Genomic DNA, 72,089 nt, shown 5'->3' with positions numbered 1-72,089 from the left:
TGTTTCTGGACAAAGGTAAGGGATGAACCCAGATAACACAAGGCTAGCGGACTTACAGCGGGTCCCAGATGGACGAGTTGGCAGACCTCCAGCGGAATATAACACAAGGCTAGTAGACCTACAGCAGGTCCCCGATGGACGAGCTGGCGGACCTCCGGCCGAATCCACTGGCGAGTTCTTGGCGGTTTGCACATCGAATGGCCAGCGGACCTCTGGCGGATTATTAGCGTCAGGGACAGCGGCGCGCTAGTAATCCGAAATGCTCCCGCTATTGCTCCACCACCATTCCACCGGTAGTTTGTCTATATCCTAGGCCCTTTGACCCTAGGCTTATGGATTTCTATTGCTAAATGTATTTACTCTGAACATTTTTTGGGTAACCCTTCCTTTCATTGTCCCCCAATTACTAAACATTTACCTGGTAAATACATGCCAAGTATAGCCTAATATATAATGGGTAATTACTGAGACACCTATACTGTAGGTATAATTTCAAAACAGGAGTATTTCAAATGTTCAATTACTCCATATAAATTCCATAACTGACATAGCATCACCAGGTAACCACATTTTTACATCAAAATCTTTAACATCCAGTGACAAACACAAATGACAAATCACAATGCTCATATTTATTAAAATGCTTTGAATTATATTAATTAAAAAATGCTCTGAGTTCCCGCGCTTAGCCTTCTTTTGTTAGATGTCCGGTGCTCACAGAGGACTAAAAGTGTGAAAAGATGGAGTCTTGGAGCACACAGATCATCTTTTAATTATAAACTTTATTTGGTGCGATTTGACCAATGTTTTGACTTGCGTCTTTTTCAAGGTGATTGTTTCCTTGAAAAAGGCGCAAGTCGAAACTTTGGTGAAATCGCACCAAATAAAGTTTATAATTAAAAGATTATCTGTGTGCTCCAAGACTCCCTCTTTTTATTATATTAATTATAACTGGATCCACTCAGGAATCTGGGAAAGGGACCGAGAACAGGAGGAGCAGAAAACAAAACAGTTGCATACACAGAGAAACATAACAGTAAGCACAAGTCTAGTATATCAATGGGACTTGTAATTGGTCACCCAGTTTCTGTAATCAGTTTGACACAGTTAATTTATCGGCAAAACAGACTACATTTCCTTAAAAAAATAAAATAAAAAAAAAACACGCTTTGTTCCCATTAAATCTCTCGCGTCCGTCTGAAAAAAGGGGGCAGAGAGGAGAGGAAGAAAGGTTGTGGCTAAAGTTAGGAATCAAGCAGGTTCGTCCTCAACCAGGGATCGACCAACATAGGAATGCAGGTCAACATTGAACGGAGTAAGGGAGGGAGGGAGTGACAACCTGACAAACGCTATCTATGGTGCGCTGGCTTACAGCCACGCACAAAAAGGGGGCAGAGAGGAGAGGAAAAAAGGTTGTGGCTAAAGTTAGGAATCAAACAGGTTCGTCCTCAACCAGGGATCGAAACCCTGATCTCCCGTATGGGAGTTGGACGCTTAATCCACTACACTACCGAGGAACTTGAAAGTGGGGGGATGTCATAGTATATTTATTTTGGTGTGCTGGAACTACTGCCTCTTGTGGTGGCAACATAGAAATGCAGGTCAACAGCGGAACGGAGTAAGGGAGGGAGTGACAACCCGACAAACGCTATCTATGGTGCGCTGGCTTACAGCCATGCACAAAAATAGGTTTTGAAGCCATCCCGTTCAACTTTTGAAATGTAAGTAAAATGCAAATATCTTTTAATGCAAATATATTTTCTGAGCTTTACTTCAAAAATTGGATTGCGGTAATGTGATATACGTTGGTTGACTAGTTTTAAGAGATCAAATTATATTTAGACTGGTATGGTCCTTTAAGTCCCGCATCTCCTACAAACTCTTCCTCCTCACCTACAAATCCCTCCATGCCCTTGTCTCCCCAGTACCTATCTGACCTTCTCCACCAACATACCCCATCCCAGAACCTGCAGTCCTCAGACACAGCTCTGCTCTCCACCCCCCGAACCTTTGGGAACAGAGCCTTCATTGTGGCAGCGCACACCCTCTGGAACTTAATTAATTAATTAGCTAGTTGGTTAGTTAATTGGTTTATGTGCCCCTTTTGTTCTGTTCTGTCTCTGTTGTCTGTCTCTAAAGCGTCCTTGGGTATTTTGAAAGGCGCTATATAAATATAGTTTATTATTATTATTATTATTATTATTACTTTCATTTTATTGAATGCTATTTTGTGTTCCTCCCCAGATGTTGGACTGTTCCTGGCTGAAAGCAGGACTCACAAAAAGTTCCAGCAGCATGGTTTGACTGTCAGGACGCTGGAGAGGTTCCAGAGCCTCAGAGTGGAGAACCTGACCCCTACCACTAATAAAGAAATACTGGAGCTGTACTTTGAGAGGTGGGATGCCCCTCTGAAGGACATCACCATGATCCCAGAGGAGCATGCAGCCATCATCACCTTTGACGGACCAGAAGGTAATATGTGCTGAATGCAAACACATTGAGCTAAATCCTAAATGGGAGATGACCTATACTAACGTGTAAAACAAATCTGTTTCTTCTATTTTCAGTTGCAAAAAAAATGCTAAAGAAAGTTCATGTTGTGTACAAAGCCCCAGTCAACGTCTATCCATATTATCAGTCATTAGGCATTGCTTTGTATGGCAATGACAGGCCCACGTGGAAGATGCCTGATGCCTTCACAGAGAACGTGCACCCTGCTATTTGGAGATTCCTGCTCATGAAGAGACAGTTAGCCACCATCAACAACCAGATGAGGACCTACTTCTGTCAGGTAGACATGGAAAAGCCAGAGGCCAGGCTTAGCCCACTACCATCCCTGCTCAGGAAGAAGGGCCTTACAGGCCAGCAGCTGGACAAGTGGAAAGAAAACGCGTATGACGCCTTTTGTAAAATCCTTGCCCCTTATTCAGCGTTTGAGTGCGAAATGAATGCCCCAGCGTGGAAATCTATGGAGAAAGAACTTCGCTCGATGGTGAAAGGGGACGCTATCCTTATCCCAGATGCCTCCAGAGGGGCTCTTACCGTGGCAGGCCTGGCTGAAGACATGCGGCGGCTTAGGGGTCCGGTGGAGAACCTCATGCTGAAGGCCCTGGATCAGATAGAGAGGCAGACAGATGGTATTTCGGAGGAGATGGTAATGCCCCCCGCCATGTTCTACATCCTGCAGCAGGATGGACTGCAGAAGGCAGCAGAAGCCATATCGCCTAAGATGCGTCTCTCCTACAAAAACGACACCAAGAAGCTTGTTGTTTCAGGTCTCCCCGCTGAGGTGTACAAGGTGAAGACCTGGATCCTGGAGAAGGAGCTCCAGATGAACAAGAGGCTGCTGGATGTGGACCCCGTCCTGCTGGACTTCCTGAGGTCTGTGGACAGCAAGGATATGTCACAGGACCTGTTCACCTCCAGGGACATCAGTGCTATGTACAGCGTAGAGGGCCGAGGGATTCTTCTGACTGGCAGCACAGACAAGGCCCTGGCTGAGGCAGAGAAGAGAGTGAAAGCCGCCCTGTCCCTTCAGCACTTCCACACCGAGGACCTGGAAGTACTGAAAAAGGACGAGTGGAAAAAGCTGAACCAGCAGCTGTTGAACACCTACAACTCTTCAACGAGGAAAACCGTGGCGGTAAAGTCCCACCCGGAGAGCGGCGGTCGAATCACCGTGTTTGGTTTCCTGGACCCAGTGAAAGAGGTCAGCTGCAGTCTGCAGGATTTCATCGAGAAGTACTCACGAGTTGAGGAGTCTGTCCGTGTCAAGTCCTGTGCTGTGGCTAAATATATCAAGGAGAACAAATCACAGGAGTGGACAAGTTTTGCCAAGGATGACGAGGTAGATGTTCACTTCAACCCCAAAAGACCAAGAATCTACATGTCTGGGGGCCGGATCCATGTCAAGAAAGCCAAGGCCGCCTTTCAAAAAATGGCTGAGGACCTCTGTACAGATGAGTTCAAAATCGTGAAGCCGGGAGCTAAGAAGTACTTCCTCCAGGACGGGAGCTTGTTTTTGTCCACAGTGATGGCTAATTACCACTGTGTGGTGCTGCTGCAGGAGGATCATATGCTGGATGAAGAGGAGGAGGATGAAGAGGAAGAAGAAGACTTTGGAAGCTCATCATACTGTGAGGTGCGGACAGCCAGTGGAGTCCTGGTCTCAGTCAAGAAAGCTGATATTTGCAGGTTCAGAGCAGACGCTGTGGTCAATGCAGCCAATGAGGACCTGAAGCACATTGGGGGTCTGGCTTTAGCACTGCTCAGCGGTGCAGGGCAACGGCTACAACAGCTCAGCGATGACCATATTAGTAAGCACGGACGGCTACAGCCGGGAGAAGCTGTTGTGACCGAGGCAGGGAACCTGCCTTGCAAATATGTGGTCCATGCAGTTGGCCCGCGGTACACTGAGTTTGACCAGAGGACAGCGGTGTTGCGTCTGAAAAGTGCTGTGATGGAGAGTCTAAGACAGGCTACAAAGGTCAACTGCTCAACTGTGGCTGTCCCAGCTGTGAGCTCTGGTATATTTGGCTTTCCCCTGGACCTCTGCAGTGACACCATTGCCCAGGGAGTGCGGGAGTACTGTGACAAGCAAGCGAGTGGTCAGGGCTCTCTGACGGAGATCCACCTGGTCGACAAGAACGACAAAACAGTGACAGCCCTGGCCAAGGCTGTCCAGAGGGTCTTCAAGGACATGTCCCCAAGAATGATCTTTCCTGAGAAGGGGGCTGTTAGGGGAAGTGGAAGCAGGGGAAGAGAACAAAGGGGACATAGACATCAAGGACCTGGATCCCAAGGACCGTCGTCAAGGGGACATGGGCACTGGGAACGAGGAGGCCGAGGAGGCCGAGGACATGGAGGCAGAGGAAACGGAGATCGAGGAAGCTACCATGGAAACAGAGAGGCTGCAGGCCCCCAGGGGCAGCTAGGCCGAGACAAGGAGTTTGAGGGTGGAGACAGAGAAGGGGTCCTGGTGACCAAGCATACCCCAGAAGGTCTGAAGATCATTCTCAGGAAGGGAAATATCCAAGAGCAATTTGTAAGTCCACCTATTCACTTAGCATGCATATTTATCTTTATTTTTGATGTAATAATCCAAATATCCCAAAATAACAAACGTAATGTTGCTACTGTATACTATGGATGTTGACAGACTGATGGTAGAATGAATAATCTCCACGTAGAAAGACAGTGTATTGGAGAGATGTAATCATTTCCTCATTACTTATTTACCCTCAGACTGACGCAATCGTCAACACCATCTCTGAGAATGTGGACCTCAGGCAAGGTGCTGTGTCCAATGCCATTCTGCAGGCAGCCGGGCCTCAGCTCCAATCAGCTGTCAGAGTTGAGGCTGGCACTTCCAGAGTGTCCCACGGTCAGGTCCTGGTTACCTGTGGCTTCAACCTGCAATGCCTGAGGGTGTTCCATGCAGTCTGTCCTTTCTGGGACAATGGTGCTGGCCCAGCAGAAGAGGTAAACGATTGAGAATGAGTTTTGTGATGTTTAAATTGATTTTATTTCATTATTTGGGATAAAATGACTGTAATGTGATGAAATGATTACGTGCACTGCATCCTTTGATATGTTCACACATTTTAGGTACTCACAACGATCATCAGACTTTGCCTGAGAGAGGCAGAGAAGCTAAGACTGGGGTCCTTGTCATTCCCTGCCATTGGCACAGGAAACCTGAGCTTCCCTAGACCTCTGGTGTCCAAGCTTGTGCTGCGGGAGCTCAAGAACTTCAGCCAGAAAACAACCCCAGAATACCTTAAAGAGGTGGCCATTGTAGTGCACCCCAGTGACGCCTTAACTGTGGATGTAAGTTTAAAAACTGGATACTAAATAAATGGGGGCTCTAGTTCATCTCAGAACCAAGGTTTTTTGAATAATATCTACATCTTGTATTTGTGGGTTACTGTGTGTTTTGAGGTCTGAAAATTTTAATCACTATTCCTTTTATATCCTGTTAATCAGTGCTTTGCCAGGGAGTTCAAAGGTCAGCCTCAGGGAACCAGTCCACTTGGAACACATTCAGCTGCCCAATCTCATCACCCCAAGTCTTCTATTAGCCAATCACAGCAGTCCTCTGGTAAGCTGGAACCCTCACCCCATTTTCAATTGTGTTTCTCTGAAATAACTAATCTATAGGCTCTCATCCTTTTTCTCATCAGCCTTCTTCGGGCAGGTGTCGTCACCCTCTCTTGGCGTGCATCGTATGCAAATTGGTCACCTGACTTTTGAAGTGTCATCAGGGGACATCACCAAAGAGACCAGTGATGTCATCATCAACTCCTCCAACAAAGACTTCAGTCTCAAAGCAGGTCATACAGAATAGCATGTACTGATGTTTGGATGCAGAGGTGTATGAGATCTAAAGGCACAAGAATATGAAAATGGTTTATGCCATCATAGTATCTAATTGATGAGATCATGAATGTTGATTTGATTGTGTAAATAATAAGAGTGATCATGTTTACCATCCTCAACCGGCTCCTCTTTGTCTTTCTCAGGTGTATCCAAAGCCATTTTAGATGCAGCTGGAGTCAGTGTGATACAGGAATGCTCACAGATTGGTGTGTATCACTTTAGTTGACAATATTTCTCATCATGCTCAAGTCAGTGATTGCTGCCATTGTAGACATGGACACTATGTCTTTGAATCTTTATATCTCTCCACAGTGAACTCTCCACAGTTCCTGCCATGCTCAATGATAACTACATCAGCAGGACACCTTGCATGTAAAAACATCATCCACATCGTGGGACAAAATGACCCACGGCAAATCAAGGAAGTCATGTATGTTGTCCTTAAGAAATGCGAGGAGCACAAGTTCAACTCTGTCGCCTTCCCAGCCCTTGGAACAGGTAATGCACCTCGCTAGTCCGTTCACTGCAGTCCGTCCACACAACTCTCTTCTGGGCCATCATTTGCTCTAATGTAGCAGTCGGTGTTCTGCAATTCTGTCTTCTGGCGTTCTGTATTGGACTTTTTTACTCTTTTCACTGAACTATGGCATGATTTGTCCCTACTCAATCTTTCTGTCCTTAATATTTATTCCTCCTACCTTATCTATTTTTTCTCCAACACCTACTTTATTGTTTCTGTATTCCCCTGCCTCCTTTATTGTCATCTCTCATATTTCATTAAAGGACCGATGTGCCTCCATGTCACTGTCACCATCTTTCCATCTGTCTGTTTGTCTGTCGATCTGTCCGTCTGTCTTGTCTGCCTTCATCGGCGTATTATTGTCAGGTCAGGGTGGGGCCTCCCCTTCTCTTGTTGCGGACGCCATGATGGACGCAGTGGTGGACTTTGTGAGGAAGAAGAATGGACGGTTCGTGAAGAGCGTGAAGATCCTCATATTCCAGACCGCCATGGTAGCGGAGTTCCTCAGATGCATGAAGAGAAGAGAGGGAGAGGCAGCGGCTGAGAAGAGCATTTTCACCAAGTTAAAAGGTCACTGATCACAAACCGAACATAAGATGAATTAAATATAACTGTGGACTAAGTTGCTATCACGTGTCGTGCTGTTAATGGTTTGATTTTATGTGCTTTGGCCTTTATATACCACAGATTCAATCGTGAATCTGTCGTCCATCTTCATGGGTTCCAGTGATGAGCGTTCTGGGAGTGAGAGCTTGGTCATGAAGGGGGAGGAGTTTGCCCCCACCGTGTTCCAGCTTTGTGCAGACAACCCCCAGGCGGTGACTCAAGCCAAGAAGTGGATCAGTGACCTGATCGTGAAGGAGCAGACTGAGAGGACCATCAAGGACGAGTACATCAGCTTGCTCAGCCCGGAGGACTTGGAGCAGCTGCAGGCCCTACAGAAGGAGCTGACGGTCAGCATACGCCTGGAGAAGAAGGGCCCTGACTCCTTCATCCAGCTGGAGGGCCTGAGCCGGGATGTCCTCACTGCAGACGAGAAGATTCGAGACATGATCCGCAGGGTGGAGAGGACAGAGAACCGCAGACAGAAGGCCTTCCTCGTAAGCAGTCTGCTGGAGTGGCAGTACCAGGACCCCAGCACTGGGGCTGTGGTGCCTTTTGACATCTTCACCAACTACGACCTGGAGGAGGCATTTGAAAATAAGCGCAGCCTGAGAATCAAGATCAACAATGAGGACTACGATGCCGATGTAATGCGCAAAACTGCAGTCAAGATTAGGGGCCAAAGGAAAATTGAGTTAATTAGAAAAGATCTGAAAGGTGGGTTACTTCAGTCTTTTGTAGCCTAAGAATTGGATTTGAATGTATTGCTTGGTTTGAAGTGTTAATTGTGCAATGAACACATTTCAATTCCCCAACTATGTTATTCCTTCTCCTCAGCTGATGTGTCTGTGCCTCTGCCTAAACATTGGGAAGACATGAAGGGTTCCCTCGTGAAGCTGGTGCCTTTAACTACAGGATCGCAGGAATACATGGAAGTGGATCAGGAATGCCGGAAGACTCAGCTCATCCTCAACATCATCAAAGTACGTCTTTCAACTCTTGTGAGCTGAAGTACTGTAGGAATCTGTGAGTTAACTGATACTGGGACTGCGCTTAAGGTACAGAGAACCAAGCAAATATTTTTCCTTACATGTTATTGGTAGATCGAAAGAGTCCAGAATGAGTCACTGTGGCAGAGCTACCAGATTAGGAAGAAAAACCTGGAGGACAAGAACAAGCACAAAAACAACGAGAAACAGCTCTTCCATGGCACCAAGTCAACTGGGATCGATCATATCAACAATCAAGGATTCAATCGCAGCTACGCAGGACGACATGGTATGAATTGGAATACAGTGCTTGCATTGTGTTGTTGTTACACATGGTAACAGCAATACAGGCCCTGTAGCAGACTGACAAAGCATTTCACAGGAGAGACACCACAGTACTACACATGGTGAACTATGACAACAATCAAAAGCACATAAGCACTATGGCATGTGTGTCCTCCAAGTCAGTAGTGAGGTCATTACATCCCATGTCATTATTACTGAATCATATTCATACAGTACAGTTTTTATGTCCAATCGACTCACATTGTCCTACCTTGTCAATAGATGCTAAAAAGTGTTCTGTAAAGGTGTCATTTGTTAAAATATTTTAATGTCTTGAATTTGTTATTTCTAGGTGCTGTTTATGGCAACGGCTCTTATTTTGCTGTGGACCCCACTTACTCAGCAAACGGATATGCCAAACCTGATGCCCAAGGGCACAAGCGCATGTACCTGGCCAGGGTCCTGGTTGGAGACTTCACCACGGGGGCAGGTGGCTTGATTGTGCCCCCTACCAAAGCGGGTACTACAGAACTGTATGACAGCGTCACAGATAACCCTGCTAACCCAACTATGTTTGTGGTCTTTAATGATGTACAGGCTTATCCAGAGTACCTGATCACATTCCAGTAAACATGATAGTTAACAGTTGATGCGTCTATCTTATATGTGGATAAAATCTTACTGGAATCGTGTGTGTATTGTAACTTTCGTTTGTATGGGTGTTCTAAATAAGGGATTAGAAATTAGACAGCAAGACCCTTGACCATTATTTTAGTGTGGTCATCAATCATTTTATTAAGTTTAGATCACAAGTTGTTGCAAAGTTTACCTTTACAGTTAAAGGTGTGATCCACTGTTAACGTGTCTAAAGTTTGAAGGGACATTGCTGTTCAACATAATTTAACCAAACCAGTCAAGACAACAACAATGAACTTGTTATAGTACCGACTGCCCCCTGGACTCTAATTTCACTGTTGAATAACGAAGTACTTTACAAGTTATCATCTTGTACATTCACTTCCTTTTCCACAGCTTCTGGGTGACTTAAGAAATGATTTTTTTCATCATCTATTTACAGTACATTGTATAGCATGGTCAACTGGAGAATGGATGATGAACCAACACACATAACATTTAGTGACAATCCAATCAGATATTACAATGTTGGATTGTATTCTGCTGTATGAAAGTTTGAATTGTAGTTCTTGTTTTGCACATCAGCGACAATGAGAATATGTCACAATTAACATAATTTGCTACACTTCATAAATAATAGATACTGTACTTATACCATTGACAATGACATGCACAAACAGGTAAACTGATTTCCATAATAAAGGTTGGTTTCATTGCTCCACTGGTCGTGTTTGAATACTTTTGGTCACTAGAGGGCAGTACACATCACTTCACCTGGCTGACAGCATGGCAATGCCTTACCTGCTGGTTGGCTCTTATACAGGATGTGGATTAGGCTGATTGACTGGAAAGTTGAGCACCTTGTGAAGCACCCTATGTGATGCCAGGGTGGTAGGGACTGTTGAGGCAGAAGCCTTGCTGTCTACTCAACCAGCGAGCAAATAGAACAGGAAACCACCCTTTACCTTCCAGCCAATAGGAAAAAAGTCACCTATTATGGCAGGACATATGAATGTATCTTGGCAACACAGATGGCCAACTGCAGTATTTTGGACTGATGTGAGACAATACCTCTCAAACAGTGCCTGAGACTTCCAGTCCACAGCAAGAGACAATTGTTCTCTTCATCTGCGGGCCACGGGACAAGGCGTGAGGATTGCAGAACAAACATATTCCTCACTGATGTGAGGGAACCTATGGTCACTGGAACTGTCCAGCTTGGGCAGGGATACGTAATAGTAATAACAATAATACAACAATACCTTATTATTTGTATAGCACCTTTCATACAAAAAATGCAGCTCAGTGCTCTACAACAAAGAAATTACCGGTATATGCACACAGTGCTTCACATAATAAGACATAAAATGAACATTTAAAACAGAGTGAGTGTGTAATGGGAAAATATGTTTTTGCATGTTCTCTATATGCTTGTACAGGAAAAAACCCTGACCTTTGAAGTGACCTTCCATTTCCACATTCTCGTATCCTATTCCTCAGACGATTGTATGCCGGTACTCCCTAACATGTGCTCACCCTGAACTCTCTATGTGTATCCTGGGTCTATTGTGTGACTGTTGCCAGATGTGCTGTCCCATGTTCACTCCCATGTTCTAATGACAGTCCCTCGATGAGTGGTGGGTGTCTGACCTCGCCAGATAGGGATGTGAAACCAGTTGTGTGCTATTCAGGCCTGGTTTAGCCGTGACAGTTCTTTGACTTATGGCCTCCTGTGCCTGGCGAGACTGGTGCATACTTCCCCTTTTTAGAGGACTGAGGAACTTAATAACACTTGTACTCATATTTGACCTTTGACATGATGTGCATCCTATAAGAATCGACCCCTGATGTGTCTCGGGGCTCGTTCTCTCACTCTTGCTCTGAGGAACGGACCTTTTTGAGAGAAAACCTTTGTACCGGTATTCTTTAATAAACTTTGCTATTTACTCTTTGACGCTCGGCATTCAACATCATTCACCAGAACACCTTGCTTCTGAGTTTTTCCACCACAATCTTGGTGTCAGAAGTTAGCACGCCTGACCAGCCATCCGGGCCAGGGGGGATCGCGACCTTGGAGACCTTCTCAAATGACGCTCCAACCTCTGTACCTCCACCGACTACCATCGGCAGGAGACGGGAGGACTCTGCCTGGAGCCGTCTGCTCAGCGCCGCTACTAGAATTTGCAGGGTGAGAACTCTCTGCATGGCTTTCTCTGGAAGTTGTTTGCATTATTTTCTATTTCCTGTTACATTTCCACAGTTAATGTAAAATAAGATGGAAGAAAACGCACTTGATAAAAATAAAGTTCAAACAAATCAAGTAAAATACATTTTAGTAGAAGTGCAGCAGTGAGCAAGTGCAAAATAATAATGACACTGTATTATAGAAAGGGGAGCAGCTGTCTGTCCTGGATGGAATCAGAATCCCTACATTAAACGTCCAGATGTTTGTTTCCTCAACTGTGCCAAGATACCAGATACCATCCAAAGCAGGTCAGACTGGACGTGCTCCTGTCTGGACTGCCTGCCTTTGAGCTGTGGGTGACGCGCACACACACACGCACACACACACACACACACACACACACACACACACACACACACACACACCCATGTCAGACCAAGTCAAGTCAGCCAAAGTAGTCACACATTAACCGTCGGCGTCCGTGTCCACAGCAGAGACATGAGAAACACCTCCTGAGAACTTTTAACTGTCCCTGTCCCCATCAGGTTAGCCACGGGAATTATCAGCCTGGACGCTGAGCTTCTCTGCTGGTAAATATTGACTCTTCCATTTTAACTCTTGCATTCTCATCGGTTCAATGTATTTTACCCAACTGTGTTTTCCTAGAAAGTGACGGATTAGCTATCTGACTTTTTCTTTGTCATTGCCATCTGAAATGGAGATTACGTTTACAGCCCTGAATTTCCTTTTAGGTTTGTGTGTTAATCTATTATACCTTGTTCTTAATCTATAGGTGCTACAAACTTATTAATAGTTGCTATAAAATGTACTTCTTGTTCATATACTAATTGCCATAGCAATTACTATGTCATCAACAGGCTATAAAATAAGTGTTACTTTATCTGTTCCCATGTCTCAGCCATGCCCCGACTGTTTTCTCTGTGTCCTCTCTGCGGAGTGTTTGCTTGTGTGCTTTACCTCTGAACACAGTACGTCAGTGTGGCTAGCCTGAGCTTTGTCTGTTTGTCTCACCTTTGGTACATGTCTGTGTGTCTCACCTGTCACCAGGTAGACACTGGATAGCAGCTATGGCTAGGACCTGAGAACAGAGAGAGAGAGAGAGAGAGAGAGAGGGAGAGAGAGAGAGAGAGAGAGAGAGAGAGAGAGAGAGAGAAAGAGAGACATCCTCTTTATCATACATCACATGTCCCATGTTTTCTACTGTACTTTGCGGTTACTGCATCACCGCCCAAGTTACAGTGCTCTGAATTGCAGTTAGGTTGTGGTCAGTAGAGTCGGAGGTGGTCTTGCTGCTGTGCTCTACCTTGTCTGGTCAGTGTTGCTGTTGCCGTTACACTCCTGCAGGGCGAGGCCCCTCCCCTGAGACCCGCTGTCCTCGGAGACATCGGCCTCTACGTGTCCGTTAGACAGCTGAGCGTCCCTCTGACCGTTGGTGAGGGCTGCTCGTTCCTGCAGGGACATGGTTACGGCAGAGGTGGGCACGTGCGTCCAGCGCGCCCCCCTGCAGCGCAGCAGCTGCCCGTAGGCCCTGCGGAAGTCCCGGTTGAGGGCCGGGTACAGGATGGGGTTGAGGGCGGAGTTGAAGTAGCCCAGCCACAGCACCACAGAGTGCACAGAGCTGGTGGCGGGCATCTTCTCCACCCTGAAGCCCATGCAGGTGTAGAAGGTGAAATAGGGGAACCAGCAGATGATGAAGGCCCCCAGCACGGCCGCCAGCGTCACCGTGGCCTTGTGCTCCCGGGTGGTGGCGGCCGCCGAGGGCGTGCGCGCGAACGACGGGGTGGCGGCGCGGATACGCCGCGCCTGAGAGAACGGAGCAACACAGGCAGTGAATAGACGGCAAGAGTCTCAGTGGCCTCACATCACACGACCTTACATGACTAGCACAATCATTATAGCTAACAAATCACAATGCTCCTTTTTTTCTAAGATGATGAGTAAAACACAGACCTGTTCCCGCGCCACCCTGAATATGCAGTGGTACATCCCGCACATGACCAGCAGGGGGAGGTAGAAGGTGACAAAGGCGTCCAGGACCACGTAGTTGTTATTCCACTCGAAACGGCAGGTGCGCCCCTCCTCCTTGTCCCCCATGCCCCAGTCCAGGTGCTGCACTCTGAAGTCTGCAGTGTTCCAGCCCAGGTGGATGGGTACAAACGACACCACCAGTGAATTGACCCAGATGGTGGCTATGGCCAGGGTCACGCGGACGCGGGTGACCCTCCTGGGGTAGGAGAGTGGGGCTGAGATGGCCAGGTAGCGGTCCACGCTGATAGCAAGCAGGCTCTGGATGGAGGCTGTGCAGAGCATCACATCCAGAGATATGTAGATATTACACAGAGCTCCCCCTAGAGGCCATCTGCCGCTGCGCAGCTCCAGAGTGGCGGACAGCGGCAGCACCAGCAGGCCCAGTAGGAGGTCTGTGACCGCTAACGACACCACGAAGCAGTTGGCGACACGGCGCAAGCGGCGGCTGAGTCCCACCGCCAAACACACCAGGACGTTCCCGCCGATGGTCAGCAGGATGAAAGACATCAGCACCAACCAACGGAGAGCCAGGGAGATCATGCTGTCCCTCCCTCTGCCTGTCCTCTCATCAGCCCGTAGCACTGTCGGTGTCCCAGCTCCAGGGATTGTAATTGTAATCTTAACCACCGCAGGGAGCTAGGCTTCCACCCACTCACTTCCCTTCCTCCTAGAGAAGTAATATCAGCAGCAGCAGCAGTAGAAGAAGTAGTAGTAGTAGTCGTAGTAATAGTACTACAGTAGTAGTATTAACGCCAGGAGTAGTAGTAGTAGTTTAAAGTAGTAGTAATAGTTATAGTAGTAGTATAGGGAAATATGTATTATTATTATTATGATTATTATTATTATTAGTAGTAGTAGTAGTAGTAGTAGTAGTAGTGATAGTAGTGCTAGTATTAGCAGCAGTAGTAGTAGTAGTAATAGTACTAGTATTAGCAGTGGTAGTAGAAGTGGAAGTAGAACATTAGTAATATTAGCAGTAGTAGAAGTAGTACATTAGTAATATTAGCAATAGAAGTAATTGTAGTAGTAGTAGTAGTAGTAGTAGTAATAGCAGCAGTAGTAGTAGTAGTAGTAGTAGTACAATAGTAGTAGTAGTAGTAGAGGTAGTAGTAGTAGAGGTAGTAGTAGTAGTAGTAGTAGTAGTAGTAGTAGTAGTTGTAGTAGTAGTAGTGGTGGTAGTAATAGTAGTAGTAATAGTGTTAGTAGAGCTGGTACTGAGCAGTACTCTCCGGTCTGTGGACAGTCTCCATCAGAATACCGTCGGCCTTTCAACTCTCCTCTGAATGAAGAGGGAGGGGTCCATGTGAGGATGGAGAGGAGGATCTTTCTCAGACATTTCTGTTTCCTCAGGACCACAGACGATGTCCTCTACAATGAAATCTCTGCTGGAAAGGAAAAGAAAAGAAATATTGTACTATTTACAGTATTAGCCGTAATGCATAGAACTCACTCTCAATGTTATATTTAGCATGCTGACATAACGTGGCACAAGATGAAGGTCATGTTAGTGAGACCGTGGTCTGTTAGTGAGGTGGTCTTGCATTGACTTTAGGAAAGACATATTTGAATATGCAGGAGAGAATACAGTTGACTGCTAAGACTATGGCACTAAGACCAAGGGCCCAGCAATGAAATCCTGCAGAATAAACAATGTTTAGGGGCACTGAATGCCCCTATTGTTCTCACATAGTCTCTATGGTTAGAATATCAGGTTATCGCCTGCCTCACTTGGTTCATTATACCTTATTCATCATTGTATATTAAGTTAGGAAAATGTTAATGAATGGATTCGCCTCCGACAATTTGAGATATTCTTCCGTCTGAAAGGTCACCAGCGCTTTAAAAACAGACATTAGCCTGGGGCTTGGTTAATCTACAAGGCATCTGACTCCACCGAAGAGAGAGAGAGAGAGAGAGACAGACAGATGTAGAGGTCACAGTCGAGGGTCTGCTTAACATACGCATTTGAAATTGACCAAGACAGTGCCTTTGTGACCCTTTAGACTGCGAGTGCCCACCCCCCTCCCCTCCCTCCGTCCTGTACTGAGGTGCTGCTAAGTGTTCCCATTACAGACAAGCTATCTGACACCTGCAGCAGCCTGCTCGCTGCAGGTACCCTCATTAAGGATAGATGATAGTGGAGGCCCAGGAGTGACAGTCGCACGTTCTGTCTGATAATGAGAACAGACTGCGCTATCAGAGCCCAAATCAGATTAGCGAGGTCAGACAGCATCCACACTGCACTGGGAAACAGGACGGGACACACATTAGAGCCTGTCTCCAATGTGTAATCTCAAATGATTTACTGAACTCACATAGTCCAAACTGAATTAGCCCTCGGCTGTGGATGGTTGAAAGAGCGTGAATACAGCTGAGCTCCACAGAGGCCAGACCTAGAGCTTTCATAGTCAGATGAAAGGAAAGGCAAGCCCAGGCAAAGGTCCAAACACGAGGCGTGGGTTCTGTCGCAGTGTGGCACTTATTCAACGACGTCATCTGAGACCTGATTGACAGGAGCCTACTACGGCAGCTACAGTAGACATTCTGCAGGCAGCACTGGGAACATGCAAGCATTCATTCTGCAGCCTATACTCCAATTACACCCGGACATACAGTAATACAGTACGTTTGATCACGGGGTCACCTGTCACATTGCTGCTACAGTATGTAAACGTATATGGAGCAGGGGGAGTGGTGAACAGGCAGTGTGAAAAAGACCAATGGCCAGTTTAAACAGGGATGAGAAAATATCACACACCATAATGCACTTTTATAATGCAGACACACACACACACACACAATGTACAGTATATACAGTAGATAGGTTGTGTAACTCCTACAGCACGTGGTCTTCAGCCGTTTCTTGATCTCATACTGTATTGGACTTTCAACTGTGACACAGTCTGACTGTTACTGTTCCACCATTGAAAAGGACAAATCTTTTTCATACAATTTCCTCTTAACAGTCACTCTCCACAAGTGTCTAGACAAATAATTACCACTGAAATAATTACCACTTAGAAGAATGTATAAACCAACCTTGACATTTACAGCTATTTTGAAAGGAGCCATGAACTGATGACTACCAAATGGAAAAAAGAGCTAGAGCAAATAGAAAGAAAGAGAGAGAGAGAGAGACTATGTTACCAGTGAAAAAGACATTGATTTACCCCCCCCCCCCCACACACAAAAAAAAGGCAGGGAAGAAATGCAACTGAATACAAAAATCGAAGTGCACAGAGAAACAACCATCTGGCCTTTTCGACTGGATTAAGTAGATCAACACAGTTGAGTAACACAATACTGTACTGTTTCACACAATGACCTTGAGCATCACTCTGTGAGCTTTGGCAACACATTAGAAGAGTGTTGAGGGTCTCAGCCGTGCCCTCCCCCTTGGATTAACTAAGTAAAACCTTTTAAGTCAATATGGATACCTCCAGGGTGGGAACACTTATCCGTTTCCATGGAGACTGTGGGTCCAGTGGTGTCCCTGGTGATTGAAACCTGCAGTGGCCTGTCACTGTCACACGGGCTCAGCTCCGCCATGGAGGGACGGACGAACAGCACAGCCAGCCCACTGAAGTGGAAGAGCATGTTTACAAGAACATGCACAAGTAATGCAATTATTATTATCTCTGCTTTCACTTAGATGTTTCACTTCCATGTTGCTCGCCGGCACTACAAAGAGAACGGGTGAAATAGAAGCCCAGTTTCCGTGATGTAAACGTGAGGTCACCTTACAGCCTACATTACATAATTCATTTGGCTGGTTGGCGGCCTATGAGAATGGGCCAAAAACCGTCTCGCTGAGCAGCATATGCGGTGTGCGGCTGAACAAAAACAGTGGATCCATACCAGAGGTGCCTGAGATGGTAGTATATTTGTGGCAGGTAAGGATGAGTTTGTTATAAGGCTGGAAGACAATATCCCTTTGAACTGAGTTTGTTTATTAGATCTGGAGTTTTTTCAGTAAAGGTGACCAGACGGGTGACTGAGGGTGGCGCCATGCGGGTCACCCCGTGTTCTCATCTCTCCACGGCTCTCTAGATCAAGGGTAGATACAGAGCAAAGGGGACGTTATTTTACAAGACTAATAAAGTCAACTGGTTCCACTGTCACGAGGCCCTCTCACACAGGGACTCATGTAAACATCTAAGAGACTGACTGCATGCATCTGCCTTCCGTCTCCCTAGTGCCTCTCTCTCTCCCTCCTATCTTCTAACCAGGTCCAGTGGATGCCCCACTGTCACCAGCAGACCACCCTGAGTCCGATAGATACCCCCGTGTCAGCTGTGGATGTCGTAGTATTTAGGGGTGGGTATCGAGTCGAATTTCAAGAATCGATTCGATTCCGATTCACAAGGTTTGGAATTATCACGATTCAATTCGATTCTATTCGATTCTATTCAATATCGGTTCGGTTTGTGTTACTAAAACCTGTTTTTTTTAGCTGTAACCTTAATTACATGACTGCCAAGTTATGCAACACATCAATACTAGGGCTGGGTATCGATACTGATTTCCAAAAATGAATGGATGAATGAATCGTTTAATTAATTAATTAACTATTCATTCCTTCATTTATTCATTCATTCATTCATTAAATAAAAGATCGATTTTGGGATTCATGAATCGATTCTGAATCATTTGATTCAGAATCGATTCAGAATCGATTCAGAATCGTTTTTTTAAACCCAGCCCTAAACACACACACACGTACACACAGACACCAGTCCACTTCCGGCTTTAGGCCTGGACCTAGTCCCCCCTTCCCCTCACCCTCACCCGGGTCCGTATCCTTTTCCTACCCCCGACCCCTGCCTCTACCTGGACCCAGGCACACTCACACACACACAGACATACACCAGTGTTTGCCATGTCTCTCCTATAATATTTTTAGCCTCTCTTACTCTGAAAATGTAATTGAATGTAATTTATTGCTTTATAAATGTTCTTAGCCAGTAGACAAACATACTCCAGGAGCTTGCTCGATCGCCTTGTTGAGAGGGGTCAGGGAAGAATTTTTACAGCTCACTTATCTGGCCCCCGGTTGACACTGGTTTTTTGCTTCCCTCTGGAATATGTAGGGGTGGGTCGTATGCCCACCTCCCTTGTTCTCTGTAAAGCGCATTGTGTTGCCTCTGGGTATGAAATGCGCTATACAAATAAAGCTTTGATTGATTGATTGATTGATAGTACAGGTTAAAATATTTCTGTTTCAATAACGTCTGGCTCGTTGCTAGCTATGGGCACACTCGAAAAACTCTAAAAAGTATGATATACGTGGATTTCAAGTTCAGGAATTACATGGTTTATGCTTACCAAGCTCTGAAGTCTGTAAGCACCATAGGTCCTTTCGCCTCTGCATTTCGAAACAACAGCTAACTTGTAAATAGTACTAATTTCACCAAACATACAACAGCCATCCCATCACACTGTAAAATTCATCCGAATCTGAATTTAGTACTGTTTACTGTTGTTTCGAAATGGCAAAAGGACCTGGTGTTTACAGGACGACTTCAGAGCTTGGTAAGCATAAACCATGTAATTCCTGGACTTGAAATCCACGTATATCATCCTTTTTAGAGTTTTTCGAGTGTGCCCATAGCTAGCAACGAGCCAGGGTGCGCGCCGACGTTATTGACACAGAACTCTGTACTGCACAAAACTGAAATATTTTAACCTGTACTAGTCAGATACATGCCAGGGAAGCCAGGAATAGGGCTAAACATGAAATTCAGTGTACATATCCTTTAACAACGTCTGTCCCATATTGGCAGTCACAGAAGAAACCTAATTGAAGTGGCCCTAAAACTGCTTCAAACCATCTCAGTAAATTTAGCTTAACGCCTCAGTGCCTCAACTGTTGTACTGATACATCCTCACAGTCCGGTATAAACCAGTGTGTCAACAGGCTGGGGCCTCCTGAAATGAGGATACATTACTGAACAGAGCAACACTGCAGAGCCAGGACACAATCCATCAACGACTGTACTGAATGGTGTCAACCTGACCTGTTAATGTTTAGCCTCAGACAAGTAATCCCAAATGACCTACTACTGTAGGTTACACTTCCACGTAACACACACGCACCCGCACACACATACACACACACACACACACACACACACACACACAGACGCACACACACACGCGCAGATGGAGATATGTACAAAAATGCTTTAAAAAGATTTTGTCCTGACCGATCTTGTCCATGCCAAAATCAGCATACAATAAACATACTTAGTAAACATCCAGAAGAATCTCTGTATGGCTACTTGTGGGAGAACTGAGTACACAGTGTACGGTACATTTACAAGTGAGATGCAAATCATGTCACATGCACATGCACATACAGACGCTGTAAGTTAAACAACTTAACAGCTCAGCAACTTAACACTCGTTCGTACTGTAAATGAATGAAAAGTCATACCGAAATGTATAGCAGCAGTGTCACAATGTTGCCTGAGCAAGCAGCACCCGTAGGACCACTGTAGCTGATGTAGTTAGATACTGTGAACCCTCAGTCTCACCTCAGAATACTCCTTCAGAACGATGATGCTCCTCACTCCAAACAATCTCTGTCCGGGTCATAAATATACAACACCGCTGCCGTCTAACTGTTCAGTCTGTTCCCCTCTGTCTCTCACACCCTCTCCTGCTCCCTCCCTTCACCCCCCCCCCCCCCCCCACCCCACACACACCCCCCCACACACACTCTCTCTCTCCTCCTCTTTCACTATTTCCGTGCCATCCTCTTCCTGGGGATTGTCTGCGCCCCTCTCTTCTCTGTTTTACATACGGTGTATACTTTAACCTGGGTTACATACGGTGTATACTTTAACCTGGGTTACATACGGTGTATACTTTAACCTGGGTTACATACGGTGTATACTTTAACCCCCGAGCTCTTTAATCCACTCTCCATCCGGGGATCTGTTGAGCTCCCTGATTCCCCGGCAGAGAGCCTTAAGGTCTCACCCGCCACACCCACAGTCCCCTGCCTGGATACAACTCATCAGCATGTTCATTCATTCATGTCATTATTATCACTCATAATTCATTCTGTTCAGTATTCCAATACACCTCCTTACTTCTGTCTTGTGTAGTTGGTGGGGTCTTTTAATTGTGAATGTACTATTTCCTCATTTGTCTTCCTGTTAGCGCTCTACTGTAGCTCATCCCAGTCAATTGGATTACAGTATGTTCTTTGACAATTTAAACAATTGTCTGTGTGCGACAAGAGTATTTCTGTGACAGAGCAAGAAAAACGTTCGATAAATTATGCACCCTAACAGTTTGATGTAAATACTTCATAACGGTAGTGTGCCGTGTGTGAGTGCTGTTTGTTTAATGAAAGGGAAAAATGTGGTGGGAGTAAATCATAGCATGAACGTCGTTCTTTCCTCTAGGGAGCTGTTTGTCTTGTAGATGCAGTGGTCAGGCATGTTTATCTAACCATAAATAGCGGAGCGCTGCTGCCTGCTCCATAACACTGACCTGGTCAGGGAGGGAGGATGAGGGTCTCTGACGGTGAGGAACTGGACCTTCCTAATGAACAAACCAGAGAGTGCAGGAGAAAGGAGACATGGTTTACTATACAGTCACATCTGACCGCTGAGATATGATGGGCAGTGGTTTAGACCAATGTCACAGGATAATTTAAAAGCTGCTCAATATAAAGTGCCCATGATTGGCTTTTCTGTTAGTTAGGTGTACACAGTATTCAATCATCACCAGACCAATAAAGCACTGCTTTGAAAATGCCGGACATAAAAAACATCTCATGAACGGTGCAGTTCATATCACAGCTTCCTGGTAATGAAGTTGATAAGTGAATCCGTATGCCTTTGCGTGACTGTTGTCTCTTGAGCGCCTTATTAAATTCTGAGTGTATGATGGGGAACCGTTGCCGTTGCTTGGTTATGCTTCTTAGTTACACGGCCATGTTATTGAGGAAGACAGTGTTGTGACTGATAGTGGTAATGTACACAGGAACTTTACGCTGCTCTGCGCAAGCATGGTCGGCCAATGTAAACAGCACGAACACAGATGGTACTGGCACTGATGGTTGTGCGCCAATCTTAACATAATAGCAGTGTTAGCAGTGCGTCAAAATGCATCACAGAGAGCAAACATAGATGGGAAACTCTTATTAAAATGACGCATTACATTTCCAAGACGTAATGAATGCAGGTACGCATGCACTCTCATGATTTGTGAGTGGATATGTGTGTGTGCCAGTTTACAGTATGCCAGTGTGAGAGAGTGTTTTAATGTGTCAGAGTGAGCAGAGGACTGAGAGTATTGTTACTCTCTGCCTCTCTCTTCTGGCCATCTGGGGTACTGACAGTTGCATATGTCTTGTGGCACATTTATTCAGTACTAGTGCAGTGCCAGTTCAAAACGTGTCTGAACGGGCCAATTACTTGGCCCAGGGGCGATTCTAGGATCAAACCTTTAGGGGTGCTCCTAGAGCTCAAACTGATTTGCCAATATGCCCTTTTTAAGAATGACGTCCCCTGACATATGTTCTAAGTGTACGTCTGGAAAGCATTTGATGTGGGAAAAACCACACTTTCACTTTCTCATCTGGTTCTTCCTGCTCTTGCTCTCCCTCTTCTCTCTCTCTCTCTCCATTATCCTCTCTCCCTCTTGAACTGACAATCACACATAAACATATTATATATTCATTAGACGTGGGTGCCCCGTGCACAGCTCGCTCAGTCCTTGGTGCAGGTGAAATCAGGATAATCCGATAATTCAAGTAGGAAGGAGTCACCGCGACACAAGGCTGGTAATTCCGTACTTTTATTAATTAAAAGAAACGAACAACGCGTTTCGCCTATGGCTTCATCAGGTTCGAACCTGATGAAGCCATAGGCGAAACGCGTTGTTCGTTTCTTTTAATTAATAAAAGTACGGAATTACCAGCCTTGTGTCGCGGTGACTCCTTTATATTATATATTCAATTAGAAAAATTACCTGATTATATGCCATTTAATTATTAATAAATAAAGCAAACAGTATTTGTGATGTAAATAAATGTAAGAGGAGGTTCACAGTATATCAATACACTGCTTAGTTATGTGAAATCATTGTGGAGGCCACTGCAATGATTAGAATGTGGGCAAAACAGAAGCTACCTTATTACAGTATGTTGTCTTGACTACATGTCCACTTTTTTCACCTGGTTAGTGCTCTGTCTCTCTGTGTGGACTCCATCTATCTCTCTCTCTCTCTCTCTCTCTCTCTCTCTCTCTCCTTCTCTCCCTCTCTATCCACTTTTCTCCTTCTATTGTTGTCAACCAAAAGGCAACCATATTTACAGCTGCTGTGCAGCACTGGGTCGGGACCGGGCCAAACCGATTTTGTGGAGGAAGAGGAGGAGACCAATAACAAATACATGAGGGTCTCTGCCTGGACCCTAATTGTTTACTGTACAACTTATTGAATTAAAAATATCTTCAAAGTCATGTCCATACAGTAAAATACCTGAGTAGCCATGTTTAGTCTGCATCTCCCAGGGCTTGAACTCATAACCTTAGACAACAGGGAAAGTTCTTGTTGAGCTACCCGACCTGCCAAGTGAGAAGCTGGGGAGCAGAAGAGGAACTACACCCCTCTAATAATCAACAGCACCCCTGTAGAGAGTGGACAGTTTCAAGTACCTTGGCGTTCAGATCACCAAGGACCTGACATGGTCAACACACGTAGACACTATGGTGAGGAAAGCTCGTCAGAGACTGTACCAGGAAATTCAGAGTGTCCCACCAGGTCCGACGGAACTTCTACTCATCCCCGATTGAGAGCATCCTGACTGGGAACATCACCACCTGGTACGGGAACAGCAGCTCTCAGGACCGCAAGGCCCTACAGAGAGTGGTACGGTCAGCTGAACATACCTCGGAGGGGGAGGGACACTCCCCCACCTCGAGGACATCTTGCATAATCTTGGAGCCGGCAGCAACATTTCACTGTGACTGTACAGGGTTTTTCCTGCATAGAGGATTTTTGGCGCCCCCCAAAGGGATTTTAGCCAGAGCCAAAGAAAAACCAGCAGTGCCAAATGCTAAAAAATTAGAATAAAAATAGTAATTCAATTCAATAGCAAAGTGCAGCTGCCCATCCCTCTTTCTTGCATTGTCCATGGTTTGGACCAATAGTAATCGAGATGATTAAGAGACAGGTCATCAGTATCTTAAACATTTTGTCTTCATATACATTTTGTGTCATGTCGGGAGATTTCCCACGATTGAGCAAAGTGAGCTCAGTCAGAACGACAGCAAAGAATATAGGCCTGTATGCTGGTAGGATACTCGGCATAATACATCACATGTGACAAATAAAAGAATCTTGTATGTATGTATACTATGTATATATGTATGTATGTATGTATGTATGTATGTATGTATGTATGTATGTATGTATGTATGTATGTATGTATGTATGTTATCTACACTATATTGCCAAAAGTATTCACTCACCCATCCAACAGATGACAGAGCAGGGTCAGCGGATGCTGAGGCGCATAGTGCGCAGTATCGATACCCTAGTGTTGATGTGTTGCATAACTTGGCAGTCATGTAATTAAGGTTACAGCTAAAAAAAAATAAAAAAAAAGGTTTTAGTAACACTAACCGAATCGATATTGAATCGAAACTAATCGAATCGAATTGAATCGTGATAATCGATTCTGAATCTTGTGAATTGGAATCGAATCGATTCTTGAAATTCGAATCGATATCCAGCCCTATATGAAAGTTTCACTTTTTGAATTCAATTACGGAAAATAATGAACTTTCCACAATATTCTAATTTTCTAAGATGCACCTGTAGACCTTCCCGACCTGTCAATCACGCGTAGAATAATAACCAATAAGGTTGCTTGATTTCTTAAGACCACGCCTCTGATGTCCCACAAACAAAGATTGTACCGCTTAGTTTCAAGAAAATGTTTTTGTTTTTTTTAACATACAGAAAACCTGCTATACCATAATGTTATAAGAAAACAACCTGTACGATAAGACACACCTCCTTCCACACATAAGTTTACAGCAAAAGCTACGAAGTATGTTGGTGCTCTGATGTAAATTACGTTACAGTAGGTAGTAATTAGCCCGTAGCTAGTAGTTAACAGATCATTCTCACAGGCTTATTTTCTAAGAATGGATATCACTAACTTACTCACCCTGCTTTACTGTTTATGTGACAGTTAGATTCCTCGATCCTGATGAATTTCAATCTGGAGTCTGTGAGGCGTCTTCCGCATAGATTACCAACATCTAGCATCAACTGTCACCTGCTCGTCCGAAATCCAAATCTCATGGATATCCTTCTGTAAAATAGTACAGGCCTTTCTGTAGAACTATCTTCGACAAAGTAGTGGCATTTGGCAAATAACATACAGCAATATTGTCAGGAATCCGAGAGAATCATCAGGTATACGCTGTTCAGTGGACATTTTATTAACTTGCTCCAAAGCGTGTAGGGCATAGCAACGGTAACTAGGGGGCGGAACTTGCCGCCCGAATAGGAAAGGTCTATTATGTGGTGGAGAGGAGGATAAGAAGAAGACGACTTTATTTGTCACACGGCACACAACACACTCATGCAATGGGCTGACATGTGCAACATGACACACACACACATCCAGTAGGCTGTCGCTGAAGTCTATCCTGGACAAGCCCTCCTACCCCCTCTATGATGAGCTGGGGCAGATAGGGAGCACCTTCAGCCACAGGCTCCTCCCACCTACTGTAGGTGCCATACTGAGCGGTCCAGGCGTCCCTTTGTACCAGCGGCCATCAGACTCTATAACAGTGCCTGAGTGTTCCTGAGTGTTGTGGATGCGTGCATGTATGTATGTATATTATACATATTTGTACAGATTATATGTGTATACATTCTACATTTTATGCATAATGTATGTATATATTTCTTGTACTCTATTATGCATATTATTTACTCTGTATATTCTTTACTCTAACCTATGCTGTACATTCTCGCCTTCTTATGTTACAGTATGTGACAGGATGTGTAATGCTCAACTGTGAAGTTGACTAATCATCTGTACTCAAATGGGGTCAAACAAATGACTGCCAGATAAACATTTCAATGATATTCATATGGCCATAATTCTATATTGTAAAGAATTCCTTGTTGTATTTTGAATGTCAGTGTAGTCAACTCCCTACATGCATTTTAGTCCACATCCAATGTTATACAGTACCAATGTGTGTAATGTATGTTAAATGTTTGAGTGCCTTTGACATGTCTTTTGTATACTATAATCTCACTCTCAAATGTGTTAATATGGTGTCTGCATGTTTGTGAGGTTGACTTGTGTGCAGGTTGTGTGTGCGTGCGTGTGCTTCTCAGGAGGACATGTCATGTCAGTGAGATTATTCTTGCTTTATGACTCTTCTGTGCCAATTAACAGGGATTACAACTGTCTTCTGGCAATGCGATCCTGTCTCTGTCCATCATCCTCATGGAGGGCGGTGTGCTAACAAGCTGTGAGCAGCTCCGGGGTCATGTTTCTGACTAACGTGCTCGCTGGGGACTGTCTGCCTGCCTCCCCCGGAGCAGCGCATGGGCATGATGCTCGACGGTCAACCTTGAACCTTGAACATCCCCACTGATGAGACCCTGACCTTCGGACCAGAGACGGCAGCTGACAGTCACAGACGTGCATCGCATCTCGATCCGTCGCAAAGATTCAGAATTCGGAGGAAATAATGCAACAATTGTCTCAGTGAACGTGGCTGTGTTCTGTAGAATGCATTGTCCATGTTTTCCTCCGTGTTGTGAGGTTGTGCAGGCCTGGGGGTGTACCAGCCCCCTCCTATGGGTACCAGTGTGAACCCTCTGGTCATGAAAACATGATGCCCGTATCATGCATTGCTGTGTCCCTGTAGCACTAAATATTCCTGTCATGACTTTAATGGTTTTTCTTCCTTTTTTTAGCCAAGCTCTCGCCCTCCTCCGCCTTCTTCTCCTCCTCGCTGTGCCCCGTCACATCGCATTCTTGTCACGGGGCACACCGACCTTGCATTTACATGGACAGAAGCATTGTCTCAAACCCCCCCCCACCCGGACAACACCCAGCCAGAAGAGGGGGGTTAGAGAAGTGCACCCTCCCTCCACCATCCCTAGGGAAGGCATTTAGATGAACCAAACAGGCAGCCATGCTTCCATTTTCGGGGGAGAATGAGGGGAAGGGTCTGTTGTGTTCAGGAGTTTTGGCCGGGAGATCTGGATCGGGATAGAGAAGAGAGGGAGGGGTGTTACACATGTATGTAAATCAATTGCTTTACAACAGTGTATAGCCTACAGATGTACCGCACGTTTATTTACACGCACACACACACACACTGTTGCAAAAGCACATACAGAAGCCTACAGTAAGTTGCTTTAAGTTGAAATAAGGTACTGTATAGGTCATATGTCACATTTAGTCAATCCATTATTATTATTACAGCCTTAATGGTGCATAAGGGCAGTACTCAGGGGAGCAGTCAAGACTGGAGTTATTTTTGAAAGCCATGTCCTTGTTTTAGTTACTGAGTGTTCTCTGCACTCAGACAAGCATGATTGCATTCTCCTCCTACAATCTAAGTGGAAAGTTTCTTTTCAACTTTCATGCCAATCTTAACCCAAAGGATGTTAGTGGCCATCTTGTGCTAATAGAGTAGGATAAAGATGAGGCTTTTCAAAAGATCATTACAAATACTCACATCTGATATCACTTGGCTGGATTCCAGACACACTCAAATTATCACTAATGTGTACAGCACAATCTCATGCAGGTACATCTCTCTCTCTCTCTTCCCGCCCCTTCTCTTTCTCTTACACTCACTCACACACACACACACACACACTGTACACACAAGTTACCACACAGAACCACCAGAAGCATCCAGTGGGAGGCTTCATTGGAGCATTAATAACATCAGTTGATGCCATTAGTGGACAACACTGACGATCAGGCCACAGCCAATGGGGACATGCCATTTTGGAAATGTTTTGCTGTCGGCCCCACAGATTAAAAAAAAGCTGACCATCTTGTTTAAGTTGCCCTTGTCAGGGAAGGGTCCTTCAGCAGCACTGGAAGGCATGCCAGAGTCACAGTTTGACTTTGACACAGCAGGGTCCTTCAATACTCTCCTCCTCCTCCTCCTCCTCCTCCCTCTCTCTCTCTCTCTCTTCTCTGTCACGCACACACACACACACACACACTGTGACATCCTCCCTCGGGATGGCCGGGGGGAGGCTGCCACAAGGGCGCGGGCCACGAACGTGACCGCGCCCAAACCTGGCCGCACCAGAGGCCACTTCAGCACCATGGACAGCGCCACAGGAGTGACGAGGCCGCGACCCGACAACCCAGGGCCCTTGAGTACCTTGGACAGCACGGCCTGGCCGTAGACGGCATATACAGGCGGTTCCTGGTTGCCCGGGCAACGCTGCTGCCCAGCTGCTCCAATCAGGCCAGGAAGGAATGCGCACTGGCTGCACCCACTTGGCTAACGAGCCTGCAAGCAGATAAAGGCCTGACTGGGGAAACACTCATTAGTCTTTGGACTCAGTGAGTAGTGGATTGTTTGCTTGACTGCCTAACGCTCTCAGTTTCCATGCCGTGCCTAATGTTTGTTTCCCCGTCGACCACAGAAGCCAGAGCAGAGACCCTGTGAGTAAAGCATGCCGGAGGCCCTGGGAAAACCGACCGCGCGACGGATGATATTTTCAGTTGACCTTTTTTTGAGGTTATTTTGTTGAATAAATGCGCCTTAAATGATCACTGCCTGGACATTGTTTGTTGTGCTCCACCTGGTTATCCCGACTCAGGAGGTTACAACACACACATACACACACACACACACTTCCCCAGAGCTAGATCATGACTCTTCTGAACGACCCTTCCACACTGCTCCTAACACTAGTACCAGTCTCAAGACCACATTCAGGCTTGCGTGTTTGTGTGTGTGTGTGTGCGCGCGTGCGAGTGTGTTAGTGTATCTGCATGTGCCCATGGACAAATTAATTGTGGGATTTTCTCATGCTTCATTGCCGCCTCCCGTCATATCATTGTTTAACTCAAAAGCTTTTTAGAAACCCTGTTAGGCTTCAGATTGTTTGGGGATTTGGAGACCTTCTGCGTGAGCTCCCTACCCTCTGGGAACGAGAATGGAAGCTCCTCCACTTCCAGGGCCAGCTGGCTGGGCTGAGCGGTCTACTAGAGTCAGGTTAGAGAAGGCCTGGGTGTGTGCAGGGAGGGAATGCTCTAAGTTGCGTGATAACTCATTTGCGTATTTACTCCGTATTTGGATTTGTGTTTACAGCAGAAGCTGTTTGGCTGTCTTGAATAAACAGCTAACATCCGCCTTTATGGGGCCAAAGACATGCAATATGGTCTGCTAAATCATTCACAAAAGAATGAGAAATGGCCTTTACTTTGGTTTATTTAGGCTTTAAAAATCTGGTTCATACATTTACCCTGGGTTAAGCTGGTATGGGCACATCTCTAGGGGAACAGTAACACTTCACCTGAACCTTTATTGCATACTGTAACACCATCCTGAATAGAACATCACTAAATGACGGGATTTATTCAGTTCTGAAAGAAAATGGTGGTCTAGATCTAGCCAGGTAATTCTTTCACAAGCTACCTGTATCAGCATAAATCTATCGCATGTCCTCTATGAAAGTCAAAGATCAAAGATGCCACCAAGGATGCATGACTCCATGGCGCTGAAGCGGGCCAGAAAGACCATGGCTGACCCCTCCCACCCGACCTCTTACCCCTGCTCTCCTGACCATGGCTGACCCCTCCCACCCGGCCTCTTCACACTGCTCTCCTGACCATGGCTGACCCCTCCCACCCGGCCTCTTCACACTGCTCTCCTGACCATGGCTGACCCCTCCCACCCGGCCTCTTCACACTGCTCTCCCGACCATGGCTGACCCCTCCCACCCGGCCTCTTCACACTGCTCTCTTGACCATGGCTGACCCCTCCCACCCGGCCTCTTCACACTGCTCTCCTGACCATGGCTGACCCCTCCCACCCGGCCTCTTCACACTGCTCTCCTGACCATGGCTGACCCCTCCCACCCGGCCTCTTCACACTGCTCTCCTGACCATGGCTGACCCCTCCCACCCGGCCTCTTCACACTGCTCTCCTGACCATGGCTGACCCCTCCCACCCGCCTCTTCACACTGCTCTCCTGACCATGGCTGACCCCTCCCACCCGGCCTCTTCACACTGCTCTCCTGACCATGGCTGACCCCTCCCACCCGGCCTCTTCACACTGCTCTCCTGACCATGGCTGACCCCTCCCACCCGGCCTCTTCACACTGCTCTCCTGACCATGGCTGACCCCTCCCACCCGACCTCTTCACACTGCTCTCCTGACCATGGCTGACCCCTCCCACCCGGCCTCTTCACACTGCTCTCCTGACCATGGCTGACCCCTCCCACCCGGCCTCTTCACACTGCTCTCCTGACCATGGCTGACCCCTCCCACCCGGCCTCTTCACACTGCTCTCCTGACCATGGCTGACCCCTCCCACCCGGCCTCTTCACACTGCTCTCCTGACCATGGCTGACCCCTCCCACCCGGCCTCTTCACACTGCTCTCCTGACCATGGCTGACCCCTCCCACCCGGCCTCTTCACACTGCTCTCCTGACCATGGCTGACCCCTCCCACCCCGCCTCTTCACACTGCTCTCCTGACCATGGCTGACCCCTCCCACCCGACCTCTTCACACTGCTCTCTTGCGGCAGGAGGCTGCGGTCGTCAAAGACCAAAGGAGCAGCTTTTTCCCCAAGGCCATCAGCCTTATGAACAAGGCTCCCCTCTGACTCTCTCCCCCACCCCCTGCAATTTTTGCATTGAACCACTGCACTCTTTGAAGTCCAATCGCTGCTAGTTCTTGCATTATGGATGTATCTCGCACTGTCCTATCCCGCCCTTGCACTCGTCCATTGTTGTGTTGTTGTAAAGCACCAGTGTCACAAAAATTCCTATGTACGTACAGTACAAATAGCAATAAACGATTCTGATTCTGATGCTAAAGGGATCAGAGGGACACCCCTCTGTGATACAGCAGACTGGGAACGTGTTGTACAGTAAGTCACTATGTGCAAATCTTGTTAAACATGCTCTGCTCTGGGTGGACAGGAGGGATATTAGTCAGCCGCAAAGCAACATATCAGGTTTAGAGCCCTTGCCCCTTCATGGGACAGGAAGTGATGTCAGAAAGGTCTGTGATGACAAGTGGTTAGCGCTCTATTGAAAAGGGTGGAGGTATAGCTCTTATATTATATGGGAATAACATGTTCTGGAGGGAAACAGCAAGACGAGCACTATGTCCGCTGAGTTTTCCTGGGCAACCATCCAAACAGAGTCTTGCACAGCTTCCGGCTTCTGACCTTGGACCGGGTCATGGTCTTGGCTATGGCCTCGGCGAGCAGGGTGGGGCTGTGGGACAGGGAGCAGGGGGGGCAGGGAGGAGCAGCACTCTCAATCCTCCGAGGGCTCAGTACCTCCAGGAAACGCCTCTCCTGCTGCCTGAAGTCATACTCCACACTGGACCCACAGAGAGAGAGGGAGGGGGAGAGAGAGAGGGAGGGAGAGAGAGAGAGAGAGAGAGAGAGAGAGAGAGAGAGAGAGAGAGAAAGAAAGAAAGAAAGAAAGAAAGAAAGAAAGAAAGAAAGAAAGAAAGAAAGAAAGAAAGAAAGAAAGAAAGAAAGAAAGAAAGAAAGAAAGAAAGAAATTGAGAGAGAGAGACCGAGAGAAAAGTCAAATATAGAGTTGTGCAAGCTGTTTCAGGAGGATTATTTCAGATTCAATATCCACCACGGCAGAACAGCAGAGGTAGAGAGTTGGCCCAAGCATTCCATCTCTTTCATCCTTCCACCTGGTTCTCACCTGTAGACGATGCAAGCCGTCTTTTGACAGGTGGAGCAGGCCTTGAGGTCCTGCCCTGTTCTGTAGCACCGCCGGCTGAAATGAGGAAATAAAAGTAAACAAGAAGACCGGAGAACAACCATTCATTCTCCCTCAGCATCATGCTCCTCTCTGGTTCTGGTTCTCTCCAATGTCTACTTGTCAAATCCTCTTTCACAACCTCTCCTCCTGTCTCAGACTCTGTCCCTTACTCCTCATGAACCGCTGAAGACACACTCTGTCCCTTACTCCTCATGAACCGCTGAAGACACACTCTGTCCCTTACTCTGCTTGAACCCTACACTCTGAAAAAGGGTGCTACAGTGCATTGAACCATTTGGAACAATTGAAGAGCCATCTGGAAAAAGGTTCCATTTCGAACCCTATGGTTCTAAATAACTTTACATTTCAACACCATAAACTGCTGTTTGGAACCCTAAAGGCTTCCTTCTGACCTGAAAATGGTTCTATATGGAGCCTTTATCCAGATGGTTCTTCTGTTGTTACATATGGATACCACACGTGTAGCATTTACTCTACACCTCTATCCCTCTCTCCCTGGTGTGCCTCACCCCTTGCTGAGTGCGTGGCTCATCTCCAGGTCATGGATGATGTTGAGCAGGGTGGTGATCCTGTCCTCGTTGGCCGCCAGGCTGACCTCCACACTCTGCAGCCGCTGCTGGAGGGCCGCAGGCCTGGTGCACTTAGGGGAGGGGGGCAGCAGCAGGGCAGCGCTGGCGGGGTGGGAGTGAGCCAGCCTGGGGTCCTCTAGACAAGGGTGCGAGAGGGCCGGTCCCATCCTACGGTCTGTCCCATTTGGACGGATGAGGGGGTCGGACAATACGTGTGCGCGAGATGGCGGTAAAAGGGCGTGGCGCTCAGCCGGGACGGCATGCGACGAGCTACGCCTCAGTGGGACTGTGGGGCTCGGATGTGTGTGTGGCGCGGAGGGCGCTTCAGTGCGTACGGGTGTGTCAGCGGCAGGCTCGGCAGGCTCAACCGCGTCATTCTGTGTGAAGATGAGCAGCCCACAGTTTGTTTGCGTCAGTGATGCGCAAGGGAGTGATTCGGTTACAGCATTTGCATGCATGGCTGATACGCTCCCGGCAATGGACTCCATATCTGAATGTGACACAGGCTGCGTTTTAGGTGGCGGGTGTGTATCGGCCTCTGAGATCTGTGCCTCTGAGAGTCCCTGCTGTCTAGAACGAAGAGGCACGGGGGACTTTGGGGGCTCGGTGACCTGGGAAGTAATGGAGTTAGCATGGCGCCTGTTCCTCTGCGGAGCTTCACTGATGGTATTACCTGGGAATTTGATCGGGACTGTCAACGTTTTCGTATACACGTTTGTGTGCATGACAGGTTCAACCACAAGCCCGCGGTGGGCGCTTGCGCGCCGGGCCGTCAGCTGTTCGGAGCGTGTCTTCGGCGCAGTCGCGTTAGTTGCCGAGAGGTCGGCAGCGTGAACGGTTTGTGATGTATCCCAAAAACGGCAGCATTTGTCAAAGTGTGTCTGTGCCGTGATCAAAGGTTTACAGTGAGTCAGTGATGGGGTTGAGGGTTTCTGTGGATAAGGGATAGCTCTGTAGAGATCCAACTTCTCACAGGGAGTGTTTGTGTCTGGTTTGTTTGATGAGGAGGGAGAGGTGTAAGCGTGTGGTGTTTTACTCAGATTGGCGGGTTCCTCTGAGAGACAGGTTTCCTCTGGATCTGGGGGTATACCTGTGTGGGGTGTATTTACTTGGAGGGGTACAATGGTGGGTGGGGTGGGTGCAGGTTTGGGGGGTGTAGTTGTGTATGGTGTGCTTGCAGAGTTCGGTGGATGCCTTGTACGTGATGCAGTGGATGCAGTGCTGTGTAATATGTTTGCAGGTTTAGTTGCACGTTGTGTATTTTCATGTTTGGTTGTGTGCAGTGTGTTAGCAGGGTTTAGAGTGCTTGAATGTGATGTAGGATGTATATCAGGAGACATAATTGTATGTGATTTGTTAACATTTGGAGGTGTGAGTTGAGATGTGGTGTAAATTGTGTTGGGAAGAAGTGTGTGTAGTGTATTTGCCAGGTCACTGGATATAGTTGTGTGTTCTTGTGGTGTGTGTGCAAGTTTATACGGTGTGGTTGTATTCTGTATGCATGCAGGTTTAGCAAGTACAGTTGTGTGTAGTGTGTGTGAAAGATTTGTGGGCGCAGTTGTGTGTTGTGTGTGTGCAGATTTAGGTGGGGCAGTTGTCTGTTGTGTGCTTGCAGCATAATGGGAATAAGTTGTGTGTGGTCTGTGTGTGTGTTCAGGTGGCACAAGTGTGTGTGGTGTGCTTGCAGGGTAACGGGGAGAATTTGTGTGTGGTGTGTGTACAGGTTTAGGTGGCGCGATCGTGTGTGGTGTGTGTACAGGTTTAGGTAGCGTGGTCATGTGTGGTGTGTGTGAAGGGTTAGGTGGCGCGGTCGTGTGTGGTGTGTGTGAAGGTTTAGGTGGTGCAGTCATGTGTGGTGTGTGTACAGGTTTAGGTGGCGTGGTCGTGTGTGGTGTGTGTACAGGTTTAGGTGGCGCGGTTGTGTGTGGTGTGTGTACAGGTTTAGGTGCTGTGGTCGTGTGTGGTGTGTGTGAAGGTTTAGGTGGTGCAGTCATGTGTGGTGTGTGTACAGGTTTAGGTGGCGCAGTCATGTGTGGTGTGTGTACAGGTTTGGGTGGCGCGGTTGTGTGTGGTGTGTGTGAAGGGTTAGGTGGCGCGGTTGTGTGTGGTGTGTGTGAAGGGTTAGGTGGCGTGGTCGTGTGTGGTGTGTGTGAAGGTTTAGGTGGCGCGGTCGTGTGTGGTGTGTGTACAGGTTTAGGTGGCGCGGTTGTGTGTGGTGTGTGTACAGGTTTAGGTGGCGCGGTTGTGTGTGGTGTGTGTACAGGTTTAGGTGGCGCGGTCATGTGTGGTGTGTGTACAGGTTTAGGTGGTGCACATGTTTGTGGTGTGTGTGCAGGTTCAGGTGGCACAAGTGTGTGTGGTATACTTTTAGGGTAAAGGGGAGAATTTGTGTGTGGTGTGTGTGCAGGTTTAGGTGGTGCACTTCTGTGTGGTGTGTGTGCAGGTTTAGGTGGTGTGGTCATGTGTGGTGTGTGTGCAGGTTTAGGTGGCGCGGTCGTGTGTGGTGTGTGTGTAGGGTTAGGTGGCGCGGTCGTGTGTGGTGTGTTTGCCGGTTCAGGTAGTGCAGTTGTGTGCATTATGCTTGCACTGTAAGGCTTAAAGGTTGTTGCGTGTGGTGTGTGTGCAGAATTAAGGGACACCTTCTGTATGGTACATGTGTTATTATTAGAGTGCGGTGGGTTAAGTTCAGCTGTTATGGATATTGGGGATGACAGTTTGAGTGTTGTTGGTCTGGGAGTCTTACTTGCATAAGATTGAGACGCAAGGGAGTTGGGATCTGCCCTCCTTGGTTCTATGGTTGCCTTGGTGACTGTGGGGGCTTTCCGGTGCATGACAGTTGTGTAGTGGGTAGTGGGGGGGTACCGCTCAGTGTGTGTGTGTGAGGGTGTGGACAGAGGCTCTCTGTTCGTTGGGCACAGGGAATGTGGAGGATGTGAGCTCTTGGCTGGTTCTCCGTTTTGGCGAGAGGGTGGGGGTTTGGCAGGCAAGCTAGGCCTTCCGTCACTGTTGATGTGCATGTGGGGGTTGAGCTGGGGTTGCTTGGCCGTGGAGTCTGGTTGTGTGAGTCGGTGGCTCTGTTTGGGCTCTCTGTTAGAGAGGGCGTGTGTACCGTCCCTCTCTGTCTCACTGGGTGGAGGGAGGAGGGGGGGATGGCTTCGGAGGCTGTGCCGAGCCGGAGGCACCAGGTTCCGTCTCCCTCCACAGTGGGTGCATATCCGGTGAGACAGTCCGAGAGGCGGGGGTCCGGGTGGGAGTCTGGGATTCCCACGATACACCACGGAACGTTCTCTCCACGCGACTAGAACGGTCTCTGCCTCGTCACCGCCGACAGTGCAAATCCCACCAATAGCCTCAGAGTCGACTATGCTGCCATTGGTGGAGCGAAAGTCCCGCCCCCCTTTGGGCTTGTCATTCACCGCACCCCGTGAAAGGTAGGGGTTGGTCTTGAGCGCTCTGGCGTAGCAATATGTCCCCCTCGTCGGCTGACCAGAGGTCACGGCCTCTGCGGACTCACCGGTAAGCCCTTCGAAAGTCACTCCTTTTTTGGTCTTGAACTCTAAACTTCTGCGTTTTGAAATGATGTTGCTCTTGGGCTTTCTGGCCGCCTCCTCCTCCTCCTCCTTCTTTGCCTCCTTGGGAATATAGCCATCGGATGTGAGAGTAATCCTGCCGTATGACTGGGGGGGCAGGGAGCTCGCTAGCCGTATCCCGCGCTGGGTGGGCGGAGCTCTCATCTCCGGTGACGTCTGCACTCCGATGCTGCACTGGGGACCCCATGTCAGCGCCAGGGACTGAGCGCCCACCCTGTCCCCTCCTGCCGTCCCCCAGCCACGCCCCCCCACCAGGGCGGGGACTCCCAGGACTGGCACCGGCGTGATGAGGTCAGCCGCCCGTCTCCCCATCCCTCTCGTCTGACGGGCTCAGAGCCCCGCGGGCCGGCGAGCAACAGAGAACAGCCACACAGTCTGAGAGAGAGACAAGATTAGTGGGACATCACTGTGAGGAATGTATGGTCTTTCTTTGAACAGAAAAAACAACAACTTTACATCACACTATCATTCCAAAAGTTCGGTTCAGCTTTTGGAAACGTTTCTAAAATGGCAAGCTGGGTTTAACGTACACATAACCCTGAGTAGAAAACTGCACACATGCAGCAGGAATAGAGGACAAGCAGAGATCTAACGAATGGCAGATTTGAGATAAACGAATGACGATGAATAATGGATCTCTGTAGATGGGCCACAGCTGCAAACAAAATTGAAACATTTGGGAGGGATTTAACCTTCACTGAAAAATGAATTAATCTGTGAGATTCAGGTGCGCTACTGTGCCCCAGTTCAATACAAATTCTATGCCAGATCGACACGCTGCCAAACTAACATCAAACAAAAGCAAGAGTTCCTATTATCTCTTATATCCCTCTTACCTTTAGTGGAAGAGAAAACTAGACTGGGCAAGGTTAGGATAGTAGCCTCAAAATGAAAAAGAGCTGACTCGCACACTGCTGGGCTCCATGGTTAGGCATTTATTGTACCTGAATCAAATGTGTGACGTTTCGAGCAAAGCTCTTCATCAGAAACGTTGCTTTGCTCGAAACGTCACACGTTCGATTCAGGTACAATAAATGCCTTAACCATGGAGCCCAGCAGTGTGCGAGTCCGCTCTTTTTCATTTTGATATCTCTTGTTTTGGCTCGGCACCTGCCCTTTTTGCTTTATGGATGTGCATGTGTCACTCTGTCTAGGATAGTAGCCTCCACAGACCTTTGTTTCCTTTGAGCTCCAACCTCACATCACAACCGCATGGCCACTGGACAGCTCCTGCATTGACCTCTAACCCGTCTCCTGTGATGACCTGTCTTAAGGCAGCTTCTCCTACTGTCCTCTCCTGCATGTAGCCCACCCTGGACAGTGGGGTGTGGGGGGGGGGGGTGGAGTAATGTATGCATTTATGCTAACAACTTCATTCAAATGTAAATAAATCAGTGAATGTGTGTGCAATTAAACAGCATGGCTAAATGCCGGAGTGGCTTTTTGCATGTGTGTTTGTGACACAAGGACAGTGTGTGTTTGTGTTTGAATATGTGTGTGAAATCGTATGGGTGGGTGAATATGTATTTGCTACAGAATACAGTCTGCCTTTGATACAGAAAAGATCATTAGGCTATATAAATGTGTGATGTGCCTGTGCCATTTGTCACTGAAAGTGTATATTCAAAACATTTCACATGCCCCCCACATCCACCCTCATCCCCTCAGGGCTCATACAATGTTATCAAAATTGCAGGGATCCCACCGTCTGTGACTACAGTCACCACTCTCTGGCTGTCACATTGTTGATGTCACATGACTTCCATCCAAATGACCCCAGACGGGAGCGCAGTACCACTGACTGTGTTGTAGTGACGGCTGCCCTGACCTCTCTCCAGACACAGCCCATCCATCAATCCACCATTGCTGACCCCCTCTGTGGGTAAATGGGCTCAAACGCTGTCCTTGCACCAGCGCTAAATAAAGCCAAGCTCATTTATAAACAGGAGAGAACAATATGCAGCCTGTCCCCTGCGTTCACTCAGAATGATGCCCAGGTCACTGAGCAGGTTCGGGTGACTTACCATTGCGTGAAAGCCTTGGGTCCTACTCCTGCTGTGTGTGTGTGTGTCTCTCACTGTGTCCTTAGGGTGTTCTGAGTCCAAATGCAGCAGGGTCCCCCTCATCCCCTGTTCTTCTGAGCCTCGGTCTTTGAGGCGGGGGACTCGAGCGGCTGTACCTGAATGAGGTGAGTCTCCTCCACTCTCTCAGTCCCCTGGAGGCACATCGAAACTCCGGGAGTCTGCGGGCTAACAGTGGAGCGAGGCAATATTCTCTTGTGGCACGTGTAAACGACGCCGAGGGCGAGGACTTATCCGGCTACCTCTGACTAGGCATGAAGTCAGTCGCGTCTTCAGTTCCAGTCCCTCTCTTCCTGCTTTTCCCTTGTTGTGGTCCCCCACGTCTCCCTCCTCCCTCGCTGCTCACGTTACAGCAGCATGATGCACTGCCCTCCGCAAACCAGCTCCCTCTGTCCAACTACCGCTCCGCTCCCCCCCCCCCCCCCCCCCCTCTCTCTCTCTCTCTCTCTCTCTCTCTCCCCCTTCCTCCCTCTCGCCTTCTCTCACTCTATTTCTCTCTCACTCTCCCTTTCTGCTATGGCTGGGTGTGGGGCATCCCAAATTCAGCTGAAGGGAAAACAGAGGGAGGGAGGGAGAGAGAGAGAGAGAGAGATAAAGAGAGAGGGGAAGTGACAAACATCACAAAGGAAGGGACCGTGTTAAAACTACTATGAGGCTTAAAAGCATATAATGCAGAGACCCGTGCAGCACTCATCCAAGCAAGAGAGACAGGCTAGTTTTCCTCAGTCTCTGAACCCATCATAAGGATGAAAGGGTTTGCTCTTTTTGATACTGCCACAACACCAGTCATGAGAAAAAGAAAGGATGACCATTATGTTTTTTTAATACATGGTAAAAACTGTTTGGCAAAGCTGACAGCATAAAGCACAATTCATACATCATACGATGATGACACCCACTCTACATCCCATCATTCCAAGTAACAGCAGCCATCTAAATATACTTTATAAGCATACAATTATCTACCTGAAAATAATGTGATCATTGCAAAACAATTAAGCAATTAAGTTGAAATAACAACATAGAGAGGCCACTGTATGACAATATATATATAATAGGCTACATTGTTACAAATTGACAGTTTCCATGTTGCAATGTTATTACACCTCACACTCTTTGGAAAGCACTGCAAAATGCAAATCTCAATTTTGTAATGTTCTGCTGCCATCTACTGAGCTGGTTTAGAAGACATGATATCTTTGCAATAATTGTTTAATTCAGCTCTAGACGCTTTACAGCCTCAGCATTTTCACAGCTCAGTCAAGCCTGTCAGCAGAGCAGATGCAGAGTCCGTTCACAGCGGGAAGAGCAGGAAACCAGTGAAGGTCGTGGAGTACAGCTGCACTGGGATCCATACGTTGTATGACCCTCAGTATCATATGGATTTATGTACATAATTGACTTTTCTATACAGATGAGCACCCCTCCAGTTTGAGCCAAGCACACCAGCAATTGTGAACCTGAAGTAGTTTACGCCTCTCAATGGTGCCGTGAAGATACCTGTCAGTGGGAGAACAAGGACAGATACACTGTATGAAATATTAACATTGTAACTGAGCTCCGGTTTGTAAATGTGTATGTGTGAACCATATACATGGCCAATAACACGGACCTTGAATCTTGAAGTTAAACATTACAATCATCAGATCGTTTGACATTGTCTTGCGAATTATTGAGGGCATGGAGGTCAGTACCTGTTGAGTCGTTGTTCTTGCTGCCGATGTTGGTGAAGATGTTTTTGTGTAGACCTTGGTGGTTTCAGTGTTGAAAGGCCCCAAATTCTCATATATCCCCCCAGTGAGGAAGAGAATGCTACATTTGGTCTATCTGTGACAAAAGTAACGGTGATGGAGAATGTATGGCTTGTCATATAAAAGCTTGATTGAGAGACTGTACCAGTATAAAAGTATAAAAAAGAAATGGAGATACAAGGTTTTGACCTGGCAGCAGCGGAATGTGTAATGTATTAGTAGTGTTCTGGTATTTTACCAGCTTTATCTGTCATCAGTTTCCTCGTGTAGCTCTCCATGGCTGTCATTTCGTTCTCCAGCACTATAATATATGAAATAGGAATGAAACATTTGAATTTGAGTCGAATATATGGACCTTTACTGTTTCAAATGGCTATTTTTGCTTTCAACCAATACCTGTATTCCATATCTTCAACTCTTCCACAGCACACTCACTTGCATTGAGTCTGGTCTGAAGCGCAGAGACAAAAATACATTTGTAATGATTTTGTACAGTACACTCTAAGAGCATTTGCTTAATCGATTTTTGAGATTTATATTTTACCTGCATTCTGCACCACCACTTGGCTCTCAGTCTCTCTTAGCCTCTTGTAAGTGTCTACAAACACACAGAAAGAAAGAAAGAAAGAAAGAAAGAAAGAAAGAAAGAAAGAAAGAAAGAAAGAAAGAAAGAAAGAAAGAAAAAACTCTATCACTTAAAATCACTGGAGTGTGTATCTGTACTGAATCATGTGATCAAGAGGATTTACCACGACTGTGTTCAGCTCCTCCACATGGATGCCATGACAGTCAGTCATGTCTGTTCAGCTCCACCTTCTGCTGCACCACCATGTCTCTCAGACTCCTCACCACCATGTCTCTCATATCCTCACCACCATGTCTCTCAGACTCCTCACCACCATGTCTCTCATATCCTCACCACCATGTCTCTCATGTCCTCACCACCATGTCTCTCAGACTCCTCAGCACCATGTGTCTCATATCCTCACCACCATGTCTCTCATATCCTCACCACCATGTCTCTCATATCCTCACCACCATGTCTCTCATATCCTCACCACCATGTCTCTCATATCCTCACCACCATGTCTCTCATATCCTCACCACCATGTCTCTCAGACTCCTCACCACCATGTCTCTCATATCCTCACCACCAAGTCTCTCATGTCCTCAGCACCATGTCTCTCAGACTCCTCACCACCATGTCTCTCAGACTCCTCACCACCATGTCTCTCAGACTCCTCACCACCATGTCTCTCAGACTCCTCACCACCAAGTCTCTCATGTCCTCAGCACCATGTCTCTCATATCCTCACCACCATGTCTCTCATATCCTCACCACCATGTCTCTCAGACTCCTCAGCACCATGTCTCTCATATCCTCACCACCAAGTCTCTCATGTCCTCAGCACCATGTCTCTCAGACTCCTCACCACCAAGTCTCTCATGTCCTCAGCACCATGTCTCTCATATCCTCACCACCATGTCTCTCATATCCTCACCACCATGTCTCTCAGACTCCTCACCACCATGTCTCTCATATCCTCACCACCAAGTCTCTCATGTCCTCAGCACCATGTCTCTCAGACTCCTCAGCACCATGTCTCTCATGTCCTCACCACCATGTCTCTCAGACTCCTCACCACCATGTCTCTCAGACTCCTCACCACCAAGTCTCTCATGTCCTCAGCACCATGTCTCTCATGTCCTCACCACCATGTCTCTCATGTCCTCACCACCATGTCTCTCAGACTCCTCACCACCATGTCTCTCAGACTCCTCAGCTCCATGTCTCTCAGACTCCTCAGCTCCATGTCTCTCATATCCTCACCACCATGTCTCTCAGACTCCTCAGCTCCATGTCTCTCAGACTCCTCACCACCATGTCTCTCAGACTCCTCACCACCATGTCTCTGACTCCTCACCACCATGTCTCTCAGACTCCTCACCACCATGTCTCTCAGACTCCTCACCACCAAGTCTCTCATGTCCTCACCACCATGTCTCTCAGACTCCTCAGCTCAATGTCTCTCAGACTCCTCTCAGACTCCTCAGCACCATGTCTCTCATGTCCTCAGCACCATGTCTCTCAGACTCCTCACCACCATGTCTCTGACTCCTCACCACCATGTCTCTCAGACTCCTCACCACCATGTCTCTCAGACTCCTCGCCACCATGTCTCTCAGACTCCTCACCACCATGTCTCTCAGACTCCTCACCACCATGTCTCTCATATCCTCACCACCATGTCTCTCATGTCCTCAGCACCATGTCTCTCAGACTCCTCACCACCATGTCTCTCAGACTCCTCAGCACCATGTCTCTCAGACTCCTCACCACCATGTCTCTCATGTCCTCACCACCATGTCTCTCAGACTCCTCAGCTCCATGTCTCTCAGACTCCTCACCACCATGTCTCTCAGACTCCTCAGCACCATGTCTCTCAGACTCCTCACCACCAAGTCTCTCATGTCCTCACCACCATGTCTCTCAGACTCCTCAGCACCATGTCTCTCATGTCCTCAGCACCATGTCTCTCATGTCCTCACCACCATGTCTCTCAGAGTCCTCAGCTCCATGTCTCTCAGACTCCTCACCACCATGTTCATCTCATAAGTTCATCTCTCTCTGTTGGATCTATCTGACTTTGTCCCTTCTGAGGAATCATCTCCCTCTCCATCTGTTATCCTCCCCATCGCTCTGTCCCCACGACCCGCACAGAGCAAGGAGTTACACCGAAGACACAATGGCAACCCTCATTTTTCAAGCACAACGTAACCTGGTCCCGATTTCTCTTTTCCAGCCTCTTTACACCCAACTCTCAGTGAGTGTTCATAAATCCACTTGGTAGCCAAACATGTAGATACATTGATAAAGTTGGGCAGTTTCTCATGATAACAGAATCCAGAGGTATATCTCACAACAATTCACACTGATATCAGAGTTTGTCCCACGACACAGTACCAATCTCTGGAATATGTCGTTTTTTTTTTTTTTTTTACTATTACTTTGCAACTACAAAAGGGTTCTCAGAGAGCACAGGCTTCTGCCCATGAATGCATTTTTTGGGTGTAACCGAGTTGTAACAGTTAAAATGACTCCTCAGTATAAATATCACCCACTCGCACCATTGTCCAACTGGTAGACAACAGCCCAGTGGAGAGGGTGAACATTTGGTTCACTCACTTCAGGAACCTCCTAGGCACCCACCCGACAGTGGAAGAAGCAGAGGAGGAGATACCTGCGGTCCTCGAAAATCTCAATATTGGCGATGGCCCCTTTACAGCTGCAGAGCTCGCCAGGGTGAAATCCACTCTGAAGCAGGGAAAGAGTGCTGGGCCAGACTGCATTCCCCCAGAGGTCTCTAAGAACTGTGACCTTGATGACGTCATCTTGCAGCCTAATGCAAAATAACAAGCCTGATATATGGTCTCTCTCCAACATCATCCCAGTGAATCTCTCAAAGCCGTACAACATCCGCGACATCAGCCTGACCTCTATCATTGCAAAAATGTACAACCGCATGATACTTAACAAGCTGCAGAGCGCCATCAACCCACACTTGAGAGAGAACCAGAATGGCTTTCGAAAGGGGAGGTCCACAGTAACTCAGATCTTGGCCCTAAGGAGGATTATCGAGGACAGTGGTGCTGTGTTTTATTGATTTCAAAAAGGCAATTGACTCAATACACAGAGGCGTCATGATGAAAATCCTTCAAGGAGAATGCTCTTTTTTGACAACCTGGACCTTATTTACGGCATATTATAAGACTTGACTCACCGATATAACTTTGGTGTAATTCGGAGGCCTGTAGAAGAAATTTAAAATGCAGCGCAAGTCAAGTACATCCATGTAATGGGGGCGGACGGGGCACCGAGAAAGCACCTCACAGCTCTGGGAGTTATGGGAGAAGAGTACACATCTGACAGGGCTGCGGGTGTGGCAGTGTTCTCTGGTGTGATCCATGTCTCAGTGAGAGCAAGAAAGCTGAGGGAGCGAGGATGCATAGCCTGAGATAAACTCAGCTTTGGGCACCGCCGACTGGCACTTCCAAAGTCCCCCTGTCACCACTTGCTCACTATGAGTTGAGACAGTAGGATAGATGAGGTTAGAGGGGTTACGGAGTCTGGGAGTGACCCAATGTCTGCGTGAACCCCGGAGAGGGGTCACAACATAGGATGCAAACACATAGTGATAACAAAATAGGTACAGAAGTAAATATAGACGTATGAAGAGCTAACATTCTAAAAAAAAAAAAGAGAGAGAAAAAAAAAAGAGTCACAGTCAGAGCAGAGAGCAGGTGACTCCAGTGTTGTGTGATCTACAACTGCGCCATCTGGTAGAAGTCTAGCAGAAGATGAAGTGAAGGTAAATGGGCAGCCATGTTTTGTTTTAATTTATGTATCTGCCCAGTGATTTGGATCTGCTCCTAAATATAATGGGCTCTACAGTAAGTTGGCCCATGCTACATCCCTCCACCGAGTTTTGTTAAAATCGGTCAGGTAGTTTTTGTGTAATCCTGCTAAAGAACCAACCAACCAACACACATGACCAAAAACATAACCTCTCGTCCCAGAGTGTTGCTGACGCAGAAGCAATAATGTGCTATGGGACAGTCTCCAGATAAGTTTTATCTGTAATAAGTTTTAACCCATATAGTAATTGATTTTTCATCATGGTACCTTTATTTGAACCAGGAACACACTGGAGCACGTGAAGATGCCGTGGAGGATACTGGAACTTTCTGCTCTTTCCTTTCTGTCCTCTTCCTCATGTACATTCTGATAGGCATTTTCAAAAATATTCACTAGATGTCAGTCTTACCTCACAAATCTACTGTATATCCATGTTACTGTTTCACATGTGATTTTTTCTTCATTCAGAACCCCATGATGGAACATAACAAAACTTGAATTGAGCTTAGAATGTATTTATTTTTTGTCAAGATGGAGTGAGTAACACAATATCATTGGATGTTTATACAGTAGTACTGTATGTCTGTGTTGTTATTTTTTTTGTTTAAAAAAGCATGTATTGAGTTTTAAATTAATTAACAGAAAGTTGCACTTTTATGCTCTATTTACATTTTTACATTACAGTCATTTAGCAGACGCTTTTATCCAAAGCGACTAACAATAATTGCATTTAACGTAGGAAGAGCCAATGTACTACTACCTGCCAGAACTCACAAGTGCATCTTCTCTCTAAAACAAGTGACTAAGAGCATAATCTAGTGCTGAAGGCAAAGTGCAAGAATAGCAATCTAAAGTACAGTGCAATATAATATAATACAATAAAATACAATAAGTGCTTAGGAGGGAGGATTGTTGTAGTACTTCTTGAAGAGATGAGTTTTGAGCCTGCGACAAAAGATGGGCAGCGACTCTGCTGTCCTGACGTCAGTGAGCAATTTGTTCCACCACCGCGGGGCCAGGACAGAGAAGAGCTGTGACTGTGTCGATTGACCGCAGGGGCCTCGGAGTGACGGGGCAACCACTCGCCCTGAGGTAGCAGAGCATAGCGGTCGGGAGGGGGTGTAGGGTTTGACCATGGCCTGGAGGTAGGAGGGGGCTGGAGGAGGGAAGTTGTGTGGGAGAATTTGGGGTGGTTGAACACCAGGTGAGCAGCAGCTTTCTGGACAAGTTCCAGGGGTTTAATGGCTGACGCCGGCACCCCAGCGAGGAGGGAGTTGTAGTAGTCCAGGCGGGAGATGTCCAGGGCCTGGATGAGCACCTGCGCCGTTTCGTCAGTGAGGAAAGGGCGAATCCTCCTGATGTTGTAGAGCATGAATCTGCAGGAACGTGTGACGTATGTGACATGTGTGGAAAACGACAGTTGGTCATCCAGGGTCACACCCAGATTCCTCACAGTCCGAGTCGGGGTGTCAGTGCTATATGTCTATATGTCAGTGCTACAGTATACTTCTCCAGATAGAAACATACAAGGTTGTTGTTGGCTTGAAAATGTGGTCAGTGTTACAGAAGAGACAACAGTGCCATAAGGACTCATCACTGTGTGTGTGTGTGTGTGTGTGTGTGTGTGTGCGCGTGCCTGTTTGTGTGTGTGTGTGTGTGTGCGTGCGCGCGCATGTGCCACAGCCTCCCAAAGGTAAATTGTGTGTCATTCTAAGTTAATTTTCCTGTTTACTTAAAAGTACTTTTTTGTGTTTGATGCATTTATTTTCTACTGCCATCTTCCAAAACCTCAATTGCTAACAACAACTTATTTGAATGAATACAACCAGCAAGAAGGACCGGGGGAAAGTTTTCACTCCAAACATGGTTTTCACATTTATTTAGATGGATGGGCTTTAGACAGACAGACAGGAGTTGAGTGTGAGGACATCAATAAAACATTGACCCTCTGGGTTCCAGATGACTTCTTTGTGGCTTCGTTCACTCTATGGCTATTGAACCTAAGTGCACAGTGTCTCTTTCCAGAAATGTCTTTCCCTAGTGTCCAGGCAGATGCAGATACTGTTTTTGTTTACTGCAACGTCCACCTTCTATATCTGCATGACAATAACAAATACTGTAAATACACACATGAAGATGCACAGCATACTGTAAAAAAAAAAAAAAAAAAAGAACACTGCGCTCTGCCATGGATATGCAGTAAGCCACATGAACAGCCCCCCTTATTACAACACATTGGATTTCCCATCGAAAGAGAGACCTTGAGAGTGTGTGTGTGTGTGTGTGTGTGTGTGTGTGTGTGTGTGTGTGTGTGTGTGTGTGTGTGTGTGTGTGTGTGTGTGCATGCGTGCGTGCGTGTGCGTTTGTGTGTGGGAGAGGAGTCTGCCATGCCAGCTGTGTGTGTTTGTCTTCCTATCAATGATTCTTTTGAGCAGAGCGGTGGCACCTTGAGCTCGTTCTTGTGCCATGCCTTTACGAAGTGCTGAGCACTTTTGCCAGCTGCACTAACATGAATTTTTTCCTGCAGGCAGAAACACAGCAGTACCACTAAAATGCCAGAGCCTGATTGGATCAGGCATCGCAGCCAGCCAGGTAGACCAGGGCCTGTTCCTACCTCCCTGATCCAGTCTGTCCTCTGTGTTTCAGCTCTGATCTCGTATTACTGTGGTACCAAGAACTGATGCAGACGCCTCAGAAAGCTGCTCAGTGTGGTTTGGAAGTTCTATTTTCAATCACCCAGGCCATGGTCACCCCGCCTACACATTTACTGTGCAATGGACGATTACCCCATCACTCTGAGGTCGATCGACCCGGTCACGCCTCTTCTCTGTCCTGACCCTACACTAGTGGAATGAACTCCCCACTGACGTCAGGACAGTACAGTCGCTGCCCGTCTTTCATCGCAGTCTCAAAACTCACCTCTTCAAGAAGCACTACCCTGACCCTTCCTCTTAGCACTTCTTCTATTTCTACTAAGCTGTAGCTGTTCTTGCAATTTGACTTCAGCACTAGATTAGGCTCTTATATGCTTGTTTAGAAAGGGATGCACTTATCACATCTGGTGAATAATAGTACACTAGACTACTTACGTTAAAATGCATTCATTGTTACGTCGCTTTGGACAAAAGCATCTGCTAAATGACAGTCATATATACAGTAAATGACTGACGACAGCAAGCATAAGGATAGGAGATGTCCTTCTGTGAAAAGGCATGGGCCCCTATCTTCCTCTAGCACAGGTGAAAGAAACTCGCTCTCTGTTTTCCTGATCAGAGCCAAATGGGCCAGAGGCTTTAACCCTTTAATGAGGCCAGATGTGCCATGTCTCTGATTTTTTTTTATACCACTTAATACCAGAACCGAGGAACTATGCATGTGGAAGTGAATGATTGTGATGTGATTGTGTTGTCCCTGTGTATGAAATGCGCTATACAAATAAAGTTTGATTTGATTTGATTTGATTGTGAGCATGTGTGTGTGAGCATCTGCCGGAGATGCCTGTAATCCATTATTCAGACAGCAGAAGAGCGTGTCAGTCATGTGGGAGGTGTTGTATGAGGAGCAAAGTGAGGAGGTGAAGGGTCTCACTAGGGTCTCGCAACATCGACTCAATCAAAGCTTTATTTTATTTATGAAGACTAGCTTCATGTTTGACTGGAGGCCCTGGTGCATATTTAATCCAGAGCCACTGAAATATTTAGAGCTGTGTGACTGGGAAGGCCATGTTAAAATGAAGGGAAGCAGTGTGAGCTTGTGCATGGAAACGCATGCTTGTTTACACAGACAGACACACACACACGCCTACTCTTGCACGCATGCACAAAACCACACACACACACACACACATACACACACGCACACGCACACACACAAACAAAATCACAAACACACATACACAGACACACACAACCTATTGTGTGTGGCAACTTTTTTGCCAATAATTTTGGCAATACCAAAATGACGAAATCTTTCATCTAATGAATAACTGGGATGTGTCCTATAAAGGTGAGCGAGACTCTGGATGTGCACAGACCTATAATTTCCAGAATCAGAATCTACACACTTCACACACTACCACGATGAGAGCTATAGTAGTTCCACTGATAGTGCAGCTCTGTCTGTTAGGCCCACCACAGGTGCAAGGTGAAATCACTTCTGATGACCTCTGGACTGCGCTGAGAGCTCCGGGAGACGAGGCGAAGCAGATGAGCGTGGAGCTGAGCCTCGCTAAAGCTGAACTACAACACATCAAGAACCAGGTGGTCCAACTGAAAGAGGAGAACTCAGGTATTCACAGAAACAATCCTGCAAATATCTGTTTCAGGAGTTCAAAAGACAACACCAACAACTGGAAACATTTAAGGAAGTTTACTGGAATGATGAACGGAATAAATGATTGACAATAATGATAATTATTTTATTTTATTTTACAATTATTATTTTTTATTTTTTTTATTTTATTGTTTCTTTTAATTCTGTTCTCATTGTGTTTACATGATTTATGATTTTGCTACATTGATTTTTATAAATGCTATAGACATAAAATGACATTGGCATTGACAATAATGATTTGAACAGAATGAATGGTTGACAATAGCAAAGTGAATGGCAGGATTAACTACATGAATGAATGAATGAATGAATGAATGAATGAATGAATGAATGAATGAATGAATGAATGAATGGGCTGAGGTTGTGTATCCAGACATGAGGCACTAAGGGTGTGGCAGGTGAGTGCTTCGGGTTATAATTGAGAAGATTAATGAGAAATAACTGTCTGTCATTCCAGCTGTAGTGAGCAGACTAACGGCCATTGAGAGTGAAGTGCAGAGACTGAAGGAGAATGCAGGTGAATGAGTCTGATGGCATGAAGACAATATTAAGAAAACGTGATTTCAATTCAGAACGTGGCAATGTATTAGTCTGCCTTATGAACCCTGATTTATCTCGGAACACAGACAGACCCCAGGTGGCATTTTCAGCCTCGCTGGGAATCACTGGTCATCATGGCCCTTTCAACATCATCACCACTGTGGTCTACAAAAACATCTTCACAAACATTGGCAACCACTACAACACTGTTACAGGTATTCTTCTCAGAAGTCTTTAGCATGGTCTTCTTTCATTAATTCACTGTCTATTTTTGCAGGGACAGCACACAATTAATAGGTACTGTAATCGCACCAGAGTTAGCTAGCGGCTAACTATCAGTTGTGCCTAGGAAGGTAGTCTGCACAACTACACACGACTACCTCTAAGATATTTACAGAACACACCAAACACAGAACTATAAAGTTATTACTCATCTCTCGCTATAGTTTTAGAGTTTATATGGGCTAGTTGATGTCCTGATGCATCAAAAATGATATTCAATATCATTATTACTTTACAATAACAGATTCAGTCTGTAATGTGAGGTGTTCTACATGCTGGGTCTCATAAAGTGACGAACTGAATTGAACTAAGGCATTTGCTCTGTTCTGCTCATATCCTTCCTCTAATACAGGTGTCTTCACAGCGCCACTGAAAGGCACCTATCACTTCAGCTTCACAATTGGTGATTTTCTCCGGTCAACAGCCATGGGCCTGACGTTGGTTAAGAATGGACAGAGTGTGATGCATGTTGGGGAGTGGGGCGATCATCAGCAGTATAGGTATGCATCCAATTCAGCCATAATAGAGCTGGAAGCAGGAGATGTTGTTTTTATGCAACTACCAAAAGACTACAGACTTTATGACGACTTGCATAACCGCAATACTTTCAGTGGCTTTCTGCTTTACCCAATGTGAGGGGTGTACAGTAACCTGGTAGTTTATAAATGTGAGGGGTGTACAGTAACCTGGTAGTTTATAAATGTGAGGGGAGTACAGTAACCTGGTAGTTTATAAATGTGAGGGGAGTACAGTAACCTGGTAGTTTATAAATGTGAGGGGGGTACAGTAACCTGGTAGTTTTTAAATGTGAGGGGGGTACAGTAACCTGGTTGCTTATAAAGATGAACCTTCCTGAAATGTGCAGTCTTTGAATCCCATAAAATGTGCATTCTCAAACACTTGACTTCTTCTGTGACAGTATCTCACTCGGGAAATAACATAGTCAACACAGGCATGTGTGCACACTCACTCACTCACACACACACACACACACACACACACACACACACACACACACACACACACTCACGCACACTCACGCACACACACACACACACACACACACACACACACACACACACACACACACACACACACACACACACACACACACTCACGCACACTCACGCACACACACACACACACACACACACACACACACACACACACACACACACACACACTCACTCACTCATACACACACACACACACACACACACACAGTGCATACATGCACACATTCTTGCTCTATGGCCACTAGGGGGCACTATAAGTTCATAATTATGTAGCTGACTGTCCTCTGAGACATCTAATCTTCCTACATACATACTACACATGGCTATCCACTAGGACACTGCAATCAGCCCAGATGACAGAATTTACACATTTTAAATTATAAGCATTCTCTCATGCCTACTTTAGTCATGATAAAAGCTCAAATATACGTATTTCAATAGTATTCATTCAAAAGAAGGAAACACACAAAAGAGTTAATATCATTGACGTACATTGTTTGTTTTAACATAATGTTTATGATTTACAAGTTGGAAAGAATGGTTCTTCTCATTTTCATTTTAAACAAGACATTTTAATGACATTGTAACACTGCTTAGCCTACTGTCGCCTCACAGTAAGAAGGTCTCCGGGCCTTTCTGTGCGGAGTTTGCATGTTCTTCCCATGTTTGCAAGGGTTTCCTCCCAAAAGGGCCCAATACGAAAAACATGCGGAAGAATAGATGCTTTTCAGTCCGCTGCTTGACCAGGACTTGGACTGAGCACTTGGACTTGGTTCCTGGGCACCATGAACGATATGGCTGCCCTCTGTTCTTGACTGCCCCTGGAGGAGAACAGCTTTTGGGATGGGATAAAATGCTGGGAACAATTTCCGGCGGCCCCTGAAAGTTGCATGTGTGTGCTGTGTGCCGTGTTGCTGCTCACGATATGTAATGTGTGTGTCACTGTGTGGTGGAATAAACACCCTCCGTCGGGTACTGTATCTTTTTTTGTGCACTTATATCAGTCATTATCCTTTCAACGGATGCAGAGAAGCAACTGGAGTGACAATGCCCTTTGAGATCAATCTTCAACTCACTCACTTTCACGGCTCCATCTTATCAAACCATATTTCAAAAAATAGTAGGCCTAAGCATTACTTTTTTCTGTTTCAAAACTAGAGATTCACAAATAAATTCGAACAAATGTATTCTTCCAGTCCAGATCTATTTTTAGAGAACAATTTATTGTTTCATTTTTCATTTTTAACATGATTTTGCTCATTTTAAAGTTTACCAAATAATTTGTAAAAATCCAGACCTGCAGTTACACCAAACAGACACCAGATGTGCGCAAGTGAGCAGCTCCTAAACCCCTCCCCCTTAGCCCTCCCCCTCTGCTGTGCCCTCCCATTTCCCGTCAGAGCCCGCCCTCGCTGCGCGCCCCCCTCTCCCTGGCCCCACCCGGCCATCTGCCAGAGAGGCAGACATTTCCTGTTTCCCAGCTGCTGCTCGCCTCTCTCCATTTTCTCCCTGCTTTTCTCCAGCAAACAGGAAGAATGAAAAGAGTCTTTCAGTGAGTCAGCCCCTCCCCCCCACCGTTTCTTTGTGCTGTCACCCCTGGCAACCAGCCTTCTCCCCCCCAACACGCACGCACGCACTTTGTTATTGTTTGGTGGAGTTTAAAGGGTTTTTTAAAGTTTAAAGGGACTGAGGAGCAGTGATTCGGACTCAGGCTTTGTCATTATGAGAGGATGAGTAAGCATTCCCTGAGATTCACATACATCTGAGAGGGATAGCTTCAGGAGTGCAAAATAATGTCAAATGATATTCTTTCTACTCTTAAGCATACAATATATATATATATATAGCTGGTCATCCAGGCAAGCAGTAAATTCAATTCATATGTAAACTCTGGTAAGTTTGATCTGGGTTGATCATTGTTTCAACGTGGCTAACTATTAACAGATACACATCCCCTGAATTACACAGGAATGCAATGTACCAGTCCCCTGTGTCTGTTCCATGAAGGAATACTTTGTTAATGCTTAACTTGCACACAAAAAAAGCCAGAACTCTGTAGAATAGTTCTGCAAACCAGTAGAGGGCGACGTTGAGTCATGTCTGTCTGCTTTGTGAACAATGGAGTTGAGAACATGTGGCCTACACAGTCACAGAGAAAGCACAGCTCACATGAGAGAATAGAAGTGGTTGGATTTATGGTGATGGAAGAAAGGCCACCGGAGAGCTCACTGGGGAGTGTGTGTGCGCAGAGGACATGTGGAGATGTCGCTAAACACACACGCAGCCTCATTGCAACACATTCATGTGGTCAGAAAATGCAAGTCAGTCCAGCCAACCCCCCCCCCCCCCCCCCCCCCCCCCACACCCACACACACACACACACGCACACACACCCCACCTCCTCCTCCTTCCCCCCCTATTCTCGTCCCTGGGCCAGCTGGCCCGGCAGGCTCACTGATTCAGGCCTTTTAAGGAAACAAGCAAGGACACCGCGATGGAGGGAGGGAGGAGGGAACAGAGAAGTTGTTTTGGAATATTGAATATGTGAGTGTATGGTGACTGAGTTATTGTTTAAACTGGCAACACTGCTGTGTGTGTGTGTGTGTTTCCCACAGTTCCCCTGCTGCTCTGATAAAACCAGAAGAACTAGTTATGAAAGAGCGGTTTGCTTCGTAGTATTTCACACGCTGGGGCACGCAGAGATGTCACGGCCGTGATTCGGATTATTCTTTTTTTATCAGCCGTGTTCTGGACCGTGGGTCACTCATTATGAGCTAGACTCACAAAGAGCCCGTTCAGAGTGTGTGAGAGGTGAAGATCAGCTGAGAGGCTATCACGCGTTCCTGGGTTTCTGTCTGAATCTCTGCTCTGTGATTAATGACTGCTAGAAAACAGCCCTCAGCAAGTTTCTGAGAAGCTCCTCTGTGTCCGTCTCTGCCTCTGTGTCAGTACCACAAACAGACAGTAGGGGGTAATATTCACCCACAAATGAGTCTTTGAATCAGTAAGAAAAAACATTGCAGAGATTTTAATGTTCTCACACCGAGCTCATGTCAGGAGAAATCATTTAGTTTGATTTGTTTGACAGACTAGAAAGTACAACACACACGCGCAGACACACACGCACACACACACTCCGGCTACTCTCACACAGCAGACACACTGATTGAGGCGAGGGTGGGGGATGGGTTTAAAGGGCCCCTGCTCTTGGACACAGCGTGTTGGATCAGTGAGATCTCCCATCTGGCTTTGCTCTCTCCCGGCATGCGTGTCTACAGCCGGCTTTCTCACCATTCATCCCTACTGCAGGACCGAGGTCTTAGCGCACTAGTGAGGCTTCATCTGGGTTGATTCCTGATTGAATGGTCAGTTTACAAACATGCGCACACACACACACACACACACACACACACACACACACTAATAAGACAAGTCTCTGGGCTCTCTCTCTCCAAGGTCAGGTCAGGCATCAGTCACATGGTAGCTTGACAGAGCCTGAGGGCTTGACCTCCATTCTGATAGGATGCCGTCATATACAGTACCACAAACATGTGACACTAGCACACACAGCAGCCCCTCCCCTCCCCAGCAGTGACACGCCAGTCCTGTTTGAACAGGACAGACAAAACATTTTATAAGAGGAAAACAACATATTTACTCAAACTTATAACATATTGGGATGACTAAAGTGTTGCTGAAAAAACTGGGGCTTATTAAACAGGACATTCAAATAGTATCAGAGTAACCGTGAAGAAGCAGGGGTGACGGACTAGGACTACCAGCTGCCAGAGTGACCCCACACACAAAAACAACCTTTCAACCAAGTGCATTTGTGTGTGTGTGTGTGTGTGTGTGTGTGTTTGTGTGGAGTCATGTTCCACCTCCTAACGGCCAATCATAAGACAGGGCCCAACAATAGATTTTCATCCTGTTCCTCTCTCACGCATCATCCTCTTCCTGCTTCCTTTCGCTCTACCACACACACACACACACACACACACACACACACACACACACACACACACACACTTACACAAACAGCCTTTTCACTATTTTCTTGTGACACAAACATCATTGTGACATCTAGCACAACTCTTTTATTAAAATAGCAATCAATACAAGAACAGACTTAATGACATCTTCCATGCTCTGTCTCTGTGACCATGGGAACATCATTACAGTGAGATAAACACCACGTTGACTCCATAGAAGAATGCCAAGGACAAGGACAAGGCCACGCTTGTCCCCATGGATAACAAAGACTGAGTTTATCAGCCAGCCTATACCACAGAAGTCTGACTCTTGTAATGAAGGAGATCATTCTCACACTCACATCCTTTTCAGATACACATTTCAATGCACGCATTCATACAGAACACACCCTTCCAGCTCTTCAGTTGGGGGAGTGCATCATGATTTGCATCCCAGATGGGGCACTTTGTCTACATGCAAAGCATTTAGCAATATTGGCTTATGCCCACAAACAGTCTTTTGTCTGTGCATTTGTGTCTGTTTGGGTACGTGTAGGCTTGTTATTCATTCGGTGCCATGCCTGGGTGTTATTCGGAGCCTGTGTGGTTTAGAGGCTGGGCTCTGGCCTGGTCTCTCAGATAACCAGATGGGGGAGCTCCAAGTCCACAGTACAGCTCTGTCCTCGCACGCTGGACTCCGGCATGCTGGGGGAATGGCTTTGAAATAAGCACATTATCAGCTGTCTCATTCCACACAGTTTGAGGTCAAATACAAGCTTGCTACACTAGCCAGCCTTTGCATTTCACACGATAGAGAACTTCTGTAGATATGTAAACAAACGCAGCACCACTAACCCCAGCAGGGTATTGGGGAGTGTGTATCATCTCTGAGGCTCTAAGGCTGTGAGAGGGGTTAGTGTAAAGAGGGAAGCAAAGAGAAAGAGAGAGAGGGAGGGAGAGAGAGGAAGGAAGGGAAAGAAAGAAAGAAAGAGAGGGAGAAGGAAAAGCCTCTTATCGTATGAGCCGGGGGTCCGGGGATGTCGATACTTGGGGGGTCTCTGTGATTGCAGGCCTGTTATTACTGGGGCCTCTGGTGGGCCAGACTGGGAAGTAAACACAAGGGTGTGTTCAGTCTGCTCACGCTCTCATTCACCACGCATGCACGTTGGGACAGAATTATAATAGCTGCCTCCAGAGTTTTAACCCTGGGCCTGGGAGGGAGTGAAACAAGGGTCATTTCTGTAAAATCACTTTAGAGAGTACATGGTGGAAACTTTATAGCCTGATGAGAAAAGTTAGATCGAGTTTGGGAATAGAGGGAGTTGGACAAATATGAGTAAGAGGAGGAGGGGTTATAATCCTGGAACTGGAATTGACTGGTGAAGATACAAGCTGATAATGAGCCAGAGAGAGACTGACAGATTGAGATAGAGAGATAGAGAGAGAGAGAGAGAGAGAGAGACAGAGAGAGAGAGAGAGAGAGAGAGAGAGAGAGAGGTTATTCCATTGCAGCCAGTTGCAATCCTGTAGCACACAGACTCTGAGGGGGCTCGCTCCAGTTGGGCTCGGGTTTCACTGTGTTGCACATCTGTTTTTAATCAGACTGCTGCTCAGAGTCTCCCCTGCGGTTTCCAGTTCCAGGAGGCCTGTTTGCCTGTGTGTCTGTCTGCCTGTCTGTGTGTCTGTCTGTCTGTCTGTCTGTCTGTCTGTCTGTCTGTCTGTCTGTCTGTCTGTCTGTCTGTCTGTCTGTCTGTCTGCCTGTCTGTGTGCGTGTCTGTCTGTGTAGGAGAGAGAGAATTAAAGAGACGCTACTTGTTGAGGAGTTAAAACAAGAGTTATGGACTGTTATTATTTTACACATTTTTCAGTCTCTCCAGGACCCCGTTTCCCATCCACCCCACTCACACACATTTCTAATGTTCATGTCATCTGATACTCTCTCCCCTGGCCGGCGTCCTGGAAAAGAGAGAGAAGAACAGGCAGGAGACAGACAGGGCATCGTTTTCTTAGAGGTGGAGCCATGCAGGCTTTTGACAGGGGTAGAACGTTGCTCAGGAGGTAGAGCGGCCGGCTGGGGATCAGAAGGTCCCCGGTTCAATCCCAACTCCTGGCAGTGCGCCGAAGTGTCCTTGAGCAAGGCACTGAACCCCAAATTGCTCACAAGTGGCGCGGTGGCGCAGTACTTAGCACTGTCGCCTCACAGTAAGAAGGTCCTGGGTATCTCCGGGCCTTTCCGTGCGGAGTTTGCATGTTCTTACCGTGTTCGCAAGGGTTTCCTCCCAAGAACCTAATACGTGCAGAAGAACAGATGACACTTCTGGACTCTTCAGTCCTGTCCCTGAACAGGGCTTGGAATGAGTTCTTGGGACTTGGTTCCCAGGCGCCACTGATGAGCTTGCCTGCTGCCCATGGAGGACGACAGTTTGGATGGGAAAATGCAGAGGACAAATTTAATCGGTGACCACTTCATCATGTTTGTGTGTTCTGTGTCGCTGCCCACTGCACATGTGCTGTGTGTGTCACAAGGCTGTATGATTAGTAATAAAGAAAGTCGCTATGTTTGTTTGTGGGATAACATGACTCCAGATAGACAGTGAATGATCTTCATCATCATCTTCATTTTCAGTGCGAGATATAGCACCTGCTTTCCTGAGTTGTGCACAGTAACCAGACAGGCAGTTGGTGTGTTTTTGTCATAACACAGCTGTCATTGTGAATCTCATACTCATACGCATCTCAGCATCACCCACAGACCTGTAACCTGCAGGGCACTGCGCTGTACAGCAGGGAGCACTGTTACACACATGAAGGTCTGGCATCAGGGTGCCCATGAGCAGGCGTGTGACGCTCAACTGATGATTTAAAGGGATAGCAAAGATTTCTCCGTCTGACACATGTGGGTCAAGTGCAGTTGCTGTCTCTGGCCTGCATGAGTCAGTGTTGCTGGAGAGTGGGGCTCAGACTGACTGGGATTACACAGCACCATGGTTCTACTCTCCTCAGCCAGGTGGTGCTGGAGTCATGGGAGAAGAGGCGGGAGCTGTCTCACAGTCACACTGACCCAGATCATCCCTCCATGATGGAACAGAGCTGTATGTTGGCTGGGGGGCTCTTCAGCGGAGAATTGGAATCAGGTGAGGGTTTTGAGCATCCTGCAGCCTCCTACCCTTCATTCATCATAAAAGCACTCTCACAACAGTACAGGATGAATCATAAATATTGGGATATATTCAATCAAGTTTCAGATATCAGGACAATGCTGTTGATCATATTTCTTGGACCCACACACACACAAAAACAATCCAATCAGGGAAATAATTCAATTTCTCAATTTTAATGTGATCTTGAATGCAGTACACTGCTGTTTGAAGATGTACTGTATAACTGCAGTTCCATTGTTGAGCCATAGTGTGGCATAGATGGGCCACGGGCTTGTGTGCCATTCTGACAGAGACCTTCATGGAGCCTCAGAGAGGAGGATGTGAGAGACAGAGGGAGCAGAGGTCAAGGGTCAGAGGGCCTCTCGCAGAAATGGATATAGAGAATTAACCTAAAATGTATTGGACAAGAGACGAATCATGAAATTGATTGAAACCACAAAAATGCGTATTTCCAAATCACACCTTTTTATATTGTTTATTTTATAATATTGTATTACAAACATACACTCACAGCGTGCGTATGTTTAATATAAATGCATAAATGCATGGGCACATGCACATGGGTGTGTGCACGTATCCTAGGAAAACAGAAGTATCCAATTCCCTTCTTATCTATCTTATCATTTGTTGTGTTTACTGGCTGGATGAGCATATCCACCACAAACTAAAGTAAAAAGACTGTGTGTGTGTGTGTGTATGTGCGTGTTCGTGTGTGTGTGTGTGTGTGTGTGTGTGTATAACCCATCTTATCTGCATCCCCAGCTACTCAGAGGCTCAGAGTTACTGGGAGTAGATCAGATAAAGGTTCCAGACCACTTAGTGCAGATAGTCCCTGTGGGAGGTGAACAGCATCAGAGGGAGTATTCCAGCCATGTCAATGGACACCCTGGTTTCACTGTTTGACTATATGGACGCTGCTGATTACGGATAAGATCCGGACTGGACCAGGATCAGACCTGGGTTCTAATACAATTTGAAATCCTTTCAATTATTTACAGTATCTGATTGGCACCTGTCTGGCACAATGGAATCCACAGGGTGCTCCCCAAAGCTGCTCCCCAGACAGTCCAGACTAAAATGTAATCATTCAAATGATTTCAAATTGTATTTTGACCGAACTCTGACCAGGAGCAGTGACGAGTGAATCACCGGGACCTACTACTCTGGAGCCACAGCCTCTTTCATTTCCCTGCACTGACAAGAAAGACAGGATTTGACAGTAACTGGCCTGCTAGAGTAACAGAGGAATGTTTACTGTGTGAGATGATCGAACCATGACAGCTTCATCGAAGCAAATAACTTTTTGTGGTGATGACAAAGCTGAGGTCACGGTAATGAGGCTGCCCAATATGTATCATGCCACAACCTGAGGGACAGTGAGTGACCTAGATATACACAGCACACTCATATATCACACACAAACACACATTTGTCGGTGGACAATAAAGTTATATTCTATTCTATTGTATTCTAATATACATATACATATTGTGATTATTATTATTATTATTAGGTATTCACAGCATAGCTGAGTGAATTGTGTGTTGTTTGTGATTCCCTATTATTAGTGTGATTGCAGAATGCATATCCACTCTTGTTCTTCTGCATACTTATTATTAGTGTGATTGCAGAATGCAAATCACACTCTTGTTCTTCTGCATACTGCTAACTTTGAATTCATACCCTTTCTGGTCGTCGCTGCGCCTACAGTTTTTAAGCTAAATGGACATATTCTACATCAAAATCGTCAGCGTGTTCCCATGATTCCTACGATGTCAATATCTAAGCTGTACCATTTATACTTTTTGTGCTAGAGCTGTCCGAAGCCGACCATGCCTCCCATTGGAGTGAATGATGGTAGTACAATGGAGTGAGCAGTTTTGAACTATGACATCTTTAAGCCAAACACCACGTCATAATTATCATCACCTGAGCAACAGAAAAAAACAAAGGGGGCGTTTGGCTTGAGAATCGTTGGGACTCTGCTCGATAATCACACATGATTGACAACAGTTGAAAAGTTCTCGTCTCCAGCAACTCAGCGCTCGGTCAGAGCAGACCGTTTAGGTTAGAGCAGACCGTTTAGGTTAGAGCAGACCGTTTGGGTTAGAGCAGACCGTTTAGGTTAGAGCAGACCGTTTCGGTTAGAGCAGACCGTTTCGGTTAGAGCAGACCGTTTAGGTTAGAGCAGACCGTTTAGGTTAGAGCAGACCGTTTAGGTTAGAGCAGACCGTTTAGGTTAGAGCAGACCGTTTAGGTCAGAGCAGACCGTTTAGGTCAGAGCAGACCGTTTAGGTTAGAGCAGACCGTTTGGTTTTAAAAACCGCTCAGCGCTCAGAGTGAGCGCGTGCAGCTACTCTTTAGACTAGGGCGGTTGCAATCACGAGACCAAATGTTTTTTCGGTTGGGACCTTTCGCGGCCAGCTTGGTACAGTAGAGATGAAGAAACGTCATGGATTTCGCCAAGACAAATGAAGGAATCATAATTAAAGTCATGAGGCTTACAACTTGACGGGTAAGTTCAATTATCTAAATTAGCAAACTGTCGATGATAGCTAACATTAACCAGCCGAATCTAGCTACGCCTAGCTAACTTCCAGTATCTATCCAATGTTAGTGCTAGCTACAAGATTATGTTAATTATAACACTATTAGCTAGTCGAGGTAAAATAACGTTAGTTTGTGTTAATCATAAATGTTTAGACAGTCGGCCGAATTGGCAGCTACCTAGCTAACGTTATCATTAGCTAAGGTGACTGTAGCTAACGTTAGCCAAGCTAGCTAAACTGCAGCCAACTTAATGTATCGCCCTCAACCAAACCTCCATGCAGGCATGTGTTGGAGTCAAGTTCTGTTTGACAAATAAATACTTATTTTCCTTCCTGTCCTATCTCTACGTACAAGAGTTCCAGGTTCAATCATCAGCCATGGAACCTTCAGCCATGGCAGTCCAGTGGACAGTCATCCTGAAAGGCTTTTTGCATCCCAGAAGAAAGATTAGAAGGTATGGGATCTGATTGATCAAGGATATTGATTTATCCTTAATGTCTAATAATTTCCATGGCATAAAATAAAAACAAAAACTTGAATGACTTTATATATATTGAACAACTATATATGTCTCTGTTTCAATGTGTTTTTTTGCCAGCTTGGTTGATGCTGAGATGTGTGTAGCGTCTGCCCTCATTTCCATGGGTCAGGTAGGCTACTTGGTAAAACCAATTCTGTTCATCTCCTCCTCATTACCCTCCTGGTGGGCTCAGGTTTTGTGCTGAATGGCTACATTCTCCAGAGCTGCCTAGCTAATAAGACAAGGATGATGATGATCAATCAATCAAATCAATCAAAGCCTTATTTGTATAGCGCATTTCATACCCAGAGGCAACACAATGCGCTTTACAGAGAACAAGGGAGGTGGGCATACGTCCCATCCCTACATATTACAGAGGGAAGCAAATGAATGATGATGATGATTGTGACAATATGTCTGCAAATGAATATTGACAGATTAATTTGTTCATTTGGTGTTGGTCATTAGGACAATGCAGCACCAACTAAACAGGCAGTGAGGTCTTGGTGCTTAACGCATCATCCCTTTGACATTGTACTTAATATGCATGCACTCTAAGGCTGTGCACACTGCGGATATTTTATGTAGCGGATAAGTTACCCAAAGCGGATTTTGTATTGAAAAAGAGATGTGGCTCTCGCGAAGTGTATTTCATGTCCATAACAACATTCTTGACTCTACCCAAGTTCGATAGGCTACATTGTACCTTACGTTTTATCTTGTAACCAACCGTTACATTATTTACTTGCACTTCGCAACTTTTTGGCTTTTACTGTCATGTCAAAAAGTAGAAAGATTGCTCTGGCTGTAGCCTATTTAGAGGCAGAAGAGTTGGTCGGACTCGACTATGGGTTCACGATATCCTCCGTGCCTGCTATCCCACCTCTGTCATGATTGGTCGTCTGATAAAAATACGCTCCACGTCATAGCGGATTTCTCAACTATTTTCAACTTCAGAAAATACCCATAGTGTGCACGCAGCCTAAGGGTCAATAAGCAGAATTGAACATGGTTGCCACTCAATGGCAACACCATGCAAACAGGAAGTGATGTCTAATTGCATAATGCATCATCTCTTTGACTTACTGGTCTGGACTACACAGATCTTGAGTGAACTGCGTTGCCATGTACTTTTGTCTTTTGCTTTCTTACATCCATTTTGATAATGGTCGGTTCTTCTTTTCATGCTTTTATTACTAATTCAAATACAATGTTATTTTAATCTATATATAGTCATGCATTAATAGTAGCCTACTAATAAGACAAGGATGCCTTAGGTATCCTTGTCACAATCATCATCATCATCATCATCCTTGTCTTATTAGCTAGGTTAATAGGTACTATTAAAGCTATAAATTACTATGCATGCTTTCAGCAATCACACATTTTCTTCAGAAAATGTAAATGGTACCATTCCAGTCATTATTCTGACATTTTGAACAGAAGTGGCTGTTCCGATTGGTCAAACGTTTTCAAATTTGTCACACACATCACCCACCCTGGTAAGTAAGTCTCCAATATATATTACATCGATTGGCCAGGTGGTGGCGCTATAGGAACCGTTCTAATTCATGAAATTTGAACGGTAAATGGACTGCACTTATATAGCGCTTTTCCACCTTAGCGGCACTCAAAGCGCTGTACAATGGCCTCTCATTCACCCATTCACAAACACACTCACACACCAATGGCGGTAGCTGCCATGCAAGGTGCTAACCAGCTCATTGGGAGCAATTTGGGGTTGGGTGTCTTGCTCAAGGACACTTTGACATGTGGACAGTCGGAGATGGGATTCGAACCACTGACGCTTCGATCATTGAACGACCCGCTCTACCAACTGAGCTACAGCCGCCCCCCAGATATACCCACGGGTATCTCATGCCCCCTATGACTTAGAAACTTGAAATTTTGCACTTGAAATTTTAGAAACGTCTTTAGAAACTAAATAGCTTCCTCACTTGCTCCAGCACGCATGCGCAGAGCGTGCTGGAGCAAGTGGGGAAGCTATTTCGTTTTTAAAGACGTTTCTAAAGATCATATTACAGAGGCATGTGAAAAACCACAACAGGCCTACGCTCTATGTAAGCACAACTAGCGATTCATAAAGACAGATTGATGAAAACAACCGTTTCGCGGCAGAAAATCTATTTTTTAGAAGCTGTATTCTCAGTGCCCCGTCCGCTGCCATTACATGGATATACTTGGCTCGCGCTGGATTTTAAATTTCTTCTACAGGCCTCCGAATTACACGAAAGTTATCTCGGTGAGTGAAACGTCTTATAATATGCCGTAAATAAGGTCCAGGTTGTCAAAAACGAGCATTCTCCTTTAAGGTTTTAGCCCAAGATTAACTTCAAACACACACCCCAAGTGAATGAGACGCCAGTCGGCTCCACGTGTTCCACAGACAGAGACACCTCTTGGATTGAGCAGATGTCTCTGGCAGCAATCCCAATGTGAGTGTGAGTGTGTGTGTGTGTGTGTGTTTGTGGGGAGTGTTTAGCTGTCATGAAAATACAAAGCAGCGGCAACAGGCTTCTCTGAAAGGAGGCTAATTCATCCCACACTTCAAAACCCACCCTGACAAAGAACACTTTGGTTTTTACAAAGAGACTGTGACAGACAGTCCCAGCCCCCAGCTCCTACCCCTGGCCGCCAAACCCGAGCCCCCTCTGGCCCCAGCTTCTACCCCCAGCATTCCCTTGTGGTGAGTCTTTGAGTAGGAACAATGGGGAAACGTGTGGTGCCTGCTAAAGAATGCCGCTCCTGCTGATGGAATTAAGGCAGAGGGCCTGGCAGGCCTCACGCATCCTCAAACGTCATGCTGCCTCAAACAGCCACACTTGTTTGAGCCACACTTGTTTGAGAAGAACATCCAACACAACAAAGGATCCATCTGCAGGGCTGCGTCCCATTAGTCCAAAAGTACCACCTCCACTCCATCACTACGGACTCCTCGCTCGTTTCTGCCGGGTGCTCAAAATAGCCGAATGCCCCACCCCACACACAATATAAGCCTTCTGCCATACCCTAGCCTACATGACTTGTTGCTATATGGATTTGCAAAAAGTAGTCAAACGCATGCATTTCAGCACCAGTGTTTTCCACAGGTCTGAAATATATGTGTGGTGGTAGTGGCATCTGGTGGGACATATTAAGCGGGGGTCTCCCCCAGGAAATTTTGATCATGCTTGTACCACCAGTGGTCAGTGGTTTATTCTCCTGAGCCGATGAACGAGCTCCTGACGCTGTTAAAACGTGTGCTATAGCAGAGGCCACACCAACTGAACCGCCAGTCCCGTGGGGGAAACAGGAACAGGGCCAAGGCTTCGAGGCCATGTGAGGTGTGTGGGGATACTGAACATGATACTCGCTTTCACTGCAGAGCCAGTCACCTCTGTTTCTTCTGCTTCAGCTCTGGCCGTGGATGTGGGCAGTGCCCCAAGGCAGGAGCTGTACAACCTTCTAGTGGAGTGGTTGTAGCCCTTGCTGGCCAGCACCAGGAAAACTAGTAGGCCCACATGAAGAGGGGGCAAGTGCTGGGCCATTAGAAGAGCCCCCTTCTGAGAGAGATGTTAGTGGTTGTGCTGGGAGGAGGGAGGAGAATGGAGTCGGAACATGGAGGTCACAGAGGGAGATGTCGACCTGGAATCTGTATATAAGAGTATCTTTGATGAGAAGATAGGCGAGAAAGTTCTGATGCAGAACACACACAGGCTCTCCCCTCATGATGATTTGTTCTATGTCAATGTTGTAATACTGTAGGAGGCAAAATGGAAGTGAGAGCTATGTTGGACAGTGGATCGATGGCTTGTACCCTGAGCTCTACTGTTTTGCCTGAGCTAGTATGCACAGGAGTGGTGAAGAACTCCTCATTGAGTCCTATAGAAGTGGTCTTGGTTAGTTGTGGCAGATTGAAGACGAGTCCTTTGGGAATGTGTGAGCTGAAGATGGAGGTGTATGACTGTACTGTCGCCGTGCCTACACTGGTGGTTAAGGGCCAGAGTGATGACCTCATCTTAGGCAGTAATCTCCTAAAGCACTTGATTCATGAGCTGAAGACCACTGGAGACTTCTGGAGGAAAGTGTCAACTCCTGTAGATACTAGTGAAGAGATCAAGCTCATCAGCATGATGGCTAATGTGGAGAGATGGAGAGACGGTGAAATACCTGACCAGGTTGGAACAGTGAGGTTGAAGACGGCTGTGGCTCTGGAGCCCATGCAGGAGCATTCCGTCTGTGGCAAGCTTCGGAACACTAGAGCTCTGTCAGCGACCATTGAGCTCAGCAGAATAAAGTCAGCACTGAAGTCAGTCATGGTAGGGAGGACCGTGGCCCTGTTGCGGCAGGATGGATGGCTCCCCATGAAAGTAATCAACCCTACTTGGAAAGTAATGGTATTGAGGAGGAACACTATTCTGGCTGATGTTTACCCCTGCATGGCATTAGAGGACTTGGACATTGACTGTTCCTGTGAGCCTGACAATACACTAGCAGCTTTGCAGCTACAGGTGCAGAGAACAGCCATCGTCCTCACTGATCGCCAAGATGACTTGAGTTTGACTGATGACAGTTGCAGCCGACCTGAAAATACTGACAGTCTTGACAATTCCTGCCAGTCCTGACAGTACACTGCATGGTATCTTATGTGACTTTGAGTTGACTGATATTAACATTGACTCTTGCCAGGTGTCTCCTGAGTATAAAGAGAAGTTTGTCCAGCTCATAGCAAAGTACCAGTCCATCTACTCCAGACATAAGCTGGACTGTGGAAAAGCTACTGGATGTGTACATCATATCCGTCTCAGTGACGAGAAGCCCTTCAGACTGCCATACTGTCGTATGTCAACTAATCACTGAGATGCTCAAGCTGACACTGGACAAGATGGAAAAGTGTGAAATCATACAGAAGTCAAGTAGTGAGTATGCTTCACCCCTCGTCCTGGTCTGGAGGAAAAATGGAGAGCTGAGACTATGCAGCGACTTCCATTGGCTTAATGCCCGCATTGTTAAAGGGCAATGCTCGTTTTTGACAACCTGGACCTTATTTACGACATATTATAAGAAGTTTGACTCACCCAGATCACTTTTGTGTAGTTCGGAGGCCTGTAGAAGAAATATAAAATCCAGCGCGAGCCAGTATATCCATGTAATGACGGTGATCGGGGCAACGGGAATGCAGTTTCTCAAAATCTATTTTCGGCCGCTAAACGGTTGTTTTCATCAATCAGATTGGATGAATCGACAGTTGAGATTCCTCAACGCGAGGCATTGTTTCGGTTTTCAAATACGGGGTCTTTAGCCGCTACGATCGGATTGTTGCTGACGAATGACGACGACAATATTCTCGGCACCAACAACGATCGTAGCGCAGAGAATGTGAGCCGGAGAATAGCCAGTCTGCGCGCTGGCCTGTGCGCATGCGTGCTGGAGCAAGTGGGGAAAGGCGTGTAAAGATCATATTACAGAGGCTAAAGACCCGGTATTTGAAAACCGAAACAATGCCTCGCGTTGAGGAATCTTCTTTTAGCGGCCGAAAATAGATTTTGAGAAACTGCATTCTCGGTGCCCCGATCACCGTCATTACATGGATATACTGGCTCGCGCTGGATTTTAAATTTCTTCTACAGGCCTCCGAACTACACAAAAGTGATCTCGGTGAGTCAAACTTCTTATAATATGTCGTAAATAAGGTCCAGGTTGTCAAAAACGAACATTGCCCTTTAAGGACGCCCACCCGCTCCCTCACCAGGCTAATGCTCTGTCCGCTCTGGATAGGAATGCATTCTTCTCCATGATGGACCTTACCTCCGTGTACTACAATGTGGAAGTCCATGAAGAAGAAAATACACAGCATTCACGTCGCCATTTGGACTGTATGAGTACAACCGACTGCCACAGGGCCTCTGTAACAGTCCCACGACTTTCATGGGAATGATACTGAATGTGTTTGGAGACCAGAACTTCCTCAGCTTGCTGAGCTACCTTGACAATGTCTTGGTATTTGCTCCCACTGAAGACTTGGCTATGGAGCGCCTCAAAATGGTCTTCCAGCGGCTGCCTGCACACAACCTGAAGCTGGCTCCATCAAAGTGGCACTTTCTACGGAGGTCTGTGAAGTTATTGGTGCGGAGGGTGAAGGTACTGACCCAAAGAAGGTCACTGCCATTACCAACGTGACTGAAGCTGACCTGATGGAGGATGGTACTGACATTCCCTCTCCAAAGAAGCTGAGGACGTTCCCCAGAATGGTGGTGTACTATCAGCAGTTCATCGAAGGTTGCTCAGCCATCACAAAACATTTGCTTGGAATGACAACTGGGCAAAAGGCCCCATGTGGGAAGGAGGAGAAGAGGCACACACCTGTCAGGAAGTTGACTGCAGCTTATTGGACGCCGGAGTGCAGGCTTGCCTTCTTGCAGCTCCAGCAGGCCTTGCTGGACAGTGTCTTGTTAGCCCACCCCGACTTCGACAAACCCTTCCTGTTCTCTGTGGATGCTTCTAGTAATGGTCTAGGGGCTGTGCCTCCCAAATCCAGGAGGGGGGTTTGACAGCAAGACCAAAAGCATTCGCAAGCAAGTCATTTAACTATGCGCAGTCTAGGTACCCAGCCCATAGGCTCGCATTTTTTGCCATGAAATGGGCCATCTGCAACAAGTTTGACCATTGGTTATGGGGGCAGTGGTTCACCATTTGGACTGACAATATTCCCTTGACATACACTCTGACTAAGGCTAAGCTAGATGCTTGTGAACATACAGTAAATGGGCTGCTAAACTTGCATGAAACCTTTGATTTCGACATCAAGTACATCCCTGGGCCAAAGAATGCGGTGACAGACGCCCTGAGCAGAGAGCCCTTTGTGCAACCCAGTGCACTCCATCGCCTGACAAGGGTTCCTATGAGTCGCTGCTAGCCGAAGCTAATGCTGTGCATACAGACCAGGTGCATGACGTGTTCCACTGGTCCAATCATCCCATCTAGACAGCCTCTGACACCAAGGGGGTGGCCTTTAACTGCCAGGCGACTGTTAACATCTCAGCTGGGTCGCTGTTTAAACGAGGTTGCTGCTGTCTTCGACTCTCACACTCCTTGGAAGCTGGAGGGTGTTCTCATGCACTACTGCTGCCTCAGCTCCCACAGGCTGTGATGCCAGCTGGACTACCTGATGTTGAAATCCTCATGCATTAACAACTGAGATGTGCACAGCATGACGACAGTGTGACCAGCAGATCACTCTTCTTTGTGGAGAGGGGACAATGACCTTCGAGGAGAGAACGTGCACATGAGTCTGGGGAATGCTCCACATTATCACTAATTGGGACAAGTTGACCATTAAGATGGGTGTGCTGTATCGTGTTTCCAAGAATGTGATCCCCAGGACGAAGACTTACCAGTATGTTGTCCCGGCGTCCCTGAGACTCAAGGTGCTGAAGCGTGTTCACGATGAGGCCATCCGGGATAACAGCGGACGCTATACCTTGCTAGACAGAGGTTCTGCTGGCATAATAGCCTAGAGAAGGATGTGAAGGAGTACATGAGGTGCTGCAGGCGGTGTGTGGTCAGCAAGACCCTGGATCTTGAGGCCAGAGCGGCTTTGGTGAACATAATCACGACTGAGCTCCTTGAGCTGGATTGGCTGCATTGACTTCTGGTCAGCTGAAGATGCATCGAACAAGTCCATGGACGTGCTCGTCATCACTGACCATTTCACTAAGTTGGCCCATGCCTTTTTATGTCCGATTGAATTTGTGTAGTAATTGAACATTTGAAATACTCCTGTTTTGAAATTATACCTACAGTATAGGTGTGTCAGTAATTACCCATTATATATTAGGCTATACTTTGCATGTATTTACCAGGTAAATGTTTAGTAATTGGGGGACTATGAAAGGAAGGGTTACCCAAAAAATGTTCAGAGTAATGCTGTGTTCACACCGGGCGCAAATTTTTCCTGCGGCGCGGCGAGTTTACATAGAGTCAATACAATTCGCGCGAACTGGTCGGTGGGCGGCACGGGCGGCGCGAATCGCTGAACTCGGCGGCGCGATGGCCAGGATTCGCCGCGCGCCGACATTCGCAAAAGTTCAATTTTTTTTTAACTTTCTGCGGCGGATCTGAGTGGCGACCCATTGATCCTGCGGCGAGATTGGGCGAACTGGACGGCGCAAATTTTCTACAGGTTTGTCCGAATGGGAGTATAATTTGATATTTTTTATATTTTATATTTTTTCCTTTGAACTGTTTTCCTTTCTCTCTCCTTCTGTGTAGTTTGGGAGTGCTTGTTTCCAGGGAAAACATCTCAAACTGACTTCAGATTAGGTCATTTCCACAGTCTTTAATTATTTTTCCTCTTCAGAGTAGCGAACTCTCACCTGAGGTTAGCGCTAATGGAATTGTGTGACTGCCAGCTCCTACAATAGAATCTTTGCTGTAGTCACCTTTTCCTTGACCTCAAAGAGACGGCCCTGGCCTGGGACGGGGAGAGGACTGAGGATGACACACTCTCAACACTGGCCTTTTACAAAAGGAAATAGTTCAGATCCTACACACTCACACACATACACACATGTACAGGCACAAAGCCATATTGTGCCTGCCTATAGTCTATAGTGTCAGCAGAGATAACTATCCTACACTCTAAAAAGAAAAGAGCACTACAAGCAAACTCATTTGTAGTCTCGGGGTGACAGACTTTCAAGATCTCTGCCTCTCCACGTTCAGAGACTGACTGACTCATTTGTAACAACAGAAGGACACGGAAAAAAGATTGTAGACAGAACCATACAATTTCAAATAGAACCCTTTTCAGCTCCATAAGTAGCTGTTTGGGACCCTGGCTCTTTCTGACTTGAAAATAGTTCATAGAACATTTTTTCAGTGGGATCTTCTATTGTTAGAAATGGTTCTATACAGCGCCCTTTGCCTGAGTGCAGCTCTCTCTCTGTCTTCATCCACTCCTCCACTTGGCTACAAGGCTTACTCTGATCCCTTGTCTCTCAGGGCAGAGGAGTCCATTAGAGGGCTTTGTTTGGGTCTAATAGCACTCTGAATGCTAAGGCTATATATATAGACAGTACCTATGTTCTCAATTCTCACACATGCAGGACACATACAATACATGCCCACCCAGAGCTGGGGAATGCCTGCAGTCTTCTGGACAGCCACTAGTGGGCATCCTACCATAAAGGGCCTTTCTTTGTGTCTCACAGTAGGTGGGTGATGATGTCTGTGGGACAAAGTCATACACATATTATAGGCCACTTTGTCCCCTGCACTCCCCCTCGTTCTCCCTTGCTTGTTATTGAATGTTGTCTGTGGATCAGAATAGTCTAGCGTGTGAGTGGATTTGATTGCCCGGACGTACACCTTATGTAGATGGGGGGAAATCTGCTTTCCATCAGTTTAACTGGAGCCGTCCTGTGATGGTGTTGGTGGACTGGGTGAGCTCTGGTCCCCCACCCCCCCCAAAAAAAAAGATGGTAAACCAGTCTAATGAAGGGCTTCCACCCCTGCAGGACTGACATCTGGCCTGGTGATATTCATCATGAAAGCACAACCCAGCATCCTCAAAGGAAGAGACACATGTGCTGCTACTCAACAGGACTGGCCTCATTAAAACCATTAAAAACACTCCAGATTCCCACACTATACATTCCCCCATCAGACTAATTGTTAACACTTCACTAATAATCCTAGATCCTGAAGGACAGAATTCTGAAGGACCCCAGCCTGCCGACTGTTCTCTTTGCTTTGGTCAGGGGTTATTTATTGTTATCCATATTTATAGCATGTACATAATACATCCACACCGGCACCTTATCTTTAGCTTTATAGTGTATTTAATTGTATTTCTTGTGTAGTTGGTAAATTCTGAATTGCAATTATAACTTTTGAGCACATTACGGAGCTGAACACTGTATGTTTGAATGTGACAAATAAAGATCTGAATCTGATACACACAAAAAACTGTATACTTACTCAATAATTTAATGGATAATTTAGCATAGCATTTGTTTAATGCAATACAGTTTACAATTAACATGATTGTCGGAACAAATGTACATACAGTACAAACACACTTGTATAGGCTTCTGCATACGTGTGTGTGTGCGTGCACTCTGTATCATCATCAATTCATGTTAGCCATGTTTGTGTGCACTAGCATGTGAATCGCTGTGGATGTTTCTTCATGGTCACACAAAGAACCCCTGGGATGACGTTAAAGACATGAGCCCCACCCTCTCAGAATCTCCCTGTGACCTACAGTACATAATCCGACATGGCTGCCGTGATGCCACAGCAGGCTAGGGGTGGGGACCCTGCTCTCCTCCTCTCTCCCTGTCCTTTCACACCCAGAACAAATAGGATTGTTTATATTGTGATGGCACACCACACTGCATGCTACAATAGAAAGCATGTTAAAGACAGTCGTTTGCAGAAGGCCTATATGTGTTCCGTAGCTGTGTGTCGTTGGATAGCTGTGATCAGCTTGAACCTATTATGATTCGGTTGCGATGAGATCTAGAGAATGACAAACCTAACATCTGTTAGTGGTGGAGAACTCACGATCCCAGACTTTTGAGAAGCATTTAGAGACTGACTTGTGAGTCTAGTGGCAGTGTGTGTGTGTATTTCTCTGAAGGTATGAGCCTCACCCTAATCCCTCTTCACTGAGTTTAGATCAGGCAGGAGTTTTAGCTTCGTCTGAGGGACACGTGAGTTCTGCGCTAGGGAGAGCAGATCTGTGTCACAACCCAGCTCCATCTCTCTGTGACACGCTCACCCCAGCCATCCCCCCAACCTGACCCCTACCCACCACGCCACCCTCATCCAAGAAACACTCGCCATCATTCACTTGTTCTGAAATAGACCGCTCTACACACACACATGCACGCACACACACACACACACACACACACACACACACACACACACACACACACACACACACACACACACACACACACACACACACACACACACACACAAGTATTTATCGTACACATCAGAAAATTGAAACGGCATGTTGAAGCCAAGATGGAGTCAGACTGGATGAGTACACGCTGGCTCAAACAGGGTCGGTAGCAGCCTCCTGTCTGTGTGGGAGGAGCCTGTGGTCAGCAGAGGTACCGCTCCTGGCCCTACAGTATACAGTAGATCAGGTGAAGATGCCCTGGTTAAGTGTTATGTTTAGAGTCTATTCTGCCAGAGTTGAATACAAATCTCTAATGGACGCAGAGAGAGAGAGACTAGTAGCCAAGCCTGGTGAAAGAGTGGATTGTGGAAAAAAGCAGTTTGCTCCATATTCCCAGTGAACATACAGTATCTTGCTTGTTGAGTGAAAGATATAAATAACTGAATATTGTTCTGAGTTGTGCTCTAGTGTGTGTGAATAGTGAGTATGTGTACTTGTATGTGTATTTATACATGTATTTATCATGTATATGTCTGTGTGGGTGTGTGTGTGTGTGTGTGTGTACTTGTGCTGTAGGAGTGCATCTCCACAGCTGCCCCAGTGCTCTGCAGCTGGAGGACACAGAGCCCGTTATTGTGTCAGTGTGATTTGGGGGCTGTCACTGCTCCTCACCCATCAGCATGATTTACCCCGCTGTAGGGAGCACGTTCCATGCCTGACCTGAGGT

The 72,089-nt window shown here is 46.5% G+C and overlaps 3 protein-coding genes across 3 annotated transcripts in view; 2 read left to right on the top strand and 1 right to left on the bottom strand.

Moving 5' to 3' along the window:
- LOC311318195 (protein mono-ADP-ribosyltransferase PARP14) overlaps positions 1–10,079 on the top strand; it is a gene marked incomplete at its 5' end in the record, with an annotated part of 12,187 nt that extends 2,108 nt beyond the window's left edge. Inside the window, 13 exons of the mRNA XM_084449450.1 lie at positions 2,245–2,472; positions 2,568–5,044; positions 5,245–5,481; positions 5,608–5,829; positions 5,986–6,100; positions 6,183–6,332; positions 6,522–6,584; positions 6,691–6,876; positions 7,265–7,468; positions 7,586–8,218; positions 8,339–8,484; positions 8,605–8,779; positions 9,128–10,079. Of these exons, the coding sequence (XP_084305576.1) occupies positions 2,245–2,472; positions 2,568–5,044; positions 5,245–5,481; positions 5,608–5,829; positions 5,986–6,100; positions 6,183–6,332; positions 6,522–6,584; positions 6,691–6,876; positions 7,265–7,468; positions 7,586–8,218; positions 8,339–8,484; positions 8,605–8,779; positions 9,128–9,405 (5,114 nt within the window). The 3' untranslated portion in view covers positions 9,406–10,079. The remainder of the gene's footprint in view (positions 1–2,244; positions 2,473–2,567; positions 5,045–5,244; positions 5,482–5,607; positions 5,830–5,985; positions 6,101–6,182; positions 6,333–6,521; positions 6,585–6,690; positions 6,877–7,264; positions 7,469–7,585; positions 8,219–8,338; positions 8,485–8,604; positions 8,780–9,127) is intronic.
- Positions 10,080–12,916: 2,837 nt separating this feature from the next.
- On the bottom strand, positions 12,917–14,185 carry hrh2b (histamine receptor H2b; the record flags this gene model as incomplete). Its single annotated transcript, XM_084450373.1, has 2 exons — positions 12,917–13,420; positions 13,568–14,185. The coding sequence occupies 2 exons, from the start codon at positions 14,183–14,185 to the stop codon at positions 12,917–12,919; spliced, it is 1,122 nt and encodes a 373-aa protein (XP_084306499.1).
- Positions 14,186–48,117: 33,932 nt separating this feature from the next.
- Positions 48,118–50,099, top strand: cbln17 (cerebellin 17). The gene is made up of 4 exons (XM_084450583.1): positions 48,118–48,359; positions 48,862–48,921; positions 49,031–49,159; positions 49,579–50,099. The coding sequence occupies exons 1-4, from the start codon at positions 48,152–48,154 to the stop codon at positions 49,860–49,862; spliced, it is 681 nt and encodes a 226-aa protein (XP_084306709.1). The 5' UTR covers positions 48,118–48,151; the 3' UTR covers positions 49,863–50,099.
- Positions 50,100–72,089: the final 21,990 nt, after the last annotated feature.

The sequence above is a fragment of the Borostomias antarcticus genome (assembly GCF_949987555.1).
Source record: "Borostomias antarcticus genome assembly, chromosome: 15".
NCBI lineage: Eukaryota > Metazoa > Chordata > Actinopteri > Stomiiformes > Stomiidae > Borostomias > Borostomias antarcticus.
The sequence above is the reverse complement of the archived record's forward strand: the minus strand, read 5'-3'. Positions and strand labels throughout refer to the sequence as shown.

Excerpts from the sequence above, each read along its gene's own strand:
- cbln17 (XM_084450583.1), top strand. The coding sequence starts at position 48,152 with ATGAGAGCTATAGTAGTTCCACTGATAGTGCAGCTCTGTCTGTTAGGC. Across the intron at positions 48,922-49,030 it reads GAGACTGAAGGAGAATGCAG|ACAGACCCCAGGTGGCATTT; the intron begins GTGAATGAGTCT and ends CTCGGAACACAG. Across the intron at positions 49,160-49,578 it reads CCACTACAACACTGTTACAG|GTGTCTTCACAGCGCCACTG; the intron begins GTATTCTTCTCA and ends CCTCTAATACAG.